Below are 72,089 nucleotides of genomic sequence, written 5' to 3'. Positions count from 1 at the left end.
TATTTCTTCGAGGTTAGACTGGATATTTACTGGGTACATGTTGTTTATGTACTCACGCTACACTTCTACACTAATTGTGCAGGATCTGAGGCAGGTGCATCTGGTGTCCATTCAGGTGCGCACCCCCCGTTATCCTGAGGCATAGTGGTGAGCTGCTCTCTGAGTCCGTTCTGCAACACCCACAGGCTCTCTTTTGTATTTACTTTCTCTTTATCCTATTTCAGACAGTAGCATATGTGTGTTGTATATTCTACTAGTTGCTCATATACTTGTGACACCGCATCTTGGGAAAACATGCTAGTAGACACTTTATGGCTTTTGAGTATTTATTTCATTATATTTGCTCTTTTATTAGTTCACGCTTTACTTTTCTATAATTTTTCACTTCTCATTTACTTAATAAATAAAAACCAACTATTTGAAATTATTAAAAAAATAAATACATGGCTAGTTCACCGTTGGCTTGCCTAGCGGCGACGTTGGATACCATCACGGCCTACAAGGGAAATTGGATCGTGACAACATGGTATCAGAGCACTAGGTTCACGTAGGTCTCACAAGTTATGAGCATGCCTAATAGAGTCTTGCAGAGACGTCCGTACTTATCTTTGAGAGGCTATAGGGTGTTAGGAAACTTCTCTTTCTTCATCTCCTATCGTGAAGTTGATGTCTTGCTAAGTATCTTTCTTTTATTCTCTCACAGATGGTGAGAACGCGCGCGGCAGATGTACCCGATCGTGGAGGAGATGCTCCCCCTGTTGCTAGAGACTGAGGCTGAGGGAGGGCTACAGCTTGTGGTAGAGGACGAGGGCATTCTAGAGTTGCTCCAATTGTGCCACCAGTGGATCCAGTGGAGGATCCTGTTATTGAGGAGTAGGGCGAGGTGCCTGCAGTGGAGCCATCCCCAATGGATTTCATGTCTGCGCCAGGATTCTAAAGAGGTCATGGGCCATATGCTGCGGTTCATGGATTCTATGACGCATGGTAGTTTATTTCTGGCAGACCCAGCCATATCTCAGGTAGGAGGGGGAGCAGAGACCCCTACCGCTCAGGCTCCAGGGATGCAACTGCTATATATCAGACCCCGGGCGCACTACCCATGGGCGGAGCTCAGCCAGTTGCAGCGGATATACTAGAGACAAGACCAGCTGCGATCGGCGAGGCGTAGAAGCTATTGGATAGATGGACCAGGCTACATCCTCCTATCTTTAGAGGCGAGCGACATGAGGACCCCAAGGACTTAATTGATCGTTACAGGGACAGACTGCACAACATGAGGATATTGGAGTCCCACGGGGTGGACTTTACCACCTTTCAGCTGGAGGGCAGGGGCAGTAGATAGTGGTAGTCCTATCTTCTCGGTAGGCCAGCAGGTTCTCCTCCCTTGACTTGGGAACAATTCACACTCCTCTTCCTAGATAGATATATTCCACCCTCTCAGAGGGAAGAGTTGCGATTTCAGTTTGAGCAGCTCTAGCAAGGTCAGATGTCGGTGACCGACTATGAGGCGAGATTCTTTGAGTTGTCTCGCCATGCACTTATGATACTTCCCATCGATTCAGAGAGAGTGCAGAGGTTTGTTACGACTTTGCACTCTGGTATCCAGGCCACTATGGCCCAAGAGGTTAAGATGGGGACTTCTTACGAGCTAGTTGTATAGATAGCTCGGAGGATTGAGGGTGTTCGTCAGTGGAGCCGAGGGCAGACGCCGAGGGACAAGTGGTTTTGATATTCTGGGGGGTTCAGTGGTGCTCCGTTTGGGGGCAGTGGTCAGTTCGTTAGGGGTCACTCTAGCAGACCCACATATCAAGCACCGCTGCCTTCTCCTGGAGCTCTAGTGCGGCCCTATTTCAGCGTCATTACAGAGAGCTCCTATCGTCCACCAGCTATTTAGGGTTCCTCCAGTGGGTATTAAGGCCATCAGGGTCAGACTTCAGGTCAGCAGTCCACTGTTCCGAGGGGTTATTTTGAGTGCGGGGATCTTGGCCACATGAAGAGATTTTGTCCCAGACTTCGGAGCAAGGCAGTACAGCAGGGTCATCGGCCTATGATTATAGCACCAACTGACGCACTAGCTGTCTGGCCGCCCAGAGGCGGAGGAAAGGTGGGTAGGGGCCGTCCTAGAGGTGGATTCCAGTCAAGTGGCGCTCCAGCTAAGTTTTATGCTTTTCCAACCATACCAGATGCAGTGGCCTCAGATGCCATGATCATGGGTATTATCTTTGTCTGCGGTAGGGATGCTTTGGTACTATTTGATCGAGGGTCTACATATTCATATGTTTCATCTCTGTTTGCTCATTTTTTTGGTGTTCCTTGCGAGTCCTTAGGTACTCCTGTATATGTGTCCATGCCAGTAGGTAATTTTGTTGTTGTGGATCGGATCTACCTACCCTGTATCATGACTTTCTGTGGTTATGAGACTAGAGAGGATCTTCTGTTGCTTGATATGATCAATTTTGAGGTCATCCTGGGCATGGATTGGTTGTCTCCATATCTCGGCGTCCTTGGTTGCCATGCCAAGATTGTTACCTTGGCGATGCTAGAGTTGACTAGATTAGAGTGGAAGGGTTCGTCTATATGTGCATCTAGTCGGGTTATCTCTTTCCCTAAGGCTCGACACATGGTCAAGAAGGGTTGTTTGGCTTATCTAGCTTATGTTTGGGATATGGTTGTAGAGACTCCGACGATTGATTCATTGCCCGTGATTCGGGAGTTCTCTGATGCATTTTCTTCTGTTCTACTAGGCATGGCACCGGATCGTGATATCAATTTCTGTATTGATTTGGCTCTAGGTACCCAGCCTATCTCTATTCCACCATACCGCATGGCTCTGAAAGATTTGAAGGAGTTGAAAGAACAGCTTGAGGAGTTTTTAGCAAAGGGGTTCGTCAGACCGAGTGTGTCGCCTTGGGGTGCACCGGTGTTATTCATGATGAAGAGATATGGGACTATGCAGATGTGCATTAATTACCACCATTTGAACAAACTTACCATTAAGAACAAGTACCCGTTTCCACGTATTGATGATTTTTTTTGACCAGTTACAGGGTGCCAGGGTGTTCTTTAAGATCGACTTGAGATCGGGGTATCATCAGTTGAAGATTCGTGATTCAGATGTTCCGAAGACGGCTTTCCGGACTAGATATGGCCACTATGAGTTTCTAGTGATGTCCTTTGTTTGACCAATGCCCCGACGACATTTATGGATTTGATGAGCCGGGTGTTTAGGCCATATATTGACTCGTTTGTCATTGTCTGTATTGATGACATATTGATCTACTCGCATAGCATGGAGGAGCACGCACAACATTTGAGAGTGGTGCTTTAGACCTTGCGGGAACATAAGCTATATGCTAAGTTCTCCAAGTGTGACTTCTGGTTAGATTCTGTAGCATTCTTGGGGCATGTTGTATCAGGCGAGGGTATTATGGTAGATCTCAGGAAGATCGAGGTAGTTCAGAGCTGGCCTCGTCCTACCACAGCAACCGAGATCATAAGGTTCTTGGGGTTAGCATTTTATTATCGCCGATATGTGGAGGGCTTCTCATCTATTGCAACACCTTTGACTAGATTGACCCAGAAGGGTCCTCCGTTCCGATGGTCCGATGATTGCGAGGCGAGCTTCTAGAAGCTCAAGACCGCATTGAATTCAGCACCAGTGTTAGTGTTGCCTTCCAGCTCAGGGATGTATACTGTGTATTGCGATGCTTCACACGTAGGCTTGGGTTGTGTATTGATGTAGGAGGGGCGAGTTATTGAATATGCTTCACGTCAGCTGAAGCCCCATAAGAAGAATTACCCGATACATGATTTGGAGTTTGCCGCGATAGTTCATGCTCTCAAGATCTGGAGGCATTATCTTTATGGGGTGTCCTGTGAGGTTTACACCGATCATCGCAACTTGCAACATTTGTTCAAGTATAGGAATCTCAATTTGAGGCACCGCAGGTGCCTTGAGCTACTAAAGGACTATGATATTACCATCCTTTATCATCCGGGAAAAGCGAATGTGGTTGCGGATGCCTTGAGCAGAAAGTTGGAGACTATGTGTACTTTGCCATTCATTTCAGCATAGGAGAGGCCATTAGCTTTGGACATTCAGTCCTTGGCTAACAGACTTGTCAGGTTGGATATTTCAGAGCCCAACCGAGTTCTTGCATATATCGTCGCTCAGTTCGACGATCCACACTTATTAGTTCTTAGGGAGACGGTACTATAGGGTGGTTCCAAGGAGGCTACTATTGGTGAGGATGGTGTTCTGCATCTCCATGGTCGTCTATGTGTTCCTAATATTGATGGATTGAGGGAGAAGATTCTAGATGAGGCATGGAGTTCTCGGTATTCTATTCATCCAGGTGTTACGAAGATGTATCACGACCTGAGGTAGCATTATTGGTGGCGGCGTATGAAGAAGGACATAGTTGAGTATGTAGCTCGGTGCCTAAATTGCCAGCAGGTTAAGTATGAGCATCAGAGGCCAGGTGGCCTACTACATCAGATGGTTATACCTGAGTGGAAATGGGAGCGCATCACTATGGACTTGGTAGTTTGGTTGCCGCGGACCTTGAGGAAGTTTGATGTAGTTTGGGTCATTATCGATAGGTTGACCAAGTCGGCACACTTCATTCCGGTTGTGACTATGTATTCTTTAGAGAGATTGGCCTAGATTTACATTCAAGAGATTGTTCGGTTGTATGGTGTTCCTATTTCCATCATTTCAATCTGAGGCCCTCAATTTACTTCACACTTCGGAACGTGTTGGGTACCCAGGTAGAGCTCAACATAGCCTTTCATCTGCAGACTGATGGGTAGTCGGAGCGGACAGTTTAGATCTTGGAGGATATGCTCAAAGCATGTATGATTGACTACGGAGGGCAGTGGGATCAATTCTTGCCTTTGGCCATGTTTGCTTATAATAACAGTTATCAGTCCAGTATTGAGATGGCTCCATTTGAGGTCTTGTATGGTCGGCGATGTCGTTCGCCCATCGGTGGTTCGAGCCCAGCGAGGCTAGGTTATATGGTACTTATTTTGTGAAGGATGCCTTGGATAAAGTGAAGTTGATTCAGGAGCGACGTTGCACAACATAGTCTAGATAGAAGTGTTACACGGATCGAAAGGTGTGTGACTTATCATTTATGGTGGGCGAGAAGGTTCTCTTAAAAGTCTCTCCGATGAAGGGAATCATGAGGTTCGGGAAGAAGGGCAAGTTGAGCCCAAGGTATATAGGTCCATTGAGGTGATGAGACAAGTTGGGGAGGTTGCTTATGAGATTGCTTTGCCTCTCAGTCTATCGGGAGTTCATCTGGTTTTCCATGTGTCTATGCTCCGGAAGTATCATGCCGATAGGTCGCATGTGTTAGACTACAACACGGTTCAGCTAGATGAGAGCCTGGGTTATGAAGAGGAGCCAGTTGCCATTGTTGACAGGCAAATTCACTAGTTGAGGTCCAAGAAGATTTATGCGGTAAAGGTTCGATGGAGGGATCAACCAGTCGAGGAGGAGACTTGGGAGACCGAGGAGGACATGTGAAGCAGATACCCACACCTATTCGGCACTCCAAGTATGATCCTAAACCCGTTCGACGATGAGTGTTTGTTTAAGAGGTGGAGATTGTAACGATCCAATCGGTCATTTTACTTTCAAGATCCCCTTTCCCCTAAATAAGACTCCCCGTATGTGCTTTCACTGTTTTATGACTTGCGGGGATGGTTAGTTCGGGTTTGGAAGGGTTCGGGTTGAAATCGAAAAACTTAGTTCCTTAATAATTGCTTAAAATGGATAAGTTTGACTTGAGTCAATATTTTTGGTAAACGACCCCGAAATCGAGATTCGAAGGTTGAAATAGGTTCCAATGATGATTTTGGACTTGGGCGTATGTTCGTATCGGGTTTCGGATAACCCCGGAGCGTTTTGACGCTTAATATTGAAAGTTGGCGTACTGAAGGTTTTCAAGTTATTTTAAGTTTGGTTTGAAGTAGGTTTTTGTGTTATCGAGGTCCGTTTGGTACTCTGAGCCTAGAAATAGTTCCGTATGGTGATTTAAGACTTGCACGCAAAATTTGGCATCATTCCGAGTAGTCTAAGTATGATTCGGCGCCTTCGAGGTAATTTGAGGAGTTTGAAGTTCATAAGTTGATTCAATTTGGTTTTGGGGTACGATTCTTCGTTTCATTATTGTTTTACGTGTTTCGAGAGTTCAAAAAGGTCCGTATTATGTTTATAGTCTTGTTGGTGTAGTTGGACGGGGTCCTGGGTGGCTCGCGTGAGTTTCAGACCACCCAGAGTTGAGTAAAAAAATATGCTATTTGTTGTTCTGGTTTCCTTCTTCGCGAACACGGAGAGGCCTCGCATTCACGATGAATGAATTGGGCTAGGGGGGAGGGATTTTGTGCTACGCGTTCGCAGAAATGAACTCGCGATCACGAAGCTCTGGGTTACTAACCTTCATGTTCGCATGATGTGGTCGGCATTCGCGAAGGGTAAGGTGAGCTAGGTGGGGTGGCACTGTTGGTCTTCATGTTTGCAAAGCAGCCTACGTGTTCGCGTAGGGCAGGCCAGGCAAGTCCTTGCGTTCGTGAGGCCCTGGTCACGTTCGCGATGTTCAATTATTCTGGACCTAGGTTGTTTGCCTTCGCGATCGCGAGGCCTCTTCCACGATCGCGAATAAGGAATGCCTGGGCAGAGACTTGTTTTAAAAACGAGACATAGGCCATTTTCTCTCATTTTTCATTTCCTTGGGTGATTTTGGAGCTCTTTGAAAAGGGGTTTTCACCTAGCTATTAAAGGTAAGTAATTCCTACCCAATGTAAGTTTAATAAATAGATTGTGAGTAGATTTTAACATGTAAAATTGTGAAAATTATGGGTTTAGTTAAAAAAACCTATATTTTGATTTTAAAAAAAAGGGATACAACCACGAAAATGATTATGGAATTGGGTGAAAATTATATATTTGAGTTCGTGAGGTTATGGGTAACATTTATCTTCGAAAATTTCTGGAACCAGGCACGTGGGCCCGGGGCTGAATTTTAGGAATCTTCCAATTTGGGTTGGGTAATTACTCTAATAGTTAAATTATGTACTTGTATAGCCCTGTTACCTTATTCATTGCCTCTTCTATGTTCATTTATAGTTATATGACATGTCGGGGTTGTTGGATTGGTTTCGTGAAGGTTTCGGAGTGAATTGGGACACAGTCCCAAGGTTGGAGGCTTAAGTTTAAAGAGTTAACTGGAATTTGACTTTTGTGTAGATGACTCCAGAGTGGTGTTTTGATGACTTCAATATCTTTGTATGGTGCTATTGGACCTAAGCATATGTCAGGTGTTGATTTTGAGGTCTGTGGGTTGATTCGGTTCTTTTTGGTGAAAGTTGAAAAGTTCAAAGTTTGGAAGGTTGAGTGGTTTGACCGTGAGTTGACTGTTGATATAGGGTTTTGATTTTGGTTTTGGAAGTTGGAATAGGTCTTTTATATCATTTGGAACTTGCATGCAAAATTTGAGGTCATTCAGAGTTGATTTAATGTGGTTCGGCACGAGTTTTGGAAGTTTAAAGTTTATTAATTTCATTAGGCTTGAATTGGGGTACGATTCCTGGTTTTGGTTTTGTTTGATGTGATTTGAGCTTTGAGTAAGTTCGTATTGTGTTTTATGACTTGTTGGTATGTTTGGATGGGGTCTCAGGGGCCTCGGGCGTGTTTTGGATGGTGGACGGATCATACTTGGACTTAGAGGATTGCTAAAGTTTCTGATTCCTGATGAATTTGCACCTATGATGGATTGGCCATAGGTGCGAGGCTGCAAAAGCAGTAGCTTGATCGTAGAAGCGGAGTAAGGCTGGGCAAGGCAGGGATCGCAGATGCGCTCAGTGGCCCGCAATGGCGGACTTGGATGGAAGCTTGAGAGTTCGCAAGTGCGGAAGGAGTCCACAAAAGCGGAAGGTCGGCACCTGGAGGAGGCCGAAGATGCAGCCACTATTCTGCAGAAGCGCAACCGCAGATGCGGAATCACGAGTAGAGTTTATATTTGAAGGGTTTCATTATTTTTCTCATTTTGGGAATTGTGGAGATCGGTTAAGGGCGATTTATTAGAGACCTTTCGGTGCAATTAAAGAGGTACACAAAGGTTATTCAATTTTGATGATAGATATTGATTACCCATTGATTATTACACTGAGGTTTTGAGAATATAAGGTGAAATTTGGGGATTTTAGGCTATGATATTGGAGAGTGAGATTTGGTTATTTGAGGGTCGAACCTTTTGGGTTGACTTTCCGATTCTAATTAAAGAACTTCGCTTTATTATGTGAGATTATTTCCTATGGCTCTTATTGATGACATTAAGTTGCTTTGACTAGATTTGAATTGCTCGGGGGCCGATTCATGCGGCAAGGGCTTTTTAGAGTCATGATTTGCATGCTTTAAAATTAAGTAACATATCTAAACTTGGATTTGAGGGTATTTATCCCCTTGAACCATGTTATATGAGAGGTTGGGGAGAGGTTTTGCTGATCAGGCATAAGTACCACCAGTCAGGGCCGCGAGAGGCTGGGGTCGAGTTAGTAGCCGTGTTGGGACTCGCATTGGAGCGAGGGCAGCACCTGTGGAGCCACCAGTTGCTCCAGTGGAGGAGCAAGTACCAGATATTGTTGAGCCGGTGGGACCAGCTCAGACTCCAGCGGTGCCTATTATGATACCTAGTTTCAGGAGGCTTTGGCTCAGATTTTTCGTGTGTGTACGAGATTGGCTCGGGCAGTTTCGATGCCCTTTGCACCAGCTACCCTACAGGCTGGGGGAGGAGCCCATACTCTTGCGCGCCCGTACTCTAGAGCACCTAGAATAGGGTTATCAAATACTAAGGGTGTTACCAGTCCAGCCAATTATCGTTGCTCAGGCCGAGGTTGGTCTACCTATGACTGATGTGGAGCGGACAAGGTTAGAGAAGTTCAAAACGCTTGATCCGCTCGAGTTCAACGGAGGAGAGTCTGAGGATGCTCATGATTTTTTGGATCGGTGTCATCGAATTCTTTGTACTGTGGATATTTTGGATATCAGTGGAGTTACTTTCACTACTTTTCAGCTGACAAGGGTAGCCTACAGATGGTGGCGAGATTATAAGTAAGGCAGCCGAGCTGGCACAACACCACTTACGTGGCATGAGTTCTCAGTTCTCTTCTTAGAGAAGTTTGTTCCATAGACTTATAGAGAGGAGTTGCTTAGGGAGTTTGAGCATCTATGCCAAGAAAATATGACTGTGAATCAGTATGAAAGGATATTCCTGGATTTGGCCCGCATGCCATATGGTTCACCCCTACTGTGAGAGAGAGGATCAAGAGGTTCATTGATGGCCTCAACTTTGGTCTACATTACAATTTGGCTTAAGAGGCTGGGATGGATGCTAGGTTCGACCAGGTTGTCGAGATTGCTAGTCGCTTGGAGCAGTTTCGTGGGCTGGAGTGCGACGAGCGGGAGGGCAAGAGGTTCCTTGGTACAAGTGGTTTTAGTGGTACCTCGTCTGGAGGCCATTTACTACACCACTCGCTCAGCCAGTTCGGGGTGGAACACAGGCAGTCATGGTCGCCCTAAAGGAGGAGGTCGATTAGGTGGTGGTCAGGCTCGATGTTATGCTTTTACCGCTAGGCCAGAGGCAGTAGCTACCGCCTCTGTGATCACAGGTATTGTTTCAGTGTGCCACAAGGATGCATCAGTATTATTTGATCTCGGTTCCACATATTCATATGTGTCATTATACTTTGTTTGTTATTTGGATATGCCTCGTGATTCTTTGGTTACACCTGTTCATGTATCTACGTTGATAGGTGACTCTGTTATTGTGGACCGTGTATATCGGTCGTGTGTGGTGATTATTGGGGGCTATGAGACAAGATTTGATCTTTTATTGCTTAGCATAGTTGATTTTGACATGATTTTGGGAATGGATTGGTTGTTACCATATCATTCCATCCTTGATTGTCATGCTAAGACCGTGTTGTTGGCGATGCCAGGGGTGCCGAGATTGGTGTGGAAAGGCTCCCTGGATGACATTCCTTGTATATTGATTTCATATTTGAGGTCTCAACGGATGGTTGAGAAGGGATGCTTGGTATATTTTGCCTTCGTGAGGGATGTTAGTTCCAATACTCCTACTGTTGAGTCAAATTCGGTAGTGAGATATTTTTCAGATATATTTCCTACAGATCTGTTGGGCATGCCACCCGACAGGGACATTGATTTTGATATTCACTTGGTACCGGCCACTCAGCCCATCTCTATTTCACCGTATCGCATGGCACCTATAGAGTTGAAGGAGTAGAAGGAACAGTTCCAGGAGCTACTCGATAAGGGCTTCATCAGCCCAAGTGTGTCACATTAGGGTACACCAGTTCTATTTGTGAAGAAGAAGGATGGTACTATAAGGATGTGTATTGTCTACATGCAGCTGAACAAGGTTACTATTAAGAACAAGTACCCATTACCGTGTATTGATGACTTATTTGATCGACTTCAGGGTGCTAGAGTGTTCTCGAAGATTGATTTGAGGTCAGGGTATCATCCATTGAAGATTCGGTATTTAGATATTTCAAAGACGACTTTCAAGACCCTCTATAGTCACTATGAGTTTCTAGTGATGTCTTTTCGGCTGACTAATGCCCCCAACAACCTTTATGCACTTGATGAACATCTTGTTCCATCCATATCTTGATTCTTTTGTCATTGTATGAATTGATGATATGTTGGTGTACTCACACAACCAGGAGGATCATGAGCAACATCTGAGGATAATACTCCAGACTTTGAGGGAGAAGAAGTACTTATTTGATCATCTTCAGGGTGCTAAAGTGTTTTTGAAAACTAATTTGAGGTCAGGGTATCATCATTTGAAGATCCGGGATTCAAATATTCTGAAGACAGCTTTTAGGACCCGCTATAGTCACTATGGGTTTCTGGTGATGTCTTTTGGGCTGACCAATGCCCCAGCAGCCTTTATGCACTTGATGAACATCGGCGTTCCAGCCATATCTTGATTCCTTCGTCATAGTATTCATTGATAATATATTGGTGTACTCACGCAACCAGGAGGATCATGAGCAACATTTGAGGATAGTACTCCAAATTAAAGGGAGAAGAAGTTATATGATAAATTCTCCAAGTGTGAGATTTGGTTTTGATTCGGTGGCATTTTTGGGGTACGTGGTGTCCAGTGAGGGGATCAAGGCATATTCGAAGAAGATTGAGGCAGTTCAGAGTTGGCCCAGACCGCCTTCTTCTATTGAAATCTGGAGTTTCCTTGGTTTGGCCGGATATTATGACCGTTTTGTGGAGGGTTTTTCGTCCATTGCTGCACCTTTGACTAGATTGACCTAGAAGGGTGCTCCTTTCCGATGGTCTGATGAGTGTGAGGTGATCTTTCAGAAGCTCAAGACTGCATTGACTACAACACTAGTGTTGGTGTTGCCTACGAGTTCGGGATCTTACACCGTGTATCATGATGCATCGCATATTGGGTTTGGCGCAGTGTTGATGCAGGACGATAGGGTGATTGCCTACCCATCATGACAATTGAAGGTTCATGAGAAGAATTACCCTGTGCATTTTTTAGATTTGCCAACCTTTGTTCACGTACTTATGATTTGGAGGCACTATCTATACGACGTTCCATGTGAGTTCTATACCGACCATCGGAGTCTTCTGCACCTGTTCAAGCAGAAGGACCTTAATTTCCGGTAGTGGAGTAGGCTAGAGTTGCTTAATGACTATGATATCACCACATTATATCATCCGTGATAGGACAATATGGTGGACAATGCATTGAGTAGGATGGCTGAGAGTATACGCATCTTGGCATATTTTCCAGTAGCAAAAAGGCCACTAGCCATGTATGTTCAGGCTTTGGCCAATCAGTTTGTGAGATTGGATGTTTTGGAGCCTAGACGAGTTCTTGCTTACATTGTGGCACAGTTGTCGTTGTTAGAGCGTATCAAGGCTTGCCAGTTTGATGATCCTCACTTGTTGGTGTTGAAGGACACGGTGCTGTGAGGTAGCGCTAAGGAGGTTGTGATTGGTGATGATGGTGTTATGCGGCTTCAAGGCCGGATTTATTTTCCAAATGTTGATGGGTTAAGAGATTTGATCCTTGAGGAGGCTCACGGCTCGCGCTATTCAATTCACCCAGGTGTCACGAAGATGTACCGTAACTTGAAACAACACTATTGGTGGCAAAGAATAAAAAAAGATATTATTGTTTTTGTCTCTCGGTGTTTGAATTATGAATAGGCGAAATATGAGCATCAGAAACTCGAAGGGTTGATTCAGAGATTGGAGATACCGGAGTCGAAGTGGGAGCGCGTCACTATGGATTTTTTGGTAGGCTTACCACGGACCTTGAAGAAATATAACACAGTCTGGGTTATTCTGAACTGATTAACTAAGTCAGCACACTTCATTCCGGTGATGACTTCCTATTCTTCATAGCGGTTGGCTCAGATTTACATCCGGGATATTATTCGCATGCACGACGTGCACATTTAATCATTTCTTACCGAGGCACGCAATTCACATTGCAATTTTTGAGAGTCATGCAGCGTGAGTTGGGAACATGGGTTGATTTGAGTATCACGTTTCATCCTCAGACGGACGGATAGTTCTAGCGCACTATTCAGATCTTAGAGGACATGTTACACACCTGTGTTATTGATTTCAGAGGTTCATGGGATCAATTTCTACCACTTGCAGAGTTTTCCTACAATAACTGCTATAAGTCCAGCATCCAAATGGCTCCTTATGAGGCCTTATATGGGAGGCGATGTCATTCGCCGATTGGTTGGTTTGAGCCTAGAGAGGCTATATTGTTTGGCACTGAATTGGTCGTGATGCTATGGAGAAGGTTAAGGTGATTCATGAGCAATTTCGTACAACTTAGTCCAGATAGAAGATTTATGCGGACCAGAAGGTCCGAAATGTAGTTTACATGGTGGTGATAAGGTTTTGCTCAGAGTTTCGCCCACGAAGGGTATGATGAAGTTCGGGAAGAAGGGCAAGTTGAGCCCTTGGTATATTGGCCCTTTTGAGGTGCTTGAGAGGGTTGGAGAGGTGCCTTACATACTTGCCTTTCCACCTAGTCTATTAGGAGTTCACCCCGTGTTTCATGTTTCAATGCTCCAGATGTGTTATGGTGATCTGTCACATGTTTTGGACTTCACCACAGTGCAGTTAGATGGCGATTTGACTTATGATGTGGAGCCGATGGCCATTTTGGATCGGCAGGTTCGAAAGTTGAGGTCAAAGAATATAGCATCAGTGAAGGTAAATTGGAGAGGTCAGCCAGTCGAGGAGGCTACTTGGGAGACTGATTAGGAGATGCAGAGAAGATATCCTCACTTTTGAGATTCCACGTATGATTCTAGACCCGTTATAGGACAAACGTTTGTTTAAGAGCAGAGAATGTAACGACCCATCCCCGTTTCCTTATTTATTGCCTCTTCTATGTTCATGTTTGATTATAAGACTTGCCAGGGTGGTTGGATTAGTTTCGGGAAGGTTTCGGAGTGAATTGGGACACTTAGTCCCAATGTTGGAGGCTTAAGTTGAAAAAGTTGATTGGAGTTTGACTTTTGTGTAGATAACTCTAGAATGATGTTTTGATGATTACAATAGCTTTGTATGGTGATTTTAGACTTATGTGTATATCTGGGTCTTGATTTGGAGATCCGTAGGTTGATTCGGTTCTTTTTGGCGAAAGTTGGAAAGTTAAAAGTTTGAAAGGTTGAGAAGTTTGACTGGGAGTTGACTTTGCTGTTATCGGGTTCGGATTTTGGTTCTAATAGTTGGAATAGGTTCGTTGTTTCATTTGGGACTTGCATGTAAAATTGGAGGTCATTCAGAGTTGATTTGATGTGGTTTGGCATGAATTTTGGAAGTTGAAAGTTCATTAGTTTTCATTAGGCTTGAATTGGGGTGTAATTCGTGGTTTTGGTGTTGTTTGATGTGATTTGAGGCTTCGAATAAGTATGTATTGTGTTTTAGGACTTGTTGGTATTTTTGGATAGGGCCTCAGGTGTGTTTCGAATAGTTGACAGATCATGTTTGGACTTAGAGGATTGCTAAAGTTTCTGATTCCTGATGCATTCGCACCTGCGATGGATTGGCCGTAGGTGCGAGGCCGCAGAAGCGGCAACTTGATTGCAGAAGCGGAGTAAGGCTGGTCAAGGCAGGGATAACAGATGCGGACGGGGAGACGCAAATGTGGATGCGCAAATGCGCTCAGTGGTCCGCAAATGCGGACTTGGGTAGAAGATTGAGAGTTTGCAAGTGCAGAAGGCTTCCGCAGAAGCAGACTCACAGATGCGAGATATTATCCGAAAAAACAGAAGGTCGGCAATTGGAGGAAGCCGTAGATGCAGCCTCTATTCTGCAGAAGCGGATCGGAAATGCGGTTAAATGACCGCAGATGCGGAATAACAGGCATAGTTTATATTCGAAGGGTTTCATTGTTTTTCTCATTATTCAAATACGAGTCCAACCATACCAATTTCATCCAATTCTAATCACAAATCGACCCTCAAATCACTAAATCTGACTTTCCAATATCATAGCCTAAAATCCCCAAATTTTACATGAATTTCTCTTAAACTAAGTGTAATAATCAATGGGCAATCAATATCTATCATCAAAATTGAATAACCTTTACTTATCTCTTCAATTGCAGGGATCGTAGATGCGGATGGGGAGCCGCAAATGCGGATGCGCAGATGCGCTCAGTTGTCCACAAATGCAGACTTGGATAGAAGCTTGAGAGTTTTCAAGTGCGGAAGGAGCCCGCAGAAGCGGACTCACCGATGCGAGATAATGCGTGCAAAAGCAGAAGGTTGGCAACTGTAGGAAGCCGCAGATGCAACCACTATTCCGCCGCAAATGCGGATAAGTGACAACAGATGCGGAATCACTGGCAGAGTTTATATTCAAAGGGTTTCATTGTTTTATTTTTTATTTTGGTAATTGTGGAGCTCGGCTAAGGGAGTTTTTTGAGAGACTTTTTGCTGCAATTGAAGAAGTAAGTAAAGGTTATTTAATTTTGATGATAGATATGGATTACCCATTGATTATTACACTTAGTTTATGAGAATTTAAGCTGAAATTTAGGGATTTTAGGCTATGATATTGGAGAGTGAGATTTGGTGACTTGAGGGTCGATTTGCTGTTAGAATTGGATGAAATTGGTATTGTTGGACTCGTATTTGAATGGGTATTCGAAATTTGTGAATTTTATCAGGTTCCGTGATGCGGGCCAGGGGTTGACTTTTTGGGTTAACTTTTCGATTTTGATTAAAGATCTTAGCCTTATTATGTGAGATTGTTTCCTATGGATCTTATTGATGACATTAAGTTGCTTTGATTAGATTCAAGTCGCTCGGAGGCCAATTCGCGTGGCAAGGACTTTTTGGAGTATTTATTTGCGCGCTTTAAAGTAAGTAATATATCTAAACTTGGATTTTAGGGAAATTATCCTTGGGAACCATGTTATATGAGATGAATTGGGGTGACACACATGCTAGGTGACGTGCGTGTGGGCATGCACTGGAGTAATCATGATCTGAGTTGACTTTTAGACTATTACCGTACTTGTTTTGCTATCATACCTTTTTATACCCATTCTATCCCTACTTGGTTGATTATCTGAGATATGATTCATGTTAGAAATTATGTTTAGACTATGTGATTATTTGGTTGAGACCTAATGAGGCTATTTGTGTTGTTCTGAGCTATCAGACTTAACTGTAGTTATACACTCAATCATCATTCTTCATTTGCATTTCATATCTCAATCTCTGTTCATTATTCGTTGTTACATCACACATTGTTGTTGTTCTCCACATGTGATACTGTTTGAGCTGAGTTATGTAAGATTGTCAGACCTTGAGACTTGAGAGGGTGATGACTGAGGTGGGCCTTAGAGCCGTGTTGAGAGTGATATTTAGATCGAGTTGCACGTCGCAACAGGCCATATTGGCTTTATTGTTATTTAGATCAGGTTTCATGCCGCAGAAAGCCATGTTGGCTTTTGATTAGCATTTGAGCAGGATTCGCCCCTCCGGAGTCTTACATGCCAGCAGTGGACACAGACATAGTGATATATACACGTGCTTTGGTGAGGGGTATTGATGTCAAGCACTCGTACAGTGCTGAGTGATTGTGTGTGTGTGTGGGATGAAGTTGGCATTTGAGTCAGGCATCTTGAGTGTGCTGAGAGTTAGAGTACTTGAGGATATCACTGTGAAATCATTAACTTGACATGCATATTTGACATATAAGCATAGAGATGTATTTTTCTCATGCTAGCTGGTAATTGAAATGTTCTTATCCGTGTTGGGTTTTAACTGTTATATTTGGAAGCGTACCTGAATTCCTGTATTGTGAACGAGCTGAGCATGATAATTGTTTTGAATTATTTACTGTTACTGCCATCATTATATCCAATGTTGTTATTGATATTGGTCTCTGATTGTTTCTTCTGAGCTCGTCAATGCCTTCAGTCCAAGGTTAAGTTTGTTACTTATTGAGTACATGTGGTCGATTGTACTCATACTACACTCTGTGCCTCATGTGCAGATCCAGGTACTTCCGTATATGGTGATTGCTAGAGTCGTGTTGGTACCAGTACTTGGGAGACTACGAGATAGCTTCTATGTCGTCCGCAGACCTTGAAATTCTCTATTATTTATTTTCTTTATTACTGCTCTATTTTCCAAACAGTTGTATTGAGCTTTTGGATTTGTATTTTGACATTCAGTAATGCTCATGAACTCGTTGACATTAGATCATTAGGATGGTTGTAGCAGTTTTTTTGTGGATGTTTTCTCAGTTATTTCATGATATTTCCGATGTTGAGTTTATTAAACCTTGTTTTATCAAATTCACTATTTTTGTGTGACTATTGGCTTGGATAGCAAGTAAAGTTAGGCGTCGTTGCGGCTCCGGTGGGAGTTGGGTCGTGACACATGCCTTTTTCTTATTTTTGCATAATAGCGAGTTTTTTCAACTAAATGACATTATTTTAAAAGGGATTACCACTTGAAATTTTTTATTCCGGTGTTCAAAACCATCAATTTGTAAATCCCCATTCAAGGAAAGTTTTGACTCCGAATTGTGATCCCCGAATACAAAAAATCAGGTAAGAAATTTGGTTGACCAGAGAGAAGGTATCAGACACTCCTCGAGTCTCATGGTTCTAGCATGGTCACTGAATAATTTACACTTGGCTCAATTAATTTCGGGTATTTTATGTTTTAAAGATTTTATGTATTTTTTCCATTATCCGCTTTTATTTGCTTATTTAAAAAATTATGAAAAACTATCTGGAACAAGTCACGTGTACGTACACTTGTTGTGTTTATGTGTCAAAAATCATACCACACGTACGTACCCACAGTCAATGACACTTTTTATTATTATTTAAAGTTAATTGGTCAAGTTGCGCTAATGCACACTTAAATTTGGATTTGTATACTATGGCTATACACATAATCATGATAATTAATTTATTAAGATGCGCCTAAAGCAATTATTGTATTTGTAAATTATTTTTCTACCACATTTTAGATTGTTGTGAAGCATAAGAGATACAGAAAGTATTTGTGGATCAAGTGTATGATTCAATTATCTAAAAGACTATTAAGTGTCAATTGCATTACTAAATTACTGAAGATATTTACAACTTACTAATTATAATCGTTTTAATTTTGCGGTTATTTAAAGTAGTTGTGATACTACAAAGGTCGATTTCTAAAGGATTATTTATGACTTGGTAACATTATTTAAGTTCCAAAGTTCAAATGGGCTTGGATTATTGGTGACACTGAAGTTACTTTTGATTGGACGAATAATTAATTATGTAAAGTAACAACGGTTGGATCCAAAATAGTTGAATAACTGGGCCAGAACCTTTACAGGTTGAATGAAAATAGCAACTGGGCTCAAGTGGGGAGCCCAATTACGTCTAACCTTGCACCCCCCTTATGGTCAGCTTCCTTGTATAAGTAACAGGTCTGAATTATACCTTTAAATTCATTGGGTCAAAGTGCAGGTAAGGACTTGAAGCCCAATCAACTCCAGACCTTTGGATCATGTACACGTACTCACTTCGAGTTGGGCCACAAGTACAGGGGGATTTGCATCTATACCTAGTTTTTGGGTCACATTTTAACCTATACCCACTTTGTAAAAAATAATTGCAAGCGTACCCACTTTTCGGGTAACTTCAGGCATACGGACCTGAAGTAGCAAAAATTTATGTCTGAAGTTTGAACTTCAGAATTTTTTGCCTGAAGTGTAGCCTTATCAAAGCAAAACTTAAGATATTTTTGCCTGAAGTTTGGCCTAACTTGCAAAGGCAATCACACAAACTTCAGTTCATAGTGTAAGGAAAAACTTCAGTTTCCCCTCACCTCATAGTGCAAACTTCAGACAAATTAGTCTGAAATTCTTCAATTTGTAGTGCAAACTTCAGGAACTTCAGTTCATAGTGCAAGGGCAAACTTCAGTTTCCCCTCACTTCATAGTGCAAACTTTAGACAAATTAGTCTGAAGTTCTTCAATTTGTGGTGAAAACTTCAGGAACTTCAGTTCATAGTTCAAGGGCAAACATCAGTTTCCCCTCACTTCATAGTGCAAACTTCAGACAAATTAGTCTGAAGTACTTCAATTTGTAGTGCAAACTTTAGAAACTTCAGTTCATAGTGCAAGGGCAAACTTCAGTTTCCCCTCACTTCATAGTGCAAACTTCAGACAAATTAGTGTGAAGTTCTTCAATTTGTAGTGCAAACTTCAGGACAAATTAACTTTTCAGTGTAACTAAGAGCTGGTTTGGCATCACATCAGGCTTTACCTCATGGGGAATTCTTCATGTTCTTCATACTGGATTTGGAACTTCTGTATATTCAGTATGAGATAAACACATAATAAGATGAACTAGAGAGTATCTGTTGCGCTCTCGATGCATTTGGATTTGTATCTCGAGCTTGCAAAATAAAGGATTGTAAAATTTGCAGAATCTCACGTTTTACCTTCTGTTGATAGGGTTTCTGAATTCAAATAGAGAACAGTAACAATACTCTATTTTGTTATTTTATGACAGTATTTGATCAAATGTAGGTTAAGTTGTTAATTTGACTTCACATTTTATTAGTGAATATATTAAAGTAGTGGTTGAAAAGTTAATTTGATAGACAAGAAGAGGAGGAAGAAAGGAGCGCATAGGTTAGGAGGAAGAAGATGATGCGTTTGAAGTTGTTTAAATTAGAATATAGGTGAAATAATTTTAAAAATATGGGTATAGGTTAAATGAGGGCGATCAAATAGGGCGCCCCATGCAATTTTTACGTTTTTATCACTAGTAGGCATTCAATTGCCTTTGCAATCATAATAACTTTGTACTTTAAACTAGTAATAAAGGAAACCTCATGTAAAGGAACTTATGTTTACAAATAAAACTATTAATAAATCATGTTCATATCAATTTGCAGAATTAGCCCTTTTTCTAATTTCTATGTTACAAAATACGCAGACACTTTTGTGTCTTTGAACCTTTAAATCAGACCAAGTACTGATCAGATTTTTGGTTCAACACCAATGAGTCTTCACATGTTCATCTCATAATCATAAATACAACTCCATGAGGGCTTTTCCTTCCTCCCTAAAACCCACAGATTCATCAAGTTCCCACAAAACATAAAAATATTTGAACATAACTCAAAGCAACAACAATTTTTGAGAGAAAGAAACTACTATATTTCTGAACATAATGTTTTGTTAATTGAAATGTAACGACCCAACCGGGCATTTTGCTTTATAGAGTGTCATTCCCCTATTTAAGACTTTTCATATGTGTTTTTCCTATTTTATGACTTGGGGGACGATTAGCTTGGTTTTTCGAAGGGTTCGGGTTGAATTCGGAAGACTTGGGTTTGTATGATGATTTTGGACTTGGACATATATTTGGATCGAGTTTTGGGTGATTCGGGAGTGAATCGACACTTATTGTTGGAAATTAGCATTTTTAAGGTTTTATAGTTTGCTAAGTTTGACTGGGAGTGGACTTCGGTAAAATTGGATCCCATTCGGTATTCCGAGCTTGGGATAGGTTCGTATTGTCATATTGGACTTGTGTGTGAAATTTGATTCCATTCCTAGTTGTCTAAGTATGATTCGTCGTGTTTAGAGTTAATTGTTGGAAGATTGATTAATTTGGTTTGGCGCGCGATTCTTGGTTTTAATATTATTTTATGTGTTTCGAGGCCTCAAGTAGGTCCAGATTATGTTTGTGGACTTGATGGTATATTTGGATGGGGTCCCCCATGGTTCGGGTGAGTTTCGAACCACCCGGAGCATGTTTAAAGGTGGTAGATCTTTGCTGGTGTTGGTGTGCTTCGCGATCGCGAAGATTGTCCGCGATTTGATGAAGAAAATCTAGAGTGGCAGCTTCTATTTGCGAACGAGAAGAAGGCCCCACGAATGCTATGGAGGACCTGGCTCCTCTTTCGCGAACGCGAATAAGCTTCATCCTTGTCCTTGAATAGATTTGAGCTTTCTAGGATGCTATCATTCCCCTCTTCTTGAAGAAAATTCTTCCTCGAATTTCGACCTTGCAAGAAAATGAAGACAGACACTAGTAAATGGCATCCACTAATCTGAAAAAAAGGTAGGAATAAAACAAGATAGTGACCATGTGTCCACTTAACCCAATTAAGCATAATAGGTGTAAATACTCATTTATAAAGTATATGGACATCATCAACAACAACAAAAATAACATATCCAGTATTATCCCACATCGTGAGGTCTGGGGAGGGTAGTTTGTACGCAGACCTTACCCCTACCTTCTGAGGATAGGGAGGATGTTTCCAATAGACCCTCGGCTCAGGAAATCATAAGCACCATATTAATAAAAATATAGACAAGAAGGGACAGTACCAAAAATCTATATAAATACAGAATAAAAACAACAAGATAGTAAGGTGATCAACAATGAAAGAAAACAAAAGAAACCTATTACCAACAGAAAGCGAGACTGCGTGCCAATACTACTATTATGAACACTCTAGACTACCTACTATACTACCCTAATCCTCGACCTCCATACCTTCCTATCAAGGTTCATGTCCCCGGTCAGCTGAAGTTGCCATGTATTTCATAATCACCTCTCCCCACCTCTTCTTTGGACTAACTCTACCTCTTCGTAGGCCCTCCCATGTTAACCTCCCACACCTCCTCACCGGGGCGTCTATGCTCCTTATCCTCACATGACCAAACCACCTAAGCCTCGCATATGGACATCATCATCCCAATAAAATTTATGCCTACTTAGATTTGTCCCATAAAAACCTCTCTTAAGGTAGTCCAAAAATGTGCATGACAATGAAATTACAAAAAATTGATCACACATCCATTTAAAAAAGTATCTCTACCACATGTATCAATAAGACACTTTTACGATATAGCCAAGTATCAATTATAAATCTCATGTATTCTTCTACATGTAAGCTATTCAAAGAAGCACATAAATTCACAAGAAGGTTAGAAGAACCCATAATTCCCAAAATAAAAGTTTCAATACATTCGAGCTCATGATTATAACTTTTCCCAATAATATTCTCAACATCAAAGGATTCTAAACAATTGCTCAAACTGTCACAGAAAGAGTCATAGATAAGCTCATGAAAGAGTATTTGATCACTAACGTTACAATAATCATGAATAGCCTCTTTACTAGTATCAAATACTTTTACATGCTCACAATAAACACGACTAGAAGAATGACTTCCTATCACACAACAAAACTCACATTCTAGCAATTTATCACATGAAAACTCATTTCCAAGCCTCTTCTCATAAATTTCATGCACCTTTCCACCATGTTGGAACATATAATTATCTATGTCATACTCAATTTCAAAAGGAATAAAATTACTCTCAACTTAGATATTACAGTTAATGACTTGATATGCATCAAAATATCCACAAAAATTATAAAGTCACCAACATAAGAAATAAGAGTATAGTTCATTACCTCCAAAAATATTTTAGGTGTTCTAGAAAGGCCAAGAATATGAATAAACCAATTATACATACCGTATTTGGACTTATTTACTAATGGAACGACATCACCTTTTATTCTTTTATGCAATGGCTCTAACTTAGCAATGCCTTTAGGAATCTCCATGTTATAAACCTGTAACTAAGGATCAAAAGAGTCAAAAGGTTCAACAACAAAGAAATTAACTAAAGCTTTTATCTTCCAACATCTAACAAAAATTGATTTTGCCAAATTCATGTTGGAATCCAATTGGATCCTTTGCCACAATCTCTTGCGTCTTACCTCCCCTTTCAAGAGGTCTTTCAATACTTGGCTGCACAAAATCACAAGAACTCAAAACAAGAAAGATTTAGTGGGTTAGAAAGTAAAGAAATATTTTTCTTGCATACACTCTCTTTGGCTTTTATCACAAGACTGACTTTCTACTCACCCTTATCCTCTTCTCTCTCACCAAGATTTTCTTCTTTTTCTTCACTCAAACCCTCTTGTTTCTCTACCTCACAGTTTTTTTCTATCTCATGGCCTTCTCTCTTTTCTAAGCTTACTCTTTTCCCCCTTGACATCCCACTCTCTTCACTCAACACAACCTCTCTTTTTTCCTCTCTTGGCATGTCAACATGTAATCCCTTACTCCTCTCATTCTTTTCTCTCTCATATTTTTCCATATTCTCTTTAACAGTCTTTTTGTCTTCACAATTTGTGAGGGAGTCAAAGGCCCAAGAATGAGTTTCTTCCCGTTAACCTCAAAAGAGTATCTATTTTTTTTTCATGCTATATGAAGCTCTTTTGTTGACATACCATGGCTTTTCCAACAAGATATGATAATTATTCATGGGAATCACATCACACCAAATCGCATCCTCATACCTTCCAATAGAGAATAGTAATAACACTCTTATCTACCTTTACTCCTCTCTACATGTAGGGTTCAATTTCTCAATCATATAAGTGCTAATTGAGTTATAGCCAAACACTTTGTCAATTCTAATTTAACAAATCACAGACATCACTTTAGTTATTGTTTGAAAAAATAACTTTACCATTGTCTTCCTTCCATTCGACATACTGTAAGTTTGACTTTTCAAGTTAAGTCATAGCTCACCTCATTTCACTATAACTACCTGTTTGAAACATCTTGAACAAAGATTAGAAGAATTATATATCGCTCAAATTTGGCTTTTTCCTTCTAATACTCTCACCTCTCTTGTCTTTTTCCACTCAAAGCAACTATTGGTTGTTAATCTTTAGATTTATTAATAAACCTAACAAGTCACAACCCGCACTGATAAGAATAAGGAGTTAGAAAAAGAAAAGAAAAGTGGGAGACCAAACTTAGAAAGAACTGGAATTGGTTAGTGTTAAAAGATAAAGGAAAGCATTTAAGAAACCCCAAACCCACAAGAATAAGGAGAGAAGTTACCTTAATCTTCAAGAACTAGGATCCCCTCTTTTTGTTTCCTTTCTTGACTTGGAAACCAAATAATACTTGAATTCTGAAAATAATAATGAGCAATAAAACTTTTTTGGGATGATTTTCGTTTTTAATTTTTTTGTTTGTTTTTGCTCAAGAACCTCCCAAGATTATCAAAGATTAAAATATTGATTAGCCTATGCTCTGATACCACTTGATAACAACATGATAGGAGATTCAAGAATTAGTAAAGAAAAATAAAAAAAATCAAGAAATATGCGAAAGCTAAAAAAAATAAAGAAACAAAAAAGAAGACAGAAATTAAAGATAGATTGAATTAAAGAAAGAGTTTCTTGAATTCAAGAAGTCTATTCTTAAAGTCGAATCCTAACAACAACAATTAGCTAGCGAAGAACTAATCGCCTTTGGTAGAGACTTAAAAACAAGAGATAGATTGTGAAATCACACACTTTAGATTAACAAGAACAACAATAAGCCTAAACTTATCACCTTTCTTGAATACCTAGAAGTGATCTAATATTTCGAAAAGGGTTTAATCTCACCACCTTAAGTTGAGTCTTGAAGGTTGAAGAATAAATCCAAGAGCAGCCACACATAAGAGTGCAAGAAAGATCTCACAATTTTTATTAATAATAATCTGTCATAATCTAAGTCTAAAAACAAAGAGGACACCCCTTTATATAGAGAGGGGTTACGAAATTCTACCTAACAAATAAGGAAATAAAGTCCTAAACTACTTTGGACAATAAGTCCAACTACCTTAGGAAAAGAAAAATACTAGGAAGCAAAAAACCAAGTCATTCTTGGAAAGCAATTCCAAAAGTCTTAGTAAAAGGAAAACATAACCTTAACTAACTAGGAAAGCAATAAATATAGTCCTAGAATATATGAAAATAAGTCCCAAACGAATCTTGGATAGAATCTTGAAAATCTTGGAGGACATTTGCAAGAAACTTAGCACCAACTTGCACTCAACATCTAGCACGCCTATTGTACCTTTCTTGGATATCAAGTAAGTCCTTTTTATGTTATAAAAACGTGACTTAATGTAGGACTTCATGGTCTGCAAATTTGGACACATTTTAGGTGCCAAATTGGTCCAACAGTGGCCTGATTGGACCTTCTTCAGAGGATGTTTCTTGGGATCTAATGTGATGACCCGATAGGTCATCTTATATTTTAGAATCTAATTCTGTGTTTCAAGATCTCAAAAACCTCATCTTAGACTTCCTTGATTTGCGTGCGCAGTTCGGGTATTGGCCCGGAAGGCTTACATGTTAAAAACTGATAAAATAAGAATTTTTGCCTAAAAACTTTAGTTGAGTTGACTTCGGTCAATATTTTTGGTAAACAAGCCCAGATCCATATTTTGACGGTCCCGGTGGGTCCGTATTAAAATATGGGACTTGGGCGTATGCCGGGAATCGAATTTGGAGGTCCCTAGACCGAGTTATGAATTTTTGATGAAAATTAAAAGTCTAAATATTTAATGGTTTTAAGAATTGGTAGATGTTTGGCCTTGTTGATACCGGGTCCGTATTTTGGTTCTGGAGTCCGGTATAGGTCCAATATAATATGTAAGACTTGTCTGTGAAATTTGGTGTGAAACGGAGTTGGTTTGACATGATTCAGATGTCTGGTTGTGAAAATAGAAGTTTTAAAGCTTTCTTAAAAATTTCATTTGATTTGGTGCTAAATTCGTAGTTGTAGGTGTTATTTTGGTGATTTGATCGCGCGAGCAAGTTCGTATGATGTTTTTAGACTTGTGTGCATGTTCGGTTTGGAGCCCCGAGGGCTCGGGTGAGTTTCGATACCCTACGTGATGTTTTGGACTTAGAAAAATCTGATTTTTTGCAGCTTCAGGTGCCTTCTGGTTTCCTTCTACGCGTTCGCGAAGGCACTCTCACGAACGCGAAGTAGAAACCGGGATGGCTGAACTTTTACTCTTCGCTAATGCGAAGGCCTGGTCGCAAATGCGAAGTGATGGGGGATTTACCCTTCACGAACGCGACCGGCTCATCGTGAACGCGAAACATTTGGGACCTGGGGGAAGAGTCAGCAATCCTTCATTGCGAACGCGAGCATGGTCTCACGAACGTGAAGGCCAGGGGAAAGTAGCCTTCGCGAACGTGAATGAGGACTCGCGAACGGGAAAGCTTAGCATTTCTGCTCTTTGCGAACGCGATAGTGCCCTCGCGAACGCAATGAACACTGTCGCCCAGATCTTAAAACAGTCCCAAAATGGGACTTAAGCCATTTCTTCAACTTTTCAAAAACCAAACAGGCTAGAGGCGATTTGCAAGAGATATTTTCTTCCCCAAAGTGTTGGTAAGTGATTCTAAACCATTTTCTTTCAATTACCCATTTCATTTTATGAATTATCAACCTAAAATCTAGAGTTTTCATGGTAGAATTAGGGGTTTGGGTAGAAACTAGGAATTTCGAAAATTCGGGGATTTAGACCTCAAATTGAGGTCGAATTCCAAAATCAATTATATATCCGGGCTTCAGGGTGAATGGGTAAACGGATTTTGGTCCGAACCTCGGGTTTTGACCAAGCGGGCCCGGGGTCGGTTTTTTACTTTTTGGAAAAAAAATTGGGAAATCTAAATTTATGCAATGTAATTGATTCTTTTAGAAATATTTGATATTATTGAGTCGTTTTTGAATAGATACGAGTGGTTTGGAGGTGGAATCTATAGTAAAAGTTGTGATTGAGTATTAAGTGGCCTTCGGAGCAAGTTAAGTGTCGTGGTTAACCCTGACTCGAGGGAATTAGGAACCTCAGACTATTTGCTATGTGAAATTCATGTGAGCGGTGTATATGTGATGTGACGAGTACTTATGCGCCGCCAATTTACCCATTTTTCCTTGTTTCTCCCGTTTTTCTTATATTGTCTCTTCCCCATGCCTAATTTCTACGTGTTTAGACTAATGTTGTTAAATTAATCGTTCTTGTCATGTTTACGGATCTTCTGGTGATAATTGAGTATTTATTTTGAAGTTGATATTTGTATTGTGGAACCAAATGTTGAAGTAAGGCTTGTACTCATTATTCTATCTCCTTGTTGTTAATTGTTAATTGTATTATGGTAAGGGTGAGTGTTAATACAAGAAGGGTGATGCCGTGCCATCTTGTGAGTGTTAATGCACGAAGGGTGATGTCGTGCCATATTGTGAGTGTAAAAGTACGAAGAGTGATGTCGTTCCATCTTGTGAGTATTAATGCACGAAAGGTGATGTCGTGCCGTGATATGAGAGTTAATGCATGAAGGGTGATGCCGTGCCATTTCTATTGATTTTATGGTGAGATTGAGAGTAAAAGCATGAAGGGTGATGCAGTGCATTTTTCCTTTACTGTATACGATGTTCCTGTTGGTTCATAGTATATTGGTTGTTCCAGTTATGATTCTGCTGTAGTTCTTTATCTCGTATTTTCCCCCAGCATGTTTCCTCCTTCTGATATTGCCTGTCTAGCTCTTCATTACTATTATTTATATACACACTGTTAAATTTTATAGGTTGATTTGTAGGTGCCTTGCCTTACCCTCGTCACTACTTCATCGAGGTTAGGCTTGACACTTACCAGTACATGGGGTCGGTTGTACTGATACTCCACTCTACACTTTCTGTGCAGATTTTGGTAACGACTCGGGTTGATCGAGATTTTGCTGTTGGACCACTATTCGGAGACTCAAGGTAGATCTGTCGGCGTTCACAGATCTTTTAGTCCCCGTCTATCTTTTCTGTTTTACTATTTCTCTCATTCAAACAGTTGTATTTCTCTCAGACTATTATTTGTAGTGAATTCTAGAATGCTCGTGAATTTGTGACTCCAGATCCGGGTAATAGTAATTAAATGCAGTCTTTGTATTATTCCGCATTCACTATATTTAATCTTAGTTAATTGTTGTTATTTACTGAATGGAATAAGGATTGGTTTAAATGATTCTCTAACGTTGGCTTGCCTAGCAAGTGAAATGTTAGGCGTCATCACGGTCCCGACAGTGGAAATTCTAGGTCGTGACAAGTTGGTATTAGAGCACTAGGTTACCTAGGTCTCACAATGCACGAGTAGGTTAGTAGAGTCTGGAGGATCGGTACGGAGACGTCTGTACTTATCTCCTAGAGGCTATGAAGTTTAGGAATAAATTTCACTTCTATTCTTCTCTGTCATGCGATTTTGTTCTCACAATGCTATTTGAACTCTTCTACTATTATTCTCTCGCAGATGGCGAGAACACGTACCGCATCTTCAGCCGAGCAGCAGCCAGAGCCTCTAGTGGCAGCTCCTACGAGGGGCAAAGATCAAGGCCAAGGCCATTCCAGAGGCCGAGGCAGGGGAAGGTCTCAGCCCAGAGCTCGTGCTGCAGTACCAGCAGTGGAGCCTCAGGTAGAGTTTGACGAGGAAGTTCCAGCCCAGGCTGTGCCTGTCGGACCAGCTCAGGTTCCGGAGGGGTTCATTGCTACCCCAGTGCTTCAGGACGCTTTGGTCCGTTTCATGGGCCTTATGGAGAGTGTGGCCCAGACTGGCGCATTTCCCATGGCACCAGTCGTCTCTCAGGCTGGAGGATGGGCCCAGACTCCCACTACTCACGCTCCGGAGCAGATAGCTCCCCAGTATCAGGCTCCAGCAGCTCATCCAGTCGGAGTAGTTCACCCGGTTGTTGCGCCACAAACCGGTGATGGGTTAGGTATGTCTTATGAGGCTTTGTGGAGATTGGACAGGTTTACCAAGCTCTTCCCAGTTCATTTCAGTGGTGCTAGTTCAGAGGATCCCCAGGAGTATATTGACATCTGTCACGAGGTCCTACGGAACATGGGTATGTGGAGACTAGTGGGGTCGACTTTGCTGCATTTCAGATGACTGGTTCCGCCAAGAAATGGTGGAGAGATTATTTGTTGACCAGACCAGCTGGGTCGCCTGCTCTTACTTGGGACCAGTTCTCTCAGCTCTTCCTAGAGAAGTTTCTGCCTATCACATTGAGAGAGGAGCATCGCCATCAGTTTGAGCGTCTCCAGCAGGGCAGTATGACTGTTACTCAGTATGAGACCCGTTTTGTGGATTTGGCATGTCATGCTATTCTTCTGCTTCCCACCGAGAGAGAGAGAGAGAGAGGGTGATGAGGTTTATTGACGGACTTGCTCAGCCTATCAGATTGCAGATGGCTAAGGAGACTGAGAGTGAGATTTTTTTTCAGGCGGCTGCCAATGTCGCCAGACGAGTCGAGATGGTTCTTGCTCAGGGGAGTGCTCAGGGGTCTGACAAGAGGCCTCATCACTCCGGTGGATTCAGTGGAGCCTCATCTGGAGGCTGGGGTACTTATAGCAGAGGCCATCCTCCCAAGCCATTTCATTCAGCACTCCAGGCATCCCACGGGGCCTCAGGTGGTCGTGGCCCTCAGATGAATTATTCCGACCAGCTAGCCTACAGTGCACCACCAACCCCTATTAGTGCACCTCCACTCCAGAGTTTTCAGGGTGGTTACTCAGGTCGACAGGGTCAGTTTCAGGGTCAGCAGTCACATTAACTGAGGTCCTGTTATACTTGTGGTGATCCGAGGCACATTGCTAGATTTTGCCCTCAGGCATCGGGCAGCTCACAGCATCAGGATTCTCATGCCATGGTTCTGGCACCAGTTGCTGCACCACCTGCTCAGCCAACCAGAGGCAGGGTTCAGGCAGCTAGAGGTAGCGGCCAGACTGTTAGAGGTAGAGGTCAGGACGTTAGAATTGGAGACCAGCTAGCTAGAGGCCATCCCAGGGACGTAGTTTAGGGTGGTGGGGCCCAGCCCCGGTGTTATGCTTTCCCAGCCAGACTTGAGGCTGAGTCATCTGATGTTGTTATCACGGGTACTGTTTCAGTTTGCAGTAGAGATGCTTCAGTTCTATTTGATCCGGGGTCTACTTACTCCTATGTTATCCTATTTTGCTTCATATTTGGTTGTGCCTCGTGATTCTTTGAGTGCTCCTGTGTATGTGTCCACACCTATGGGAGATGCTATTGTTGTAGATCGTGTTTATCGTTCATGTGTAGTCTCCATTGGGAGCCTTGAGACTTGTGTAGATCTTCTACTTCTCAACATAGTTGATTTTGATGTCATTCTGGGTATGGATCGGCTGTCACCTTATCACGCTATATTGGATTGTCACGCCAAGATGGCGACCTTAGCCTTGCCGGGGTTGCCTCGATTAGAGTGGAGAGGGACTCCTGGCTATTCTACCCGCGGGGTTACCTCTTATGTGAAGGCTCGACATATGGTCGAGAAGGGGTTTCTAGCTTATTTGTCTTACATCCGCAATTCTAGTGTAGAGGTTCCTTCCATCAGTGCCAGTTGTTCGCGAGTTTCCATAGGTGTTTCCTGCTGACCTGCCAGGGATGCCACCCGACAAGGATATTAATTTTTAGATTGATTTGGCTACGGGCACTCAGCCCATTTCATTTCCGCCATACCGCATGGCCCCGCCAGAGTTGAAAGAATTAAAGGAATAGTTGCAAGACTTGCTTTGTAAGGGCTTCATTAGACCTAGTGTCTCGCCCTGGGGTACACCTGAATTGTTTGTAAAGAAGAAGGATGGGTCGATGAGGATGTGCATAGATTATCGACAGTTGAACAAAGTCACTATCAAGAACAAGTATCCATTGCCGAGGATTGATGATTTATTTGATCAGCTTCAGGGTGCCAAGGTGTTTTCGAAGATTGATTTGAGATCTGGCTACTATCATTTGAGGATTAGGGCATCTGATATCCCTAAGATAGCTTATCGGACTCGGTACAGACATTATGAGTTTCTAGTGATGTCATTTGGGCAGACAAAATGCCCCAGCAACGTTCATGGATTTGATGAACCGGGTGTTCAAGCCCTATCTGGATTTTTGTGTGATCGTGTTTATTGATGATAACTTAATCTACTCCCGCAGTCGAGAGGAGCATGACAGCATCTCAGGACTGTACTTCAGACTCTGAGAGCCTGGCAGTTATATGCTAAGTTCTCAAAATGTGAGTTTTGGTTGAGTTCAGTTGCTTTCTTGGGTCACATTGTATCAGCAGAGGGTATTCATGTGGATCCTAAGAAGATTGAGGCAGTTCAGAACTGGCCTAGACCCACATCAGCTACAAAGATCCGTAGTTTCTTGGGTTTGGCGGGCTATCACCGTCAATTTGTGGAGGGGTTTTCATCTATTGCAGCCCCATTGACCAGGTTGACCCAGAAGGGTGCCCCGTTTAGATGGTCGGACGAGTGTGAGGCGAGCTTTTAGAAACTCAAGACTACTTTGACTACGGCACCGGTATTGGTGTTACCCTCAGGTTCAGGATCTTATACAGTATATTGTGACGCATCTCGTATTGGTCTGGGTGCGGTATTGATGCAGGGTGGCAAGGTTATTGCATATGCTTTGCGGCAGCTGAAGGTTCACGAGAAGAATTACCCTGTACATGACTTAGAGTTGGCAGCCATTGTTCATGCACTGAAGATTTGGAGGCACTATCTTTACGGCGTGCCATGTGAGGTATTTACGGATCATCGGAGCTTGCAGTATTTATTCAAGCAGAAGGTGCTCAATTTGAGGAAGAGGAGGTGGTTGGAGCTATTGAAAGACTATGATATCACCATATTGTATCATCCGAGGAAGGCCAATGTAGTGGACGATGCTTTGAGTAGAAAGTCAGGTAGTATGGTAGCCTTGCGTATATTCCAGTCGGTGAGAGACCGCTTGCACTAGATGTTCAGGCTTTGGCCAATCAGTTCATGAGGTTGGATGTTTCTGAGCCCAGTCATGTTCTAGTTTGTATCGTCGCTCGGTCTTCGTTGTTTGAGCGCATCAGTGAGCGACAGTATGATGACCCTTATTTGCTTGTCCTTAGGGACACGGTGTGGCACGGTGATGCCAAGCAGATTACGGTCGGAGATGATGTAGTTTTGAGGATGTAGGGTCATTTTTTTGTGCCTAATATGGATGATGAGGTGGTGGTGGAGGAACTAAAGGGATTGCTGGACATTACGTCCTTATTGGAGTCTACGTTAAATCTAAGCCAGGCTGCGAGGAATGAAAGGGACAAAAACTCTAACATGTATCTTTATAGTTCCCTCAATGTGATAATGAGCAGGCTAGGGGTGACGGATGAGGAGCATATGCATCTACGCAATGATCTATCCAACTCTTCAAAGGAGATGTTGGGGATTGCGCTCGGCAGTCCCCTTCACCCGTGTGAGTATGAGAACACTCGCAAAGGCTCCAATTATGAGGATGAGATTGGTGATGAAGTCACGGGGCACATGTCTTTGGTGCCCCTAGGAGCGGATGATGATGATAAGCCCGGAGCTGCGGCTGGTGGGCATTCTGAGGAGGAGGAATTCGACTAGCAGGGAGTTCTTTCTTTCCACCTTGCTTTGTTTTGGATTTGTTTATGCATCGGCAACTACGCATTATCTAAGTGTGGGGCGGGGGAAAGACTTCCTGACTTGTAATTGTATAAAACAGTTTTAATTTTTTTTTAGCTTAGTTTAGAACTCACATAGTCTAATTAGTTAGTAGTAATTGTAAATTAGTAGAGATGTACACTATGAGAAAGCTTATGGTACGACCACGGGATGCACATGAAATTCTTTGGTAGAGTGAGTACATTAAATTAGTAGAGATGTACACTATTGTGTGATGTCCTTAATTTATGTTCAATGGCATATTTGAACGTGTGGGCTATTTCTATATTCACTCTTTTGCTTGTGGTGAGGGCACTTGGTCTCCTGACGGATTGGTAATGTTGTAAACTTCTCTTGTTGGTAAGTGTGCAAGTTGAGGGTGCTTAGTGGTAACAAGTCGACTCTTAAGGTAGAGTGGTTTTGGATAGGTTGTTTGAGTTGGTTGAATCGCATTGTGTATGCTTGGGCTTGTTTAAAAATGAGAAGAATGTGAAATTCATGTGTTCATGCTTGATTGTTGGTATCGATGATAGTGAAAAGGTAGAGTGTGTGATTGAATTAAATTTGAATTGCTCTTTCCTAGTGAGATGTACGTTTTGGGGTGTAGTTATAGTTCCATCTCTCGAGGACGAGCAAGACTCTAAGTGTGGGGTGTTGTTATTCGGCTTAAAGTATGCATATTTTTATGTATATTGCCTCGCATTTTACTCAGATCTCGTAGATTTCGGATTTGTAATATAATGATTTGTGCTAATGTTTTGGTATTTCTATGTGTAGGAATCATCCGGATGCAATTTGGGATGAAGGTGCGCGAATTGAAGCGAGAATGGGAAGAAAAGGGAAAAATGCACAGTGTAGCACCACAGGCAGCGTGGGGCGCTATCTGTGGCGCACAAAATAGAACCTTCAAAAGCCCAATGCCAGGGCTAGTGCCCCACGCAACCCTAGGCGCTGGTGACGTGAATTTATCCTAGTTCGCCCGCGACTCGGTTATTTCGACCCCTAAGACGCCCCCAACTCATATAAAAGCAAACTTAAACCTTTTTTAGCAAGGGGCCGCTACTTTGAGCACAGAATTCCTCAATTCTTCCATTCTACCTCTAATATTCATTGATTTTATGTTTGAAAACAATATTTTGATGATTGTTATGAACATGAGTGGCTAAGAACCCTATTATTCCGGGGTCATGGGTACTACATGAATGTTGACGTTTGAAGTTTAAATTGACGAGTTTGATTTTATCATATTGGGTTGTTTATTTAATTATGTTCTTAATTATTTTGTTGTGTAGCTAACAGTGAAATACAACCTACGAATCTAGAGTTGAACTTGAAAGTGGGAATTCTAGATTGCATATAAGATTAAATAGAGCAAGTTCTTGAACCCGGGCATCGGGAAACGTATTCGCAATTAGGATAGAAATATACCTAATTGTCTTGCTTGGTTGAAATACAGGAAGTGTAAATGCATTCTTGTTAGTCTTAATTCCATAGAAATATAAGCATTAAGTTAGCTTGAATAGGCGAGTAAGAACTTGACCGATTCTTACGTGTAACATCAAGCCTATCAATCAACAAACCAGATAAATCAATTAATCAATTTAAGTGTAAGGCCCCGTGAAATTTTTCCTAAAAACCGGGGTTCCGTGATGCCGGGGTAGGTGTAGAGGTTGAACAGTGCGCTGGGGAGTTGAAGGAAAATGTTTTTGCAGAAATAGGCATTTCTACGGCCCATTATGCGGCCGCATAATCACTCTGCGGGCCACAGAGTGAAGCAGCTACTTGGGCCATTTTTGATGTCAATTTCACAGCCAATTATGCAACCGCATAACCATTTCACGGGCCGCACTTTTGTGGCACAATCAACCTTAGGATTGTTTGCGGAGGCAGGTTTGCGGGCCGTATAACTACCGCATACCCATGCAGAGTTTTTCCGATTTTTGGCACCAAATTGTGTGGCCGAAATGCGGACCGCATATCCATTTTGTGGTCGCATATGCGACCACATATCCTGTTCCGGAGCTTCATTTTTGGATTTTTAAAACCGATCCTATTTCATTAAAACATATGCTATAGTCCATTTTTGAGCATATTTCTGCTATTTTTAGAGTGAGAAAGTGTTCTTAAAGTGGGGAAGTAACCTTCAACCTAATATCCAACAATTCTTGCTCAATCCCTGAAGATTATCAAGGAAAGTCTTCATCCTAAAGGTAAGATTCTACACCCTAACCCTCAATTTCGAATTTTGTCTAGAATTGGATAATTAGTAAGATACGTGTTGGGCATGGGAGTTGTTATCTTGAATGCATGTGTTATCAAAGAATGTGGGGGAGATTGTGAGCTAAAAATGGTAGAGAATGGATTGGGGAATGTTGGAATCTTTCACAAAAGGGCCTTAAAAACATTAATGTGCACCTAATGTTCGATAAAATGCTCAAATGAGCTAGAACCATGATCATCTTTCTAATTTTGGTCCAACTTGTTATATTTCTAAAATAGATCGAAGTGCTAAGAATTTCGAAACATTTTAAAGTTTAAAGGAAGCTCAATTGAGGTATGTTGGCTAAACCCCCTTCTTCTTAGAATTGAATCCCACGGTGTTCATGTAATTGGTGTAAGTCCCAAATTGATCATTATAGAATTGGCTATTCCTAACGTGTTTGTGCTGAGGGATGTATGTTCAATATTTATTCTAAATGCTTCATCATGTCATCATGTCATCTTGCCATTTGAGGATGTGTTAAAATGTGGAATATGTGTTAGAAATGTTAAAACTTCATGTCAAGATCGAACAAAGGTTGTTATGCCAAATTGTATGAAAAGCCTCTATGTGCCTAAGATTCCCAAATTGCTCATATGTGAATTTAATGTCTTGAATGGGAAGCCTTATTGTTGTTTATAATGATAATGATGTTTGATATGGAAAGGGTAAACTGGAATTATGAAATACGGCCAAGTGCCAAGAATGACTTTATAATTGTGGCCACTAGTGCCAATGAATTGAAAGGATGTGAAAGGAGTATGATGTGAGATGATTGACTGAAAAAGGTAATGTCTCAGGTGAAACGACCTTGCCGATTGGGCCGTGATCGGATGTCATGCCGCACACATGGTGGTGACTGTGCTGGAAATTATAATGAAATTATGGTTGATTGACTGAAAAAGGTAATGTCTCAGGTGAGACGACCTAGCCGATCGGGCCGTGATTGGATGCCATGCTGCACACATGGTGGTGACTGCTGGAAATTATGATGAAATTGTTGATATGGTTGATGTATCAAATGATATGACCTAGCCGATCGGGTCGTGATCGGACTCCGTGTAAGAACACGGTGGTATTGTGAATTATGGCATATCGACACTAGTGATCACCCAACCTAATAACATGGAAATTGACTTGAGAACTTATGTGATCCTTACTTGATGTTTTAGTATTGTTTAGAGCTCTTATTGAACTTATGACTGTTTCCCCCTGGTATTATTATTCAATCTATTGAGATGGTGTTTAGTTTTACATACTAGTACTATTCGACATTACTAACGTCCCTCTTGCCGGGGGCGCTGCATCTTTAAATGGATGCAGGTGGTTCCATAGCAGACAATGTTGATCAGCGATAGTGGTACATCCTCTTCCCAAAAGACTTTGTAAGCCCCACTTCATCCCGGGGTCATATATTGTATCTTTTGTTCATATTATTATCACGTTTTGAGGTATAGCCGGGGCCTTGTTGCCGGCACTATCATAACACTCTTTTGTATATTTTAGAGGCTCCGTAGACACTATGTGGGTTGTACATGGGTGCTAGAAAAGTCAAACAAATTATGTTGTGTTTTGGTCTCTTGCTCTACTCGAATCATAAGAATATGTGTATCTTGAAACTTAAAAATGATGTAACCAATGAAATGATTTAGTATTGTATATATGATCTTCCTGTTGTCTAATTAATGAAATCATGTCTTCTCTTGATCATGGGTAAGTTGGATAGAAAGTATCTAACATGCTTGTTCGACCAGGTTCACTCGGTTGAGCGCCGGTCGTGCTCCCCGAGGTTGGGGCGTGACATTAAGCCAAGAACGCAACAAGATTATTTGCTAGCCTATGACCCTGGAATATCCTCTCCTACTATTTTTTTTATCCAAAACTGCCTACGTGTTTTAGTCGATCTCTAGTTTATTTAACCGCTTGATAGTTTCTTTGATTATTGATTAATTACATACACATTTTGAGAAAAATTTCTTGAATAGATAAGTTGTTTGAGTTTGAAGCAGTCAAAAGTTAATCATAAGTCTCCGTGGGAACGATACTCTACTCACTACTTTATTACTTGACGACCACATATACTTTCATGTGTGTTTGGTCGCAACAAGGTGATACTTAAGGCAAATTTGTATCATGACAATACTTAATAGAACATTAAGGAAATCCAAAAGAACCCAAATATAAGGATAGTTCGAGAGTTATTAGGCTCTTCTTAAGACTTAACAACAGAGATAGGTCGTCAAATGCTCATTGGAATCATTACATAACTCTAATTTCGATAACTTAAGGATATTTATGATCTCAGAACCTAGTTAACAACCATATGTTATTAACAAGCATATAAAATAGTCAACCATTAATACATTATTAACAACATCATTCAGTAACAGAATAATTCATACTTAGTAATTCAAGCGAACAAAGAAGAATGAGGTTGAGATTTTTGTAATGACCCGGCCGGTCGTTTCAAGAGTTATAGCCCCGTTCCCCCATTTACTACTCATTTTAAGCTTTACAGCTGTTATGTGACTTGCCGGGGTAGTTGGTTTGGGTCTAGAGGAATTTCGAAATGAGTTGAGACACTTAGTCTCAAGGTTGAGCTTAAGTTGAGAAGGTTGACCGGATGTTGACTTATGTGTAAACGATCCAGAATGGAGTTTTGATGGTCCCGTTAGCTCCGTTGGGTGGTTTTGGACTTAGGAGCGTGTCGAGATTGTGATTTGGAGGTCTATAGTTGAATTAGGCTTGAAATGGCAAAAGTTAAAAATTTAGAAGTTTGACCGAGAGTGGACTTTGTGGTTACCGAGCTCAGATTGGGTTTTCAGGAGTTTGATAAGTCTGTGGTGTCATTTGTGACTTGTATGCAAAATTAGGTGTCAATCAGACGTAATTTGATAGGTTTCAGCGTCGTTTGTTGAAGTTTGAATTTCCTTAGTTTCAATAGGCTTGAATTGGGGTGCGATTCGTATTTTTTATATTGTTTGAGGTGATTTGAGGGCTCGACTAAGTTCATATCGTGTTTTAGGACTTATTGGTATATTTGGTTGAGGTCCTCCCGGGGGGGGGGGCGCTCGGGTTGATTTCAGATGGTTAACGGATCAAAAATGGGATTTAGTGCATTGCTGAACCTGATAGTTTCTGGTGTGATCGCACCTGCGAGGGGTTGGCCGCAGGTGCGGCTGGAGTAACGCAAAAGCGGGGGTTGGATTGAGGACTGTGGAGCGCAGATGCAGAATGATTTTCGCAGGTGCGGACCCGCACCTGCACGTGGAGTGTCGCAGAAGCGGAAGGGGGCTGGGGAGGCTGGTCCACAGAAGCAGATGATTTGCGCAGATGCGCACCCGCAGAAGCGGGGTTCGCAACCGCAGAAATGGTTGGTCGTCTTTGAGTGAGTACCGTAGATGCGGATGGTCGACCATAGAAGTGATGCCGCAGAAGCAGGTAAATGAGCCGCAAAAGCGAAAAGGCTGGGCAGAACACTTAAATTTAAGGGTTCACGATTTTTCTTCATTTTTGGACATTTCAACTCGGTCTAAGGCGATATTTGAGAGGCGTTTTGAAGGGTTTCTTGAGGTAAGTCACTTGTGCTCATTTTTGTTCGATAATCTTGTTTCCACATTGAATTTCCCACCTAGATTGTGTGGTTTTAAGGTGTAATTTGGTGGTTTGAGGCTAGGGATTTAGAGAGATGAATTTGGGGATTTGGGTGGCGATTTGATGTCGGATTTTGGCAAATTTGGTATGGTTGGGCTCATGGTTGAATGGGCTTTCGGGGTTTGTGACTTTTATCAGATTTTGAGACGTGGGCCCGAGAGACGACTTTTGAGCCAATTTTTGACTTTTGATTAATAACTTAGTACTTTCTTATAGACTTGATTCGTTTAGCCCATGCTGATTGTATGGCATTATTTGTGGCTAGATTCGAGGCATTCGGAGGCCGTTTCGCGAGGCAAAGATATGTTGGAGTAGAGATTTGCTCGCATTGAGGTAAGTTACAGTTCTAAATTTGATTCTGAGGGTACGAAACCCCGTAATATATGTCATGTGATTGGTTTGGAGGTGTCGCACATGCTTGGTGACTGGCGTGTATGCGTGCGCCTCAGGAATTATGACTTAGTCAATTCCATAGAACTGAATTGTTGGAAAATATGTTGTTATCCGTATATTCTTCATGTGTTATAGAAAATGAACTGCAAATCATGTTAGAAAGCATGTTTAGACTATGTGTTGGCACTGTAGGGACCCACAAAGGTCGTATACATGTTGAATTATCTGCTAAATTGCTATTTTATACTCAGTCACATTTTTGCTTGCATATTTTATCTATCTCTATTATTAATTATTGAAACATCATATCATTGCTATTTGGGCTGATTATCATGATTACTGAGAGCCCGAGAGACTGGAGAGATTGATGACTAAGTGAGGCCGATGGCCAGATTATGAGTGATATTTATGGGATCGGGCTGCACGCCGCAACATGTTTTGTTTATTTATGCATGGATCTCGTGATTGGGTGTTCCGAAAGTGTGAGTGTATGAAGCTTCTAGTGTGGTACATTAATTACAACATGTACATTGGCATGTAGATATAGAGAGGTCGTATTCCTCATATCATTCAGAATTGATCTATCTTACTTGCACCAAGTTTAACTGCTGAACTTGAAAGCATGCCTATCTTTCTATGTTGAAATTTCCGTAAATTGAATTATATCCATGAAGCTCGTCACTACTTTCAATCCATTATTTAGTCTTGTTACTTACTGAGTTAGTTGTACTTACGCTACACCCTGCACTTCATGGGCAGATCCAGGTGCTTCTGGTCACAGTGGGTGTTGATTGTTTTATGCAGCTTGATCGTTGGAGATTCCTTAGCTGCCCGGCGTTCGCAGACCTTGTCTCTCCTTCCCTATTTTCTGCTTTATGTACTTAGTTTTAGTCTTTTATAGATAGTATTTCTAGACTTGTGTTGTATAGACGCTCATGTACTCAGTGACGCCCCGATGTTGGGAATTTCTGTATTGGGTTTTGGCCTTCTATCCAGTTTTTGAGAGTTTGATATATATTTGGGATGGATTTTCCCTGGGCTGGATTGGCCATATACAATACTGAGTGATTGGGTGTTCCGAAAGTGTGAGTGTATGAAGCTTCTAGTATGGTACATTACATATAGCATGTACATTGGCATGTAGATATAGAGAGGTCGTATTCCTCATATCATTCAGAATTGATCTATCTTACTTACACTGAGTTTAACTACTAAACTTGAAAGCATGCCTATCTTTCTATGTTGAAATTTCCGTAAATTAAATTATATCCGTGAAGCTCGTCACTACTTTTAGTCTATTATTTAGTCTTCTTACTTACTGAGTTGGTTATACTTACGCTACACCCTGCACTTCGTGTGCAGATCCAGGTGCTTCTGGTCACAGTGGGTGTTGCTTTTTTTTACGCAGCTTAATCGTTGGAGATTCCTTAGCTGCCCGGCATTCGCAGACCTTGTCTCTTCTTCCCTATTTTTCTACTTTATGTACTTAGTTTTAGTCTTTTATAGACAGTATTTCCAGACTTGTGTTGTATAGATGCTCACGTACTCAGTGACGCCCCGATGTTGGGAATTTCTGTATTGGGTTTTGGCCTTCTATCCAGTTTTTGAGAGTTTGATGATTTAAACCTATGTTATTCTGATTTTTCATTTAAAAGTGTTAGCATGTGCGATGTGTCGGCTTGCCTAGTTCTATGATAGGGGCCATCATGATAGGTCGAGTTTTGGGTCGTGACAAGTTGGTATCAGAGCCTAGGTTATATAAGTCTCACGAGTCATGAGCAGGTTTAGTAGAGTCTTTCAGATCGGTACGGAGACATCGGTACTTATCTTTGAGAGGCTGCCGAACCCTTAGGAAACTTCATATTCTTGTATTCTTGTCGTGCGAATTTGTTTATTCCGGTCACTAAATTTTTGTTGTTCTATTCTCACACAGATTGTGAGGACACATGCTTCCGGATAGGACAGCCAGCCATCAGTACCACCATCTAGGGCCACGATCGGCCGAGGTCGTAGTAGGGGCAGAGGTGCAGCTTGTACTTCAGCTAGAGCAACACCTGTAGATCCACTAGTTGCTCCAGCTCAAGAGCAGGTTCCGGATGTGGTTGAGCCAGCGGGGCCAACTCAGGCACTAGCTGTGCCTATTATGATTCCAGGCCTTCAGGAGGCTTTGGCCCGGCTTTGCTCAGGTAGTTTCGGTTTAGGCCGCACCATCTACTTCTCAGGCCGGGGGAGGTACTCATACCCCCACCGCTCGTACTCCAGAGCAGGTGATGCAGGGACTTCAGACACCGAGGGTACTACTAGCCCACCTGGTTGCAGCTGTTTTGGTCCAGGTGGGTTTCATTATGACTAATGATGAGTAGAGGAGACTTGAGAGGTTTAGAAGGCTTTAGCCACCATCATTTAGTGTCACTGAGTCTGAGGATGCCCAGGAATTTTTGGACAGGTGCCAACGGATTCTTTGCACGGCAGGTATTCTAGAGACCAGTGGGATCTCATTCACTACTTTTTAGTTTACTAGGGCTGCTTTCAGATGGTGGGGGGCCTATGAGAGGCGCAGGCTAGTCGGTGCAGCACCACTTATATGGCATGAGTTCTCCGTTATCTTCTTGGAGAAGTTCACGCCATAGTCTCGCAGGGAGGAGATGCACATACAGTTTGAGAAGCTTCATAAGAATGGCATGTCTGTGACCCAGTACGAGATGAGGTTTTCGGAGTTGGCTCGTCATGCACTTTGGTTGGTTCCCACAGATGGGGAGAGGATTAGTAGGTTCATTGATGACCTCACATATCTGTTGCGGTTGCTTATGACTAGGGAGAGAGTATCTGGTGCTACCTTTGACGAGGTGGTTGATATTGCTAGGCATATAGAGATGGTCCGTAGTCAGGAGCATAAGGAGAGGGAGGCCAAGAGGCCTCAAGGTTCGGATGGTCCCAGTGGTGTTCATTCTAGGGGACAGTCTTACCATAGCAGGGGTCGTCTATATAGGCCCGCGTAGATGGCTCATCCAGTTCACCATGGTGCATCATCCAGCTATGGTTCATATAGTGCTCGTCACAGTCAGTCATCTCTCAGTGCCCTTCCAGCTCAGAGTTTGTCCCGTGCTCCTTCAGCTCAGGGTTCATCTACACCGGGTGCTTCTAGCGGGTATTCTAGTTCTCGAGGTCCACCTCAGTACTTGCCGCTATTTTCAGAGATGGTTTGTTTTTAGTATGGAGATTTGGGTCACATAAAGAGATATTGCTCATGCCTTTCGGGAGGTCCAGCTCAGTAGAGGAATCAGACTACGACTTCAGCACCAGTTACTTCACCACCTACCCAGCCAACTCGGGGTGGGGCTTAGGTAGCTAGAGGTCGCCCAAGAGGGGGAGGCTGATCAGGTGGCGGTCAGGCCCGATTCTATGTTATTCCTACCAGACTAGATGTTGTTGCTTCAGATGCAATGATCACATGTATTGTCTCAGTATGCCACATGGATGCCTCTATATTATTTAACCCTGGTTCCACTTATTCGTATGTATCATCGTATTTTGCTCATTATCGGATATGCCCCGTGAGTCCTTAAGTTCATCTGTTCATGTATCTACGCCAGTGGGCGACACCATTGTTGTTGACCGTGTATATCGGTCGTGTGTAGTGACTATTGGGGGATTGGAGACTAGAGTTGATCTCTTATTGCTTAGTATGGCTGATTTCGACGTTATCTTGGGTATGGATTGGTTGTCTCTGTATCATGTTGTTCTGGATTGTCACACTAAGATCGTGATGTTGGCGATGCCGGGGTTGCCAAGGATTGAGTGGAGAGGTTCTCTAGACTACGTTCCCAGCAGAGTGATTGCTTATTTGAAAGCCCAGCGGATGGTTGGGAAGGGCTGTTTATTTTATTTGGACTTTTTGAGGGATGTTGGTGCTGATACTCCTTCTATTGATTCTGTTCCGGTGGTGCGAGATTTTTCGGATGTGTTTCCTGCAGACGTGCTGGGCATGCCGCCCGACAAGGATATTGACTTGGTGCTGGGAACACAGCCCATTTCTATTCCTTCGTATCGTATGGCACCAGCTGAGTTGAGGGAATTAAAAGAGTAGCTTCAAGAACTTCTTGATAAGGGGTTTATTAGACCCAGTGTGTTGCCTTGGGGTGAACCAGTCCTGTTTGTGAAGAAGAAGGATGGTACTATACGGATGTGCATCCATTATAGGCAGTTGAACAAAATCTATTTGACCAGCTTCAGGGAGTGAGGGTGTTCTCTAAGATTGAATTGAGGTTTGGGTATCACCCAGTTGAAGATTTGGGACTCAAATATTCTAAAGACTGCATTCAGGACCCGTTATGGTCATTATGAGTTCCTTGTGATGTCTTTTGATCTGACCAACGCCCCAGCAGCATTCATGCATATGATGAATAGTGTATTTCAGCCTTATCTCGACTCGTTTGTCATAGTGTTCATTGATGATATCCTGGTGTACTCTCGTAGCGAGGAGGAGCATGCCCAGCATTTGAGAGTTATGTTGCAACGCTTGAGGGAGGAGAAGCTTTATGCCAAGTTCTCCAAGTGTGAGTTTTTTCTTAGTTCAGTGGCGTTCTTGGGGCACGTGGTGTCCAGTGAGGGGATTCAGGTGGATCCGAAGAATATTGAGTCGGTTCAGAGTTGGCCCAGACCGTCCTCAGCTACAGAGATTCAGAGCTTTCTCAGCTTGGCCGATTTTTATCGTCGCTTCGTGGATGGTTTCTCGTCTATTGTATCGCCCTTGACCAAATTAACCCAAAAGGGTGCTACTTTCAAGTGGTCAGATGAGTGTGAGGAGAGCTTTTAGAAGCTCAAGACTGCCTTGACCACAACTCCAGTTCTAGTTTTGCCTTCAGCTTCAGGCACTTATACAGTGTATTGTGATGCTTCTTGGATTGGTATTGGGTGTGTCTTGATGCAGGAGGGTAGAGTGATTGCTTATACTTCACGTCAGTTGAAGCCCCATAAGAAGAACTACCATGTTCATGACTTGGAGTTGGCTGCCATCGTTCATGCATTGAATATTTGGAGGCACTATCTCTATGGTGTGTCTTGTGAGGTATTTACATATCATTGGAGTCTCTAGCACTTGTTGAAACTGGAGGATCTAAACTTGAGGCAGCGGAGATAGTTGGAGCTGCTAAAGGATTATGACATCATAATTCTGTATCATCCCGGGAAGGCCAATGTGGTGGCCGATACCTTGAGTAGAAAGGTGGTGAGTATGGGTAGCCTTGCATTCATTCCTATTGGTGAGAGACCTCTTGCAGTTGATGTTCAAGCCTTGGCCAACCAGTTTGTGAGATTAGATATTTCGGAGCCCAGTCGAGTTCTAACTTGTGTGGTTTGTCAGTCTTCCTTATATGATCACATCAGAGAGCGCCAATATGATGATCCTCATTTTCTTGTCCTTAAGGACACGGTTCAACACAATGATGCCAGAGACGTTACTATTGGGAATGATGGGGTGGTGAGGATGCAGGATTTAGATTTGTGTTCCTAATATAGATGGGCTACGTGAGTTGATTATTGAGGAGGCCCACAGTTCGCGGTATTCCATTCATCCAGGTGCCGTGAAGATGTATCAGGAGTTGAGACAACATTATTGGTGGAGGACAATGAAGAAGGATATAGTGGGATTTGTAGCTAAGTGCCTTAACTGTCAGCAGGTGAAGTATGAGCATCAGAGACCGGGTAAATTACTTCAAAGGCTGGAGATTCCAGAGTGGAAATGGGAGCGGATCACCATGGATTTTGTAGTTGGGCTCCCACGGACTTCGAAGAAGTTCGATGCTATTTGGGTGATTATAAATCGGCTGACCAAGTCAGCGCACTTCATTCCAGTTGGGACTACTTATTCTACAAAACGGTTGGCTGAGATTTATATCTGCGAGATTGTTCGCCTTCACGGTGTGCCAGTGTTCATCATTTCAGATCGGGGCACGCAGTTTACATCGCAATTTTGGCGAGCCGTACATCGAGAGTTGGGCACCCAGGTTGAGTTGAGTACAACATTTCACTCTCAGATGGACAGACAGTCTGAGCGTACTATTCAGATATTGGAGGACATGATACGCTCTTGTGTCATTGATTTTGGTGGTTCTTGGGATCAGTTTCTGCCACTCGCAGAGTTTGCCTACAACAACAGCTACTGATCGAGCATTCACATGACTCCATATGAGGCTCTATATGGGAGACGGTGTCGATCTCCGGTGGGTTGGTTCGAGCCGAGGGAGGCTAGGCTATTGGATACTGACTTGGTTCAGGATGCTTTGGACAAGGTTAACTAAATTCAGGATCAGCTTCGCACGGTGCAGTCCATATAGAAGAGTTACGCCGATAGGAAGGTTCGTGATGTTGCTTTCATGGTTGGCGAGAAGGTACTACTTAAGGTGTCACCCATGAAGGGTGTTATGAGGTTCAAGAATAAGGGCAAGTTAAGCCATCTGTATATTGGGTCATTTTAAGTACTTCAGAGGATTGGAGAGGTGGCTTACAAGCTTGCCTTGCCACCTAGTTTGTCGAGTGTGCATCCAGTGTTTCATGTTTCTATGCTCCAAAAGTATGTCTTCGATTCGTCTCATGTTTTTGATTTCATCACGGTTCAGTTGGATGGTGATTTGACTTATGATGTGGAGCTGGTTGCCATTTTGGATCGACAGGTTCGAAAGTTGAGGTCAAAAGACATAGTTTCAGTGAAGGTTTAGTGAAGAGGTCAGCCATTTGAGGAGGCTACTTGGGAGATCAAGCGGGAGATGGAGAGCAGATATCCACACCTATTTGAGACTCCAGATACGTTTCTAGACCCGTTCGAGGACGAATATTTGTTTAAGAGGGGGAGGATGTAATGGCCCGGCCGGTCGTTTCGAGAGTTGTAGCCTCGTTCCCCTATTTACTGCTCATTTTATGCTTTACAGCTATTATGTGACTTTTCGGGGTAGTTGGTTCGGGTTTGGAGGGATTTCTAAATGAGTTGAGACACTCAGTCTCAAGGTTAGAAGCTTAAGTTGAGAAGGTTGACCAGATGTTACTTATGTGTAAAAGACTCTGGAATGGAGTTTTGATGGTTCTGTTAGCTCCGTTGGGTGGTTTTGGACTTAGGAGCATGTTGGATTGTGATTTGGAGGTCTAGAGTTGAATTAGGTTTGAAATGGCAAAAGTTGGAAATTTAGAAGTTTGGCCGAGAGTGGACTTTGTGGTTATCGGGCTCAAATTGGGGTTTCGGAAGTTGGAGTAGGTCCGTGCTATCATTTATGAATTGTGTGAAAAATTTTGGGCCAATCGGACGTGATTTGATAGGTTTCGGCGTCGTTTGTGGAAGTTGGCATTTCCTTAGTTTCAATAGGCTTGAATTGGGGTGTGATTCATGTTTTTGATGTTGTTTGAGGGCTCGACTAAGTTTGTATCTTGTTTTAGAAATTGTTGGTATATTTGGTTGAGGTCTCGGGGGGCCTCGGGTTGATTTCGGATGTTTAACGAATCGAAAATGGGATTTAGTGCATTGCTGAACTTGGGAGTTTTCTGGTGTGATCGCACCTGCGAGGGGTTGGCTGCAGGTGCGGATGGAGTAATGCAGAAGTGGGGGTTGGATTGAGGACTGTGGAGCCAGATGCAGAATGATTTCCGCAGGTGCGGACTCGCACCTGCGCGTGGAGTGTCGCAGAAGCGGAAGGGAGCTGGGGAGACTGGTCCGCAGAAGCGGATGATTTGCACAGATGCACACCCGCAGAAGCTGGGTTTGCGACCGTAGAAGCGGTTGGTCGGCTTTGAGTGAGTTCTGCAGACGCGAATGGTCGACCGCAGAAGCAGTGTCGCAGAAGCGACTAAATGAGCCGCAGTAGCGAAAAGGCTGGGCAGAACACTTAAATTCAAGGGTTTGCAATTTTTCTTCATTTTTGGACATTTCAACTCGATCTAAGGCGATTGTTCAGAGGATTGTCGAGGGGTTTCTTGAGGCAAGTCACTTGTGCTCATTTTTGTTCGATAATCTTGTTTCCCCATTGAATTTCCCACCTAGATTGTGTGGTTTTAAGGTGTAATTTGGGGGTTTAAGGCTAGAGATTTGGAGAGTTGAATTTGGGATTTGGGTAGCGATTTGGTGTCGGATTTTGGCAAGTTTAGTATGGTTGGGCTCGTGCTTGAATGGGCTTTCGGCAAGTTTAGTATTTTTGACTTTTGATTAATAACTTAGTTCTTTCTTATAGAATTGATTCCTTTAGCCCGTGTTGATTGTATCATATTGTTTGTCGCTATATTCGAGGCATTCAGAGGTCGTGTCACGAGGCAAAGGTGTGTTGCAGTAGAGATTTGCTCGGATTGAAGTAAGCAACAGTTCTAAATTTAGTTCCGAGGGTATAAAACCCCGTAATATGTGTCATGTGATTGGTTTGGAGGTGACGGGCTTGTGGGCGTGCACCGTAGGAATTATGACTTAGTCAATTCCGTGCAACTAAATAGTTGGAAAATTTGTTGTTATTCATATATTGTTCATGTGTTATAGAAAATGAACTGCAAATCATGTTAGAAATCATGTATAGACTATATGTTGGCACTGTAGGGACCAACAGAGGTCGTATACATGTTGAATTATCTCCTAAATTGATGTTTTGTATTCAGTCAAAAATTTGCTTGCATATTACATCTCAGTCTCTATTATTCATTATTGATACATCATATCATTGTTTTCTGGGCTGATTATCATGATTATTGAGAGTCCGAGAGACTGGAGAGATTGATGACTGAGTGAGGTCGAGGGCCTGATTGTGAGTGATATTTATGGGATCGGGCTACACACTACAACATGTTTTATTTATTTATGCCCGGATCTGACTTATTATAGCGCTTGGACTGAAGGAGCCCTCCGGAGTCTGCACACCCACAGTGAGCGCAGTGGTTTTATATAGAGGGATGAATCTTCCTTGGGCATGGATCTTGCCCGAATCATTTGTATTTAGGGATGGATTTTCCCTGGGCTGGATTGGCCTTATACAGTACTGAGTGACTGACTGTCAGTCAATGCATATATATTTGGGATAGATCTTCCCTGGGCTGGATTGGCCATATACAGTACTAAGTGAATGAGTATTCCGAAAGTGTGAGTGCACGATGCTTCTAGTGTGGTACATTACATACAACATGCACATTGGCATGTAGATATAGAGAGGTCGTATTCCTAATATCATCTAGAATTGATCTATCTTACTTGCACTGGGTTTAACTGTTGAACTTGAAAGCATGCCTATCTTTCTATGTTGAAATTTTCGTAAATTGAATTGTAACCGTGAAGCTCGTCACTACTTTCAGTCCATTATTTAGTCTTATTACTTACTGAGTTGGTTGTACTTACGCTACACCCTGCACTTCGTGTGCAGATCCAAGTGCTTCTGGTCACAGTGGGTTACGTAGCTTGATCATTGGAGATTCTTTAGCTGCCCGGCGTTCGCAGCCCTTGTCTTTCCTTCCCTATTTTTCTGCTTTATGTACTTAGTTTTAGTCTTTTATAGACAGTATTTCCAGACTTGTATTGTATAGATGCTCATGTACTCAGTGACGCCCTGATGTTGGGAATATCTATATTGGGTTTTGTCCTTCTATCCAGTTTTTGAGAGTTTGATGATTTAAACCTATGTTATTCTTATTTTTCATTTAAAAGTGTTAGCATGTGCGAGGTGTCGGCTTGCCTAGTACTATGATAGGCGCCATCACGATAAGTCGAGTTTTGGGTCGTGACAGTTTTACTGACCTTAGAGCCAGAAAGAAAGAGAGAAGCAGAGATCGAGTAAAACTCGAGCTTCAAACGAAAATTCTTAAACAATACTCTACTGTGTCTTAATTTCTCATATGTTAGGTGTAGTTAGGCATGTCTTTTTTGAGAGCATTTAAGACTGCTATTTATAGTGGCCATTGAGCCTTAGGGTTTCAGTGGATTCAAACTTGTGAGTGGAGGGTGATGATGAATTGATGTTGTGAGAATAGTTGGGTAAAATCAGAAAGAAAAGAGGGAGAATCGTTGAAGATTTTTACCTAGGTGTGTGAAGATCGGGAATGACCGTTGATGAACCGAATATGTTGGCTAAGTCCTCCAATGTCCAGAGGTCACTGCGTTTGACCTCTGGACATCGAATAACATGATGAAGCTTCTGAAAACTCCTCATGCATGCTCCGATTTTATGGAGCATAAGAGAAATGTAATGACCCGACCGGTCATTTTGAGTGTATTAACCCCAATCCCCTATTTATTGTTTTCTCTGTGTTATAATTTGCTTACATAACTCACCGGGATGTTTGGTTTTTGTTTCAGATGAGTTTCGGAGTGAAATAGGACACATAGTCACTAAATTGGAAGTTTAAGTCGTAGGAGTTGACTGTAGTATGACTTGTGTAAAGACGACTCCGAAATAGAGTTTTGGCAATTCCGATAGCTCCGTAGGGTAATTTTGTTCTAATGAGCGTGTCCGGATGTTGATTTGAAAGTCCGTAGGTCATTTTCGGCGTTAATTGGCGAAAGTTGGAAAGTTGTAAGATTTTGGAAGATTGATCGGGAGTGGACTTTTTAATATCGGGGTCGGATTCCAATTCTGGAAGTTGGAGTAGGTCCATAATGTCAATTATGACTTGTGTGCAAAATTTGGTGTCAATCGGAGTTGTTTTGTTATGAATCGGCGTTGGTTTCGAAATTCAGAAGTTCATAAGTTCTTAGGCTTGAATTGGGGTGTGAATCATGTTTTTGATGGTGTTTGATGTGATTTCAGACCTCGACTAAGTTCATATCGTGTTTTAGGACATGTTGGTATGTTTGGTTGAGGTCCCGGGGCCTCGGGTGTGATTCAGACCATGTTCGGCGCATTTCAGAACTTTGAAGAATTGCTGAAGTTGCTAATTTTTCTCAATTCTGGTGTCCTTCTACGCGTTCGCAATGATGCTCCCGCGTTCGCGTAGAGTCTTCAGAGATTGCTGGAAGTTAACCCTTCGCGTTCGCGAAGATGGCCACGCATTTGCAAAGGGTCAGGACTTAAGTTTCAAAATCGAGAGTTTATTTCATATTATACAATTTGGACTTTGAGAGCTTGGTTTGAGGCGAATATTCGAGGAATTGTCAGAGGGATTGTTGGAGTAAGAGTTCTTGACTCATTTTTGATTAAATTCGTTTAACCTATCTTTGATTTCATCATTTAATTAGGGATTTGGGTTGAAAAATCGGGGAAAATAGAGAAAACTTCTTAGGCCGAATTTTGGGGATTTGAGCGAGATTTTGGTATTAGATTTGTGCAATTCTTGTATAGTTTGACTCGATATAGAATGGGTGTCCGAATTTTATAATTTTGGTCGGGTTCCGAGATGTGGGCCCGGGTCGACTTTTTGGAGCGATTTTTCAATTCTTTGCTAAAGTCATAATTTCATTATTTAAATTAGTTTCCTATAGTTATATTTATAGTATAAAATTATTTTGTCTAGATTCAAGCCGTTCGGTATTGGAAAATAGAGGGAAAGGCCTTCTAATTGATTGATTGAGCGTGGTTTGAGGTAAGTGACTTGTCTAACCTTGTGTGGGGGAAATTCCCCTTAGGATTTGGTATTGTGGTGATAAATTTGTGATATGTAAAGGTTGTGAACGCAAGGTGACGAGTGCGTACATGGGCTAAATGTTGAAATTCCGGTTTTATCTACATAGTTTCCTTTTTATGCCTTAATTGAGTTACTTTAGCATGTTATAGTCATCATGTTTAGCCTAATTTCACATGTCTACCTGTCTTATCTCTTATTTACAACTTGTACTACATGTCTAGCTGAATTACTTATTTTCTTAATTCCGTATGCATTACTTAACTTTGGGATTCTCTTGAAATTGCTATCCTTGAAATATCTTGCTGTTGAGTTTTGTATTGAGTTGCAAAGGCCATGGTTTCTGTTGAGGCAAGGTGTAAGTTGTGAAATTTCACTTTATTTAGTTGCAATGCTTTGCTTTTCGTGTTACTGTTGAGGTTATTGTTTGGTTGTTGCACGAGGTTTCTGTCGTGCTATTGTTATTGTTTGCACGAGGTTTCTGCCGTGCAGTTGTTACTATTTGCACGAGGTTTCTGCCGAGCCGTTGTGATTATTGATAGGCATGCATTGGTATAAGGTCTGGGTGTCGATATGCATGAGGTGAGATAAGGTGGTCTTGATACGCTTATCTGGTAGGGGAACTAATAGAAGCCATACGGTGTGATAAGGTAGGCTAAAACGTGGGGTGCTATTTCGGAAAAATAATTTTCAAAACTAAATGTAAAGCCTCCCGCGGTGATATAAGGAAAGTGAGTTATTTTTATGATTTGGGACTACGAGGCGGTACCTCAGGTGTGCCCCTGTTAATCTTCTTTATTTGCTATGTTGCTTGGTTGTTGTTTCCTTACCATGTAATATTCTTGTTTTCCTTTCGTGTTGTATTAGCTTCCTTGATTCCATGATTGTTACTTTCCGTAAATCCTTTATTGTTTCACTTCCCTGTCATTTTTATTATATCATTGTATCTTATGTCTTGTTTCTTATTATCTCCAGTAGGGCCTTGACCTGACCTCGTCACTACTCTACCGAGGTTAGGCTTGGCACTTACTGGGTACCGTTGTGGTGTACTCATACTATGCTTCTGCACATATTTTTTGCAGATCTAGGTACATCATATCAGCCTCGGTATTAGAGCACGAGTTGCTGCGTTGGAGACTTCAAGGTACACGTGCCCGCGTTCGTATGTCTCGGAGTCCCCTTCTATCCTGTTCTTTTCTTATTTCTTTACATCTGTATAGACAGTGATGTATAGGAGTGAACAGTATTGTATCTAGAGTTTGTGAGTTATATTTTCACTAGGTTTTGGGAGATGTATATGTTGAGTGTCAGATTTTACTTCATATAGTTGTTGATGTTTTGAGATTTAAATTATTATTCAGTTATTCTGCATGTTTATTAGGCTTACCTAGTCTTAAAGACTAGGTGCCGTCACGACATCCTACAGAGGGGATTTGGGGTCGTGACATAAAATTAGGGGATTTAAAGTTGCATTCTTTGGTCCATGGTTCAGATTTGGGTAATTTTGAATTTTATCAGTGAAACGGGAAAGGCCCAGCGAGAATCGCGGATACAGGAGGCAGGAAGGATGAATCTCTGTATGGATTCATCACCTTGCACGAATTTGTGCAAGGTCTTTGATTGATTTGAACTGTTAGGTTGAGAGAAAAGGGAGAGAAAAGGGAAAGGGACGCGGCCGGTCTTATGGGGGAAATGATTAGGGTTTCTGAGAGAGGGGTGGTCGTCTCTAGGTTAAGCTTGGGGAATAGGATCTGGACCGTAGATCTTTTAAATCAGAGGTCCTAATATTTTGGTGTTAAAACATTTTTGTGGGAAATTTTATGGCCATTGGATCCTTGTGATCCAACGATTAAGATTAAATCTCTGGTCGTTTAAAAATTAAAGATTAATAGAGTTAAAAATCATGGGTCGTTAATCTAAGAAACAGACGGCCCAGATTAGTTGTGTTTGTTTTATGAGTGTGGAAGACAGGTGGCATGGCAGGAGCAAATTGGCTTAGAGAGGAGGTTGTAGATTGCCAAGGTGGAAAGTGAGGGTGGACCTAGACTGGGTTAATTACGGATTGGGCTTGGATTTGGGCCAATTTTAATTTAGAAAATGGTCAATTTTTGTTTAGGAGTGTAATTGCAATTATATCCATTTAGTCTTTATTCTCTTTGAAATTAATTTAAATTAACTTAATTATTTTTGATAAAATGTCATCAAACTTATAATTATCAAATATACTACCAATTATTGTAATTAATTATTTATAAAATACTTTATTTTCTAAATTTTAACACTAATTTTGAATTATTAGCATAGTGATCTAATTAATTAGAATTTAAGGAATAATACATTAAATTACTTATAGAGGCCAATGTGATGTGTATAAAAACTATTTTAATAATCTAAAATAGCAAGCGTGGCATATTTATAATTATAGTTATAACATTGAATTATAAATTTCAAAATCATTAATACTAGATTAATTTTGTAAAAATAGGTTTTACTGATTGAAAATATTTTCAAAATATTCAGTGCAAATTATTAAGTATAAGTAAATTAATTTTAAAAGGGATGGTCAAAATTGGCCGTCAACAACGGCGCGCAACCCTATCCTAATATCAATACAGTTGAAAGTGTCCAATAATAACCAAATACGACGAATCTTACTACATAATATAAAACAGAATTAAAAACACATAATTAACCAAGGCAATACAAGGACAAATAAGAAGATCCAACAATTCAATATTCATGAACCAGCCTCACAATATACATCAACAAAGACTTCAGCAAGTCTTGATCGCGAGGACAATCAAAATATCACACAATCCGATATAACATAATAAAGTGAAACAAAAAACAAGGCAACAAGGCAAGCAAAAGCCTGAGACATGTAAAAGAATCCATCTAATACAATATAAGAGCATGTAACAAGTAAAGAAGAACAATAAATAAAGGCATGAAATAAGCTATAACATGTAGTAAATAAGGACATGTAACAAGCGAAGGCACATATATCAAGTAAAACATGTATCAAGTAACATCACATAACAAGTAAAAACATATAATAAGTAAAGATATGGTATAATTAAAGATACACAATAAAGTGGCGCATCCTGCATGCTTCAGCCCATGTCAACGCATATACACTCGTCACCATGCATATACGCCGTTCCCACACATAGATCATGAATCAAATAGACCAAACACGTCCTAATTCCATCAAATCAAGGTTAACCGCGATACTTACCTCTTTTGGGAACAAGATATTCCAACACGGCTTTTCCTTAAGAACAAGCCTCTAAACCACCCAAATCTAGTCAAATATTACTCAAATAAGTCAAAACAAGCTTTAAAAACTATCCTTTTACGAAAAAAGTTCAATATTTAACATATTTGGAAAAGTCACTAAAAAGTCAACCTAGGCTCACGTGGTCGAAATCCTAAATTAAGACCAAATTTCGATTACCATTCACCCTTGAGTCCAAATATGTGATTTTTTTCGGGATCCAACCTCAATTTGAGGTCTAAATCTCAATTTTACAAAATCTCTAATTTATATCCAAAACTCCAATTTCTACCCTATGAAATCTTAGATTTGATAGTGAAAATTCATGAGAAAATAATGAAAATTGAATAAAAACAAGTTAAAGTTACTAACCTATGAAATTGGAAAGAATTTTTTTTCTCCAAAATTGCCTCTATGTGGAGTCTAGGTCTGAAAAATGGAGTAAAATGAACTAAGTCCCTAAATCTTATTATTTTACCCAGCTGCAGGTATCGCAATTGTGAACCATTGTTCGCAATTGCAACATTTGCAAAAGTGAACCACTGATCACAAAAACGAACAGTGTTTGAGCCTTTTCAAATGTCACAAATGCGACAAAACATTCGCATTTGCGAAGATCTAGCCCCTCGTAAAAGCGAACAAAGCTTCGAAAAGCAAAGTTGTTCCTCAGCCCTCCAATATCGCAATTGCGACACAACCCTTGCAATAGCGATGCTCGACCATTCACAAAAGCGAGGAAAACTTTGCAAAAGTAAAGTTGCCCAGTAACTTCCCAACTTAGCAAATGCAAGCAAGCTCTCGCAAATGCGAGATCTGGAGCCCAACAACACCACAACTCTACAACTATTCCAAAACAGTCCACAACCTATCCGAAACTCACTCGATCCCCTGGGGCTCCAATCCGAACATACACACAAGTATATTAACTTCAAACGAACTCGCTCATAAGCTCAAATCATCACAATAACATCTAGAATGAAGAATCGATCACCACAACTCAAGATTTTTTCAAAGTTCAAACTCAAATTTCTAACTTTTTACATAAAGCGCTGAAACGGCCTCGGGTCACTCGGGACCCCAACTAAACATGCGTACAACTCCAAAGTCATCATACGAACCTACCAGATTCATCAAAATTTGAATCCAAGATTGTTACTATATTGATCGTGGTCAACTTTAGCCACTTTCAAAATCAAAAATTATATTTTATTTAAAAATTCACATTAAAACCTTCTAGAAATTGACCCCGAACCAGCACACAAGTCATAAATCATCAAATAGAGCTGTGAAATATCTCAAAATATAAAATGGGGAGCTAGTACTCAAAATGACCTATTGGGTCATTACATTGTAAGAACTCTGGAGTGAAAATATTTTATTTTAGACTAAGAAATTAGTTTGAAGCAGCTATGATAAGTTTATGGTAGGCTATTGAGTGACTAGATTTAGTATCTTAGGTCATAAAAGAGTTTTATAATCTAAAACTGCTCGTTTTTTATAGTGAAGTTTGCAAGAAAAATCCCAGGGTTGGGTCACGATTTTTATTTCCTTGATCAAGGAGGTTTTCCATGTAAATATCATGTCTTCTTATTTTTTTTGCATTTATTAGTTACAATAATTTCAAGAACCTGTTTAAGAACCAGGTTCTAGGAAAAACGTAAAATTCTAGGAAGAAACTTTTAAGTGGTCGATACATTATTCACCCTCCCCCCTCTAATGTATAAGTGGTGCATAATTCTAACAAAACATTTGTTTAAGGAGGAGGGGGGGGGAATATAATGACTCGGTCGGTTATTTTGAGTATTAGAACCTATTTTCCTATTTGATACTTCCCATAGTTTGATGTTTTATGATTTTTGAGAATGATTGATTTGGTTTCGGGAAGGCTTGAGAGTGAAAGAACACTTAGTCCCATTTAGGAAGCTTAAGTTGTAAGAGGTGACCAAGGTTTGACTCTTGAGTAAACAACCCCAGAATTTCCATTTGAGAGTTTTTATGGGTTCATATGGTGATTATGGACTTGGGCCTATGTTCGAATTTGGTTTTAAATGTTCCTAGAATATTTTGACCCCATTTGCCGAAAGTTAGCAATTTTAAAAATTGGAGAGTTCATAAGTTTAACTAAAAGTTGATTTTGATGTTATGGAGTCTGATTTGTGTTCAAGACTTTAGGTACGTCTATATAGTTGAAAGGAACTTATACGCAAAGTTTGGTTGAGATCCGAGGTGTTTATGTATGAATCTGACGCTTGGTTGAAAGTTCTGAAGTTTTGAAGTTTATGAACTTAAGAGAATAGGGTTTGAGCCTCGATTCATTGTTGTGATGTTTCCATATATGTTGTGAGGCCTTAGATAGGTCTGAGTAGTGTTTATGGACTTGTAGGAATAGTTGGATAGGATTATGAGGGACACGGGTGAGTTTCGGCCCATTTGGAGTGAGTTTGCAGAAATGGTAGTTATCATGTCCATTATGTGACCTATCCTACAGACTGAGAAATAGACATGCCGCCCGTAGAAAGGATTCGCCATCGTTGGGTTAAGTATAGACCGGACCTATTCGCGATAGATTTTGCGGACTGCAGAATGGTTCTACGGGCTGCACATCTACTTCGTGATGGCTGTGAGTTCGGACTAGTTCATTTCTCAATGGATCTGCATTGTGGTATCCTAGCTCTGGCACAATTATTTTTGTGACAGACTATTTAAGGCCGGGTATTGTGAAATTATTTCATTTTCAAACTTTTAAAGCTCATTGGGAGAAGTTTTATGCTAGGGTTTCAACCACAAGCTTGGGGTAAGTGATTTTAACCTAAATATATAAATTATACATGGAATTATCACTAGATTTAACATCAAAACATGGATTTGAATAAGTGAATTTGGGGTTTTGCCTACAACTTAAGAGAGTGCATTTGGGGGTTTATAACATGAACTTGTAACACGATTTGGAATCTACTCATATATTTAGACTCGGGTGTTATGGATAATCTATATCTATGATTCAATTCTGGATTCCGGCCCGGACCCGGGACCCGAGATTAACTTTTTGTTATCTTTTTTATTTGGATTAAAGATTGAATCTTTTTTATATGAAACCAATTCTCAAAGCTTGTATTGACTCATTTGAGTAATATTTGACTAGATTTGAGTCGTTTGGAAGTGGATTAGAAGGGAAAAGCGTTTAGAAGTTCAAAGTATTCTCGGATGGAGGTAGTCTCTTGTTTATCCATGTAAGAGATTTTCCCCATATGTGATATGTTTGCTTGTTGTTTCTTGATTTGGGAGCTACATATATGTGAGGTGACGAGCGCATATGCGTTGGCTAGGTTATGACCCTGTGCGAGTAGAGTTAGGCTGGTAGTATGTCTTATTTGGACTATGTGAATTATTTATCCATTTTTCATTTATGAGTACGTGATGAATCTCAACATGATTTGAACCCATGCTTAGTGTTATGACTTATTGATTTGGACATGATGGACTTCTTTCACCATATTGAGCTTTTTAATTAGCCGTGTTCATGTACTTGACTTGATTGGTTTATGATTTGGTGGCTATTGGCTTACTTTGCTCATGTTTGATATCATGATTGAGTTTAAGAATACTAAATAACTGCTATGCAAATTTGAATTATATGATTAGGCATAGCCTTATCTTATCATATAAATATTCATTTGCATTTTATGATATTATATCCTGGTGCATCTTTATCATATCATCTCATATGCATATGCATTGAAGAGTTGGACAATAAGGAAAGTTGAGGATTTTTCCACTAAGGACATTGTGAGTGGATATTGATTATTGATTATTGACAGTATTATAATTGGATCGGGTTGCACACCGAAACAACACTTAGATATGGATTCATCCCTCTAGAGTTAGGTGATTACCCATATTACTTTGGGCCTCGTGAGCACAAGCACCCAGATTGATGCTCGATTTGGACAATTGGCCAGTGTCAAGCACATAGATTTGTGCTGTGAGTTATTGAGAATGGATCATGAGGATGCATTTGAATCCTAGATTCATACAGTAGCTTTTATGTAAGTGTTTATTGACTCATATCATGATTATAAAAAGAAATAAAGTATATGACATTGTATTGTATCTCTTTTGTTTGAGAAGCATGTCTAAATTTTGGATTTATTGTACCTTTATATTTGTATCTATTTTATGACAACATGCCTTATTTCTTGTTCTATTTATGCTTTCACTTGTTTATTGGACTATTAGTAGGTATCAGTATTGATCCCTCATCGCTACTTCTTCGAGGCTTGACTTGATACTTATTGAGTACCGTCGTTTTGTACTCTTACTATATTTTTACATATTTTTGTGCAGAATTTGAGCCAGGTACTTAGTGGTATCCACCCATTTATTTAGGATCTTACTTGGAGACTTCGTGGTGAGCTGCTCTACTTGATTCGATCTGCAGCACATGGAGTCCCCCTTCCTTATTTATCTATCTCTATCTATTTATTTCTTTTTGGACAGATGTTATTGTTTAGTTGAGATAGTTTACTTTGTTAGATGCTTGTGATGATGTGATATTGGATTTTGATAGAGTTTGTGAGACAATTTTGGTCGTGTTTAAACCCTGTCTTCGACATATGCATTTATGATATTGATTTAAAATTTATTTCGCTTTCTTATTTATGTTGTAACTCTATTTAATGACTTAATAAGTGGATTTAATTATTGTTATTGGGTGTTGGCTAGCCTAGTAAGCAGGTTACGTGCCATCACGATCATTGGTGTGATTTTAGGTCATAAAGCTAAGTTGTTGCGGAAGTCAAAGGCTAGCATTGAAAATGTACTAGCGTTTATTTGCAAGATACCATTTTGTTCATGGTAGTTTAGTACTTGTTGTTACGACCCAAAATCCCACAGGAGTCGTGATGACACCTAAGATAGTTTGCTAGGCAAGCTATCAATCAATAAGCAGAAACAAACTTAACTAAGAATATTGAATAGTCTCATCAACGGAATAATCATAAATAACTAAAGTCAATAGCAACAATACAACTAAAATCATCCCATAATCTGGTATCATCGAGTACATGAGCTCTATAGAATACATAAATACAAGGTTTAAATCAAATAGAACACTGTCTGAAAGACTAAACAATGTTAACATGAATAAGGCAAGTGACTTGAAGGCCTGCGAATGGAACAACAGTGCTACCTCGAGATATCTAACTAATCTTGATCTGGCTGATGGGCAACTACCACGATCAACAACACCTGGATCTATACACAAAGTACAGAATGTAGTATGAGTACAACAAAGCCCATATACTTAGTAAGTAGCAAGCCTAACCTCGGGCTAAAAGCAGCGACGAGTTTGGCAAGGTCTAATGCTCACTTTTGTCCCGACCCGCTAGATTGTATTGGGTATTTGCATTCAGTTAGGTGGTTTGAGGTCTTGAGTAATTTCATATTGTGTATTATGACTTTTCTGTATCATCGCTTTTGGTTTTCGAATGGTTTGGGATTGATTTGGACAATGATTATTATTTTAGAAGCTTTAAGTTTGAAGAGTTGACCAAGTTTGACTTTTGTATATTTCACCTCAGATTGGAGTTTTAATGGTTCTGTCAGATCCTGATGGTGATTTTGTACTTGGGCGTATGACCGAATTTGTATTTGGATGTTTCTATAAGGTTTCGGCTCTATTTGGTGAAAGTTGGCAATTTGAATGTTTTGAAAATTTCATAGGTTTGACCGGGAGTTGACTTCGATGTTAGCAAGTTCGAATTGTTGTTCCGTAAGTTGGAATATATTCGTTATGTCATTTGAAACTTGTGTGAAAATTTTTGTTATGATCCGAGTTGGTTAGGCATGAATCGGACACTTGGTTAAAAGTTTACAAGTTTATGAACTTAAGAGAGTTTAACATGTGATTTGGACTTTGATTTTTTGATGTGATGTTTCCGTATGCATCTTGAGAAGTTGGATAGGTCCAGATAATGGTTATGGACTTGCTGGAATGATAGGACGGGGTCCCGAGAGGTTCGGGTGAGTTTTGAACAAGTTTGAGAATTTTGGCACTTTGATGATGTTTTGGAGCTGTAGGAGTGCTACTGAGGCAAAGTCTCAAGTTCTGCAACAAACCCCTGAGTGAGGAGGCAATAGCCAAAGTGCGGACCGTGCTGAGGGCCACAACAGGAAATCTTCAGGTTTGTTGGTCTGACTTCGGAAGCTCATATCTCTCAATCCATGAGGAATTTGGTGATGATCCAAAGACCAAAGTTGTATTCCTTGATGTCTAGTTTCCAAAAAATTAAACCGTTTATCATTTGGATATTTGTACAGAAAGTTATGGTCAATTTATGGAAGATAACTAGTGCAATTACTGCTGGAGTGCGACCGCACAATATGGATTATGGCCACAAAACTTGGGAGTGCGGACCACACTAGGAAAAGTGTGGTCAACACTGGGAGTCCGAGAGTCTAGGTGTTTGTATACAAATGAGACTTTTGGGCTTTTATTTCATTCTTCACCACTTTAGAGACTTGGGAGCTTGAGTTTGAAGGGTTTCAACCTAGACCTTCATCTACAAGCTTGAGGTAAGTGATTATAACATATATCTATGAGATTTACATTGATCCATCACTGGATTTAACATCAAAATATGTGAATTAATAAGAGAAATTGAGAGTTTTTGTCTAAACTTTTCTAAATTGAATAATTGAGTTTTGAATATCAATTTGGAGTCGGAATTGGATGATTTTGGTATGGTTGGACTCGTATTTGAATGGGTGTTCAGAATTTGTGAGTTTTATTGGGTTCCAGGGTGCAGGCCCAAAGTTGACCTTTTGATTTTCATTAAAGGTCGAAGCCTTATTATTTGGAATCATTTCCTATGACTTTTATTTTTGATATTAAGTTATTTTTGCTAGATTCGGGTCGTCCGGAGGTGGATTTGCGGAGGAAGGGCTTATTACTGGATTGATTTAGCTTGTTTGAGGTAAGTATCTTCTATTGTTGAGTTTATTCTCATTTGTATTTGGTTGAAGTTATTATTACACATTATATCTTTCATTGTTGACTTTATCCTTATTTGCATTTTGTTTAAGTTGTTATTACATGTTATATCCTTCATTGTTGAGTTTATTCTTATATATATTTATTTGAAGTTGTCATTACATGGAATATCTTTCAGTGTTAAATTATTCTTCCGTTTGTTGTGTTGTTGTTGAGACTCTTGTATGCTTTGTTGTTGAGCCGTGGGCTATGCGTTGTTATGATATTGGTATTGTTATTTTGGCAATGTTATGGCTTATGGGCACATGTGGTGCAAGTTGCTATGTTGTGTTGTTGTGATTTTGGCACATGTGGTCTTGTTGAGATGATTGTCGGGATGTTTGCATGAGGTTCTTCCGTACTATTGTTATTATTGATATTGCACATGCAGTGAGATAATGCGGGATATATATATATATATATATATATATATATATATGGTTTGCGTATGTGGCGAGACAAGGCAGGAATTTACTTTATTGTTGCACACGCGGCGAGATAAGTGGGCTTATGTCAAGGATGATATGTGATAGCCTGGGGGCATATTCTTAATGATATTCATGTGGTGGTGTGACTTCCTTGTATGTTTTATGCATATTACGTGATTTGTTGTGTTGTTTCCGATGTGCTACTCGGTGTCTCTAATGTTACTTGTTGACTTGAGCTGTGATAGTACACTTGCATATGCATACACTGTAATGTGTTATTTATACTAGTCCAGAAGTATGAAACTTGATGTTCATGGATCATGTACATATATTCTTGTATATCTGCTTTCTCTGCAATAAGGTTGGACTGGTAGCTCGTGACTATGGCGGACTGATTGGGATATTGAGCCTGTGACTATGCCGGGTGGATTGGGATATTGAGTCTGCGACCATGCCGAGCATATTCTGATTTTGAGCCTGTGACCATGTCGGACGGATTGTGATATTGGCACGTGAGTTATCCGTGCAGCACGTGAGTTGTCCGTGTGGTTGTGATTGTTAATGTTGGCACGAGGCACCGTGTGTATATAATTCATAATTTGGTATTCGTTACTTATGATTATGAGGTGTGGTACATGTGTATATGATTCATGATTTGGGATTTGTGACATATGATTATGTGGGGTGGTACCTCGGGGTGATTCTTGCTATACATCTTGTGTCGGAACGGTTTGATGATTAAAAATGTTGTTATTTTTCCTTAATTTCCTTCACTTGTTTATTATTTGTGCTTTGATTATTTTACTGTTTTATCACATGATTACCCTTTATTGCCTTTTATTTACTTTGCTTTCCCGTTGTTAACTTTATATTGATATTCCGCACATGTTATTTGAATAGTAAGCGTCTTGACTTGAACCTCGTCACTACTCTATTGAGGTTAGTCTTGATACTTACTGGGTACTATTGTGGTATACTCATACTACGCTTCTGTACATTTTTGTGCAAATTCAGGTACCTCAGAGCGTGTCGGACGTTAGTTAGCTATTGTGTTGTACTGCAGAGGCTTCAAGGTAGACCTGCCATTTGCGTTCGCAGGCCTCAGAGTCATGTCTGTTGCCTTTCATCATTACTTTTTATTTCCATTTCAGAACAGTATCGTATTTAGTGATTTCAATTATACTCAGTATAACTTATGACTCTGTACTACAAATTTTGAGAAATATACAACTATTGATCGTTTTTAGCTATGTATGTCATTACCGGTTTTTATTTAATGATTGAGTAGTTTAAATCTATTAATAACTCAATATGTGTTAGGCTTACCTAATCCTATGGACTAGGTGCCATCACGATCCTTAAGGTGGGATTTTGGGTCGTGATAACTTTCCACAGCCAACAATAGCAATAATAGTAGAATAATAAGTAAAATAGCTCAAATAATAACAGGCTCCGCTTAACACAATATGAGGAGATAGACATGCTTTCAGATATACAGTCAAGGCATCCACTTCCACAGAATTCACTTAGACAGATATTAACAAGATTAAACTGTAATATCAAGCTCTAACCATCAAGTAGAGTCATCAAATACCAATTAGCATGAGGGTTAATACAACATTATGCTTGCATGTCAGTTATACATGCCAAATCAATAAAGAATCACAGGTTAAATATCAAGTATATATAATCTCATCACATTCATAGTGCCTGGTACAAAGTACCCCTCAATCATACTCTAAGCATGCTCACGGTTCGTGGCTTAAAGCTCATGGACCTTCACACACACATACACATGCATACACATGCTAACGGTCCTGACACAAGTCCCTCACCAAGCACGTATATGACCATGCACCTGTACCCACGGTTAAAACATGACCCCGAAGGGGTGGGTCCTTGCCCAAGTACTGATCGGATCTAAGTCAACGATCAATATCACTTAGCCCAACATGGAGCCTGGCGCACGCGTCACCTAAATATCATTACTACTCATCCCCAACATAAGGTCTAGCGCACACGTCACCTGACTATCGAAACCACCATGACTCTATGGCCCACGATCAGTTATCTATCCGCTCAAGTCACTATATGCCAACATCTCACAGAAACATTATTTAATATACCACACGGAATAAGCCAACATATTACAATTCAACTCAAACTCAAGTCATGCATAAGGACACTAACAACATATAATATAATATATAAAAAGTGCACCGAGATAGAGATATAATATACGGATATAATATCATGATAGAATAGTATTACTACGACTAAAGCAAATAGCTCAACATAGCAAAAATAGCCCTATCATGTCTCAAACAAATAAGCAAATAGCTAGCCATGATTTCTAGCATGAATAATCACTCACATAGTCATACAAATGGAGAAATATGATATCAAAGAAGCATGATAGGAAACAAGGCATATAATAACCTAAGATCTACTCGGATCTTATATAACCGCGAAGTACTATAACGGCCCAACCGGTCGTTTTAAGCACTTGCATTTCATTCAGCTATTTTAAAGTTTTGATTAGCTTCATATGATGAAGTATGAAAAGTTTGAATCGTCGGTTTTAGTTTTCAGGTGATTCAGAATTGATTTGGAATAATGATTCTCAACTAGGAAGCTTTAAGTTGGAAGAGTTGACCAAGTTTGACTTTTGTGTATTTGGCCTTAGATCGGAGTTTTTATGGTTCCGTTAGTTCCAGATAGTAATTTTGGACTTGGACGTATGCCCAGATTTGCATTTAGATGTTTCTAAAAGGTTTTGGCACTATTTGGCGAAAGTTAAAAATTGAAGGTTTGGAATGTTCATAAATTTGTCTGATAGTTGATTTTGATGATATCGGGTTCGAATTGTTGTTCTGGGAGTTTTCATAGGTTTGTTATGTTATTTGGAACTTGTATGCAAAATTTGAGGTCATTCCGAGTTGATTTGATATGGTTCGGCATGAATTTTGTAAGTTGAAAGTTCCAAAATTTATTAAGTTTGATTTGAGGTGCAATTCTTGATTTCAATATTATTGTGAGTGATTTGAGACCTCGGCTAGGTTTGTGTTATGTTTTGAGACTTATTTTTATGTTCAGACGGGGTCCTGAGGGGCTAGGGTGAGTTTCGGACGAATTTGGATAATCTTTGGAACATGTTGGTTATGCTGGTTTGGGTGAGACCTGGTGTGAACGCACTTGCGAAATTTTGGACGCAGGTGCAGAGCCTCAGAAGCGGAAGAGCTGGTGTAGAAGCGCATTTTGGGAAGGTCAGGTATGTCCGCAAATGTGGAGAAAGGGTCTCATCTGCGGAGCTGCAGAAGCAGAAGCAGAAGATAAGGCGTAAAAGCGGAAGGGCTGCCTGGTTAGGAGTTTTGTAGAAGCGAAAGTTTATCACACCTGCGCTATCGCAAAAGAGGGATTTTGTCTGCGTGTGTGAGTGGTCGGAGTATTAGTGATCTTCGCAGAACCGAGAAATTTTTTGCAAAAGCGACGCTGCATAAGCAGCCATTTGTTCGCACATGCAAAACGGCAGGTAGAATCCTATTTAATCGACAGGTTTGTTCATTTTTGAGTTATGGAGCTTGGATTTGGGCACTTTTTGAGGGGATGTTCACCACATGGATTGGGGTAAGTATTTTTTACTCGATTTTGATTATATTCCTTGATTTCATCTTTGATTTTGACATTTTATTAGTGATTTCAAAAGAGAAATTGGGGTTTTTTGTCTAAAGTTTCCTAAAGTGATTAATTGAGTTTTTAACATCGATTTGGAGTCGGATTTGAGTGAAATTAGTGTGGTTGGACTCGTAACTGAATGGGTTTGTCAGAATTTGTAAGTTCTGTTGGGTTTTGAAGTGCGAGCTCAGGTTTGACTTTTTGGGTTGATTTTGAGTTTGATTAAAGATTCGACCTTTATCACCTGGGTTTGTTTTCTAAGGAATTATTTGATGTTTTTGAGTTAATGTTGGCTAGTTTCAAGACGTTCGGATGTTGATTTGCGTGAGATGACATTTCTAGAGTATCGATTGGCATGCTCGGTATTTGATTTGGCTTGCTTGAAGTAAGTATCTTATCTAAACTTGGCTGAGGCTCTATTTTCCTGAGTTATTTTTGATAGTTACATTCTATGGGTACGCATATGTGTGGGGTTTGAGCACATGTGCGAGCACCAGGGTATTTATCCATACTCGGGGTAGTGCTTAGGCTATGATATATTTTGAATTGATTGTTAAGCTTTAAGCTGTGACATTTCTCATACTTGTAATCCCGTTGTGAGCTATTTGATTCTTGTTTTGAGGTTATATAGAAGCTAAATTTCCTGATTGAAACTAATATTTGTTATTCTCGTGATGAAATTGCCGATTTGAGATATGATAGCAGACCTTGCACATGTTTACACTTTAGCATGTCACTTATACCAGTCTAGGAGCAAGAAATTAGATATTCATTGATCATATACATGTGTTGCTGTATATTTGCTTCTATGTAATATGATTTGGATTGGATGCCTGTGACCACGCCAGGCGGGTTGTACTATTATGCCTCTGACTTCACTAGGAGGTTTGTATTACTGTGCCTGTAACCACGCCGGGCGGATTGTATCGTTATGCTTGTGACCACGCCGGGCGGTTTGCATTATTATGCTTGTGACCATGCATGGCGGATTGTATTGTTATGTATGTGACCACGCCGGGCGGTTTGTATTGTTGTGCATGTGACCACGCCGAGCAGATTGTATTGTTATGCCTGTGACCATGCCGGGCGAATTGTATTGTTATGCCTGTGGCCACGCCGGGCGGATCCGTTATATTGAGTCTGTAATCACGCCGGTCGGATTATCATATTGAGCCTGTGATCACGCCGGGCTAGTAGCACGTTGAATTGGCCACTCTTACGTGTGGATATGGATCCATCTCCATTGGGTCACCCTCTCATGTTTCTCTCTTTATGTTTTACACGGGGATTATGAGAAACCATCGAGTTTCTAGTTGATGTGAGCTCTGGAAGAGAAGGTTACTATTATTTGAATCGGGTTACACACTACAACAGGACTTATTGGCATATTGTTATTTGGATCAGGCTGCGCGCTACAACATGCTGATATTTTGTTATTGCATTTCATCTTTACTTGTAATTTCCTTGACTGTTTACCTGATTTACTTGCATATCTTCCTTATATGTTGGATTTGACTGAGCAAAATACTTTAAAGTAAAGAATTATGAGCACCAATGTGGTTTTACTTGGGATTTCCTGATTTGATCATATATCTATTCTATAATTATTAAAATTATGAACTGTACAGGTGATAGCGAGTATCATTTATAATTCTTGCTTCTTTTACCTCGCCGGGGTTAGCTATGATATTAATTGAGTATATGAGGTCAGTTGTACTCATACTACACTTCTGCACCTTGCGTGCAGATCTTGGAGCCAATGTTACTGAGAATGGAGAAGCTGGCATTGGAGACATACCTGACCTCCAGACATAGCTATCACTTGTTTTGGTAGTTTAGATTTGAGTCCTGTTTATGTATATTTCAAACAGATGTTGTAAATATTATTTCATACTAGATTTGTAAATCTAAAATCTTAGTGGCTCATGACTTGCACTACCAATCTTTGGAGAGTTGTATAAAATTCAGTTATTTCACTTTCGACTCTTATCTTTATCATTAAATTGTGGTTATTGTTATTAGACTTACTTAGCGGGTGGGGATATGTGCCATCACGACTGGTTGGATTTTGGGTCCGGCATTTTCGCAAATACACTCATCACCTCATATATATGTCACCCCCAACATATAACAAATATCACAACTAATGGGGAAATTACCATCAAACCAAGCTTAGGCAAGATACTTACCTCATCCGGGCTAGTCTTCAACCTCAAATCGCATCAAAACTTTGATCTAGCCCTCCAGTCGCGTAAATCCAAGCCAAACATCTTCCAAGGAAGTCAAAACTTCCATAGGAAACAATGCCAATCTATAAAGCTTCGATCTTTTAAGAATTATTTAAAAGTCAACCCGAGTCCATGTACCCGAAATCCAAAACCAATATCAAAATCTGATGATGCATAACCTGCCAAGTCCAAATATGTAATTAGTTTCAAAAATTGAGTTCAAATAGGTACTCGAATCCCCAAACTACACATCTTAAAGTGTAGATAAAAACACAATTGTTTCAAAATTCCAAGCTTTGGGTGTAAGAAACCATGGGTAATCAAGATATCATGCCAAATCTAAGTAAAAATTTCTTACCTCCAATGTATTAGTAAAATTGCTCTTCAAAATCTCCTCTTCTCGAAGTCTAGGTCTCAAAATATGAAATAATGGGCAAAGTACCGAATTGGCAACTTAAATGCACTGCCCAGCAGTGCCCTACAAGATCGTAGTAGTACCCTCGCAATCGTGAAGGTCATACTGCCTCCAACCTCCAACTATGCTTCGCGAATGCGGAGCCTCCTATGCAAATGCAAAGGTCCACACTGCTGAGGCCCACGCGAACGCGACACTGCCCACGCGAACGTGATGACCAAAATCCCGTCTGACAACAAAGCTATATGAATGCGGACACTTCATCGCGAACACGATGAATAATTCACTAGTCAGCCAAAACCTTCTAGGCGAACGTGACACGTTGAACGCGAATGGGAAGAATATTGAAACACCAAAAGATCGCTATGCCAAACTTAACCGAAATGGTCTGAAACTATCCCGAAACTCACTCGAGCTCTACGGGGCCCCGTCCAATCTAACCAACAAGTTCCAATACATTTTTCAAACTTATCCAAAGGCTCCAAACACTGTAATTAATAGCAAAACCAAGACTCATCGATCAAGATCAATCTCTTAATTTCAGAAACTTTTAACTTCAAACCAAGCGCTCGATTCAAGTCTAACCAATCCCAAATGAACCCAAACTTTGCACACAAGTCCCAAATGATAAAACAAACCTATTCCAATTCTCGAAAGAACAATCCGACCTCGATAGCCTCAAGGTAAACTCCTGGTCAAACTTTGGAATATTTTTATTTTTCAAATTGCCAACTTTCGCCAAATAAAGCCAAAACCTTCTAGGAACATCCAAATTCAAATTTGAACATACGCCTAAGTCCAAAATTACCATATGAACCTATTGAGACCATCAAAATACGAATTAGAGATCATTTACTCCAAAGACAAATCTCGGTCAACTCTTCCAACTTAAAGCTTCCCAATTAAGAATTACTCTCCCAATTCAACTTCGAAGATCTCAGAAATTGAAACCAACCATATACGCGAGTTATAATGCGTAATGTGAAGTTACTCAATTTCTCAACCGTCGCACGAAGTACTAAAGCTCAAAACGGTCGGTTGGATAGTTACACTTGTATTTCTATTTATGTATATTCAAACAGATGATGTATTATTTTTTATGTCAATGTTGGAATCCTAATTGTAGTCGCTCATGACTTGTATTACCAGTACATGGGATAGTTTGTTTATTTTTTTGCGCTCATGACTTATGTTACTAGTACTTGGGATAGTTTTGTATAATTATTTTGCGCACTTACATTATTATTTATTTGATGATCTTCATCTTGAGTTGTGTTTATGCTGGTTGGCTTGCCTAGCATATTAGGTTAGGGGCCATCACGATCCCGGTAGAAGTTGGGCCGTGACATCAACTCTCAAAAGTCAACAAAAGGCCAACCCGGACTCACATGGTTACAACTCGAGTCTAAGGTCATATCCCATTGATACATAGCCCGACGAGTCCAAATATGTCATTATTTTCTAAATTCGAGTCCGAATTAGTATTTAAAACCTCAAAATACGCTCTCTTAAGTTATATACAAAAATCTCAAATTTCATTCTTTGATTGCATATTTTAGGTGTTAAAATCCATAGGGAATCAAGATATATGATCAAATCCAAATAAGGGTCAAATCTCCTCTTCCCGTTTTTCAAAACTCAAAAATAGTAAAAATACCGAAATTTGGATAAAATATACCCTTGGGGCCAAAATGTGCATCACGATCGCGACCCAATGTCCATGAGTTAAAGAACATCAACTACGCAAACACCTATGCGACCGCAACCATAGACCATGGACCGCGAAGAAGGCCTATGAATAAACCTATGTGATCGCAACCCTCTACACGTGACTGCAAAGAGCAAAACCCTTGGCCCTCAAATCCTTTGACATGATCACGAGATTCAGCTCTGCGATCACGATTCATTGCTGGACACCAGAAAATCAGCAATTATAACTCAGCCTGAAATCACTTCGAAACTCACCCAAGTCTTCTAGGGCCCTGTCCAACAATCTAACAAGTCTGTATACCCTATAAAACTTGTTCTAAGGCTTAAAACACTAATAACAATATCAAAACCAAGAATCTCAAATTCTCTTATGTTCAAAATTCTAACTTTCAGCTAGAACTGCCAAATCAATTCGGGCCACCTGAGACACAAACCGAATATACGTTCAAATCCAAAATCACCATACGAACATATTGAAACTTGAAATTACCAATCATGGGCGTTTACTCATAATATTGAGTTTGATCAACTCTTTCAACCTTAAGCTTCTAGTTAGAAACTAAGTATTTCAAATTACTCTCGAACCCCTCGGGAATCAAGCCATTCATAACTACAAGTCATAAAATATCAAAGCAATCTATGAAAAGCATGAAATAGGAGAATGAGATTCTAAAACTCAAAGCGATCGATTGGGTCGTTACAAGGAAGATCCAAGAGGAGCTTGCCTGAAGTTACCTAAAGATGGGGACCCTTTAGTTTATTTTAGGTCCTCTTTGTATTTCTTGTGGTCAGTAATAATGTATGAACACTCTGTAATAGTGAAGAGGGGGATGCTGGGATGGGGAAATATGTGCTAATTGCTATTTGTGCGTTTTATTACTTGTCTTTATGTTTTGTGGTATGCTTAGATATTTATTTTCGTTTAAAACCATTAGATACAATGAAGGACTACTTAATAAACAATCAGATTTCCTATGTGCCAACTACATGGTAATAGAACTGGTTAAATTCTTGATCCCAAGTAGCAATGTAGACTTCCCAAAGTATTTTAGATTTCTAGAATTTAATACCTGAATTCTCACAAGTACTATTTTAGTCTATTTGGGTTCTATTCTAGCGCTGAACTATTTTGCAAGTACTTGAGTCTATTTTTTAAAAAACATTTGTAAGGATTTGAACTTATACTGGTTCTCACTTTATTTCTTTTTTTGCAAGCATTTTAACGCTATTTTCCAAGTTTTCAATTTGAAATTCTCTTTACAACGTTTTGGATCAAATAGTCTAACGACACTTTGAAATCAGCTTTTACAATCATTTTGACGATTTGGATTTTTAAAATTGTTTTGATCAATATTATGATTCATTTGCTACCATTTTATATTTTTTACTTTGCAAATAGGTCTTATTTATAATCTGAAAATTTTCTTTAATAGAATATTGGGTTCTATTTTTATCAACTACAGCATTCGTCTCTTGAATATTATGCTTTAGGCTTTGAATATTTTTCAGATCTTTTGGTCTACCTTAGCCCATTGATTATTTACTATTTCAAACCTTACCTTCTTTTTATACTTTCTCATCGAATGGGTGGCGTAAAGTTAGTAAGCTTAGTATATTCAAGGAGCTTGGGTGACTGTAATGATCCAACGGTTATTTTGAGCTTTAACATTTTATTCGGTGATTTGAGACTTTGAGTACTTCATATGATGTATTATGACTTGCGTGTATAGTCGGTTTTGGTTTTCAAGAAGTTCAGGATTGATTTGGAAGAATGACTCTTGATTTGGAAGCTTTAAGTTGAAGGAGTTGACCAAAGTTTGACTTTTGGGTAAACAGACTCGTGTCACGACCCGAAAATCCCACCTAAGGCAGTTGTGATGGCACCTAGTCTCTAAGACTAGGTAAGCCTAACATTCATGAATAACTTAACAGAAATAACGAACTAAGATAATAAAATAAACCGATAAAACTCATAATAACTCCAAGCGGAACAAGAGAAATAAGATTCCCAGAACCGGTGGAACTGAGTCATAAACTCTGCAGAAATATACTAAAATATCTAATACAACAATGTCTGATAAAATGATAAGCAACAGTAAAGGAAATAACAGAAGGTGACTACGAGGCTTGTGGACGTCGAGCAGGTATACCTTAAAGTCTCCAGAGAAATAACTGAATGATCACTGGCATCCAACACGAGCAGATCTATCTGGATCTGCATAAAAATGCGCAGAAGCATAGCATGAGTATACCACAACGGTACCCAGTAAGTATCAAATCTAACCTCAGTACAATAGTGATGAGGCCAGGTCGAGCGTCACGACCCAAAATCCAACTAGTCATGATGGCACCTAACCCAACCCGCTAGGTAAGCCAAATAACAGTAAACACAATTAAATAATAAAAGTAAGAGTCAAAAGCAAAATAACTGAATCTTTAAACAACTCTCCAAGGACTGGTAGTACAAGTCATGAGTCACTAGGACTTAGATTTACAAACTCAAATGAAAAATTATATAACATATGTTTGAAATGTATATAAACAGAATCTCAAATCTAGAACTACCAAGAACTAGTGGTAGCGAAAATTGGAATGCAGGTGCATCTTCAATGTCAGCTCCCTCCATACACAACAACATCAACTCCAAGATCTGCACGCAAGGTGTAGTATGAGTAAAATCGACTCGTGTACTCAATAAGTATCCTAACTAACCTCGGCGAGGTAAAAGAAGCAAGAACTATAAATGATACTCACTAAAACCTATACCGGTCATAATTTCAAGAAAAACCATTTTGATACTCACAATTCTTTGTTTTAAAGTGTTCTACTCCATCAACAATCCAGCTTTTAAAGAAGATATGTAAATAAATCAGGAAAGCAGTCAAAGATATTACAAGTAAATATGAAATGCAATAACCAAATATCAGTCTGTTGTGGCACGCAACCAGATCAATTAACCATAAGCCAATAAGGCCGGTTGCGGCATGCAACCCAATCCAATAATAGTAACCAGCTCTCCTAGAGCTCACATCAACCAGAAATCATCAGTTTTTCACAATCCGCGGGTACACCATCAAGAGAGAAACATGAGAGCGTGACCCTAGGGGGGGATGGATCCTTATCAACACGCAAGCACGGCCAATTCAATGTGCTACCAGCCCGGCGTGGTCACAGGCTTAATATCATAATCCGCCCGGCGTGGTCACAGGCATATCAATACAATTCGCTCGGCGTGGTCACAGGCATATCAACACAATCCGTCCGGCATGGTCACAGGCATAACAACATAATCTGCCCCGACTGATCACAGGCATAACAACACAATCCGCCTGGCGTGATCACATGCATAACAAAATAATCTACCTGGCATGGTCACAGGCTTAACAACACAATCCTCCTGGCATGGTCACAGGCATAACAACATATTCGTCTGGCGTGGTCACAGATATCCAGTCCAAATCATATCACACAGAAGCAAGTATACAAGAACACATATATATGATG

General features: G+C 40.6%; 1 protein-coding gene across 1 annotated transcript; it reads left to right on the top strand.

Annotated features, from left to right (window-relative positions):
• The first annotated feature begins 40,896 nt into the window (after positions 1-40,896).
• Positions 40,897-41,250, top strand: LOC138897543 (uncharacterized). The gene has a single exon (XM_070183522.1). The coding sequence runs from the start codon at positions 40,897-40,899 to the stop codon at positions 41,248-41,250; it is 354 nt and encodes a 117-aa protein (XP_070039623.1).
• Positions 41,251-72,089: the final 30,839 nt, after the last annotated feature.

This window comes from Nicotiana tomentosiformis, chromosome 8 (assembly GCF_000390325.3).
Source record: "Nicotiana tomentosiformis chromosome 8, ASM39032v3, whole genome shotgun sequence".
NCBI classification, from domain to species: Eukaryota; Viridiplantae; Streptophyta; class Magnoliopsida; order Solanales; family Solanaceae; genus Nicotiana; species Nicotiana tomentosiformis.
This window is presented reverse-complemented; position numbering and strand designations above follow the sequence as displayed.

Coding starts and splice junctions, on each gene's coding strand:
- LOC138897543 (XM_070183522.1), top strand. CDS start 40,897: ATGCACATACAGTTTGAGAAGCTTCATAAGAATGGCATGTCTGTGACC.